We start from the raw sequence: 72089 nt of genomic DNA, 5'->3' as shown, positions 1-72089 counted from the left end.
TATTGTTTCTCATCAAGCAGGGTTGCAAATGCTGGAGACTCTTGGCATTTTGAAATGTCTGGAAACTCCTGCAGATTTCTAGAATTATATGCTATGGCTCTTGGTGTTCCACAGATACCACAGCTGATCTACTTAAGAAAAAAATTTTAAAATGCATTTCTCAATAATATGTGTATGCTCCAATCCATGCCTTACTGAAAACAGGAAATCAATACACCCATGGCTGCATACAGAGCCACATTGTCACAGTGAGTTTAGATCAGGTATAAATTTTACACTCTAAACAACAAATCAGAGAGGGTGTGATGCATGATATGCTCCAAATGTTCTCTGGTCTACTCAAGTCCAACTCTACTCTGAAGTTTTCTTGTCTGTAACAAAAGTCTAATTGCATTAGCAGCTTATAGAAGGAGAGGAATAGTATGCCTACCAGGAAAAACAAGTCTATGTTAAAACAGAATTCAAACCAATTATCTAGGAAATCATTAACCTGACTGGGAAGAATTCCCACCCTGTCAGTATATGTCCCATACTAATTTACTCCTGGCTGTAAGTGATGTGGGCAAACCCATACAGAAGTTTTTGCAAACAGAGGACCTTGAAAGAATTCCATGTAGAAATGGTTTAGTAGCAAATCAGTAAATACTTTTAGTACCTGCACAAGACCCCTGGTCTTCACCACTGCGGTGGAGAGTAGGGACAGCCTCACCCCTCTTTTGTGCTGCCCGATGATTATATCAGCCTGTTTGTATCCTGACACCACTAGAATCACTTTGGGACTTCAGTACGTGCTCAATAACAAGTTTAGTGTGCTTTTGGACTCCTCACCCTTGGTCTTCTTTTCCATAGCTTGTTTTCTTCCTCCTACTTTTTTTGTCCCACCTCCATCTGCATCCAAGCTGTGTCAAGATGTGCACACAGTCACAAAGTAATGCAGCCTTTAGGGAAGACCTGGATTGCCATCATTATTTCTAAGGTACTTTTTTTTTCAGTGGGGCTGAAAAATAACCAGTGTAACTATGTAGAAAGTAAGCATGAACCTGAAGTATTAGAAAAAATCCAGAAAAGCTGTTTTTCCCAATTTTGGAGCATGTGATTATTTTATAAGATGAGAAAATTACATTAATTCCTGAGGATTTGCCAGAAGTTTAGATCCAAACCCAGCGAAATATTTTGTTTAAGAACAAAGCATTACTTCAGGAAAATAAGTGTTCTGGTAGATGCAGTAATTTAAGGCACAAAAATAAAACATTTGAACACAGATCTAATATTAAATATCTTAGAGTGATTAGAAAAATACAGGATGGAACGCAGATGAAATACTATTTTTTTATAGTCTATAACTGCAAAAGTATACAAATACTAAAGCTTTATACAAGCATGAAAATTCCCATTGAAAATAACAAGCCTTTCTTTAGGACAACCATCAAAACCGAGGAAACTTTAGTCTCCCAGATCTGTGACCCACACAAATATCCATCTCTTCAATAAGATCTACAGAGAAAATAGCACTGGTTACTCAGGCACTGTAACAATTTTGATTGTTCCCAAAATTAAGGCCAAGACTCGTCTGGCTTTAACAAGCTCATTTTAGTACAGGTTAAATCATTTGAGTTACTTTTAACTGCTAGAAAATTGTGAATGGGATGTCCAAGCAGAGCTTGCCTCCACTAATCTTCTTCTCAAATAACTTCAAATTTAACCAGGATACACTTTTGTTTAAACAAGACATACACACATTTCTGGGATCGCTTAAGCATTCTCCATTATTTAACCTTTATGTTTTCAAATGTACTATTGAAGTGTCTTCTTAAAATATGCTGGGGCTGTTAAGTTCCTGTAAAGTGCTCACAGTATATTTGATCTTCCTTACTCAAAATAGAAAAGGCAGAAAATCATTAGGAAGTTTTTTGGGGGGTTGTCTCTTTGATTTTTTTCTACCATTTTTAATATGTATTTACATAGCCTTACACTAATACTCTATGTCAATTTTCTACAGTATTTTTGCTCATATTCAGCCACAAGTGCATTTCCAGTGTAGAAAACATGACTACATGCAAGTGCATTTTTGAAGCAAGCAAATAAGAAAAAAAAAAAAAAAAAAAAAAAAAAGGCTTATTCCTCCACATTGTTTACCTACGTGACTCTTCTGAGATGCTACTGGGGACACACAAGTGTTCTGTTTGAAATTTACATTCATCCATTCTCAAAGCTCAACAAATTTCCCCTCCAAATGCCTTTCTAAAACTCTCCTGTAACAAAGCATTGCCAAAAAACAACAACAACAAAACAACCTCCCCCAACTTTGAGGCCACTGGAAGTACAAATTTTACATTGGTGTCCACTGTGGGCATTCAGTCTTTTCCTCGCAACCAACGAGACCTTTTCTTTAAACCGCATCCATGAAGCATCCTGTGTAATAGAATCTGAGGCTTCATAAAGTGCTGTGACTGTGATGAAAAATGCATTTAACCAATGTCACTGTAACCAATAGGAAAGAATTCAGAAATGGGGAAAATAAGGAGGACTAGGGGTGGAAATTAGACACATCCACAAGGGAGTCACAGGATTTCATGCACCAAGACTACAGTCTAAGTACCATTTCAGTGCTGAAGTCATCAAAAAGGTTTATCCTAATAAGCTTGGGTTTTAATGGTACCAAGATATAGCCTGATCTTTAAATTAACAAGTTCATTCCATTTTAATACTTTATACAATGTATTCAATGTAATTCCTGGATAAAGAATGTGCCCTTTAATTATGTACAGAGATAGCCTGGGTTTAACAAAAAATAAAATGTAATCCAGAAACTGGAAGTGGTAGGTGACCAATAGCATTTACATTTTCAATAATCATGGTCAAGTTTTCTTCGTGTAGAGCTCTAGGATAAAATCAAGCAATGATTACTATAACTAAGGCATTTACAGGTCGCTTTCTTTAGAGACAATCTATTTGGCAAGGGTTTGCAGTCCCTTGAATGAACTTCCTCCAATTCTCTGAAGTCACTATCTTGCACTCATTGAGCTCCCAGCTAGCATGCACATGCAGCTGATACTGGTGTCAGTCAAAGCCCTATCCCAGTCAAACGGTTCTTGCAGATAGAGATATTTTCTGGCACCTAACTTCTTGAGGTACATGAGGGCATTTCCAGTCCAGGCAGACTCCAGAAAGAAGACCCAACCCACTAGATGCTCTAACATTACCCAACCAACTGCTCCAGTTACAGTCCCAACTACATCCAGAATCATACTAAGTAATATATTTGAGAACAGAGGAGAAGAATCTAGACTTACACAGATGTAACTGAAATCAGACTATTGCTTCTCACCAGGGAGGTTCCATCACTCCAGTTAGAGTCTGAGTTTTATGTGACAACTAGACACATCACAGACATGCAAAAGCAGGTTATCCACTCGTAGAAAAGATGGGTTAGAGACAGCCCACAAACTTGCTTTATAAATATCTTTCTTACTGACAACTAAATCTAAGATTTCACCTGGGAATAAGAGCATCTAATCACATGCCATAGACTTTGAAGCATTCTAAAATTATAGCTCACTTACCAATTTGTGCCTATTCCAAACAAATATTTAAAATACCTGTTTTAGCTGTAATATAGCATCCAAGTCTAAAACCAAGTTATGTCCTGATTAATGCTCACTAGAGAAGTTACAGAATCAATTTAAGTTTGCAAATCAGTGATTTGGGATGCCCAGTTTGAAATACTCAAGAAGCAGGATTTTGGGAAGATGGGTGTAGGGGAAGTGCTGAGCCTCTCAGACTGTATGTACAGACAGTAGTTAGGCCATCATCGTAGTTTGACTGCCCTCGGTGAAAAAACATGGAAATAGTAGCTGCCTTCTACATTGCTATTTACTTTGCAAACCACAATGTGGTGTGCAATACATTTGAGAAGAGTCAAGAGGAAAGGGGACATACAGCTACATTAGAAGAACTTATCTCATTTTATAACCGTTCATACAGTTTATTGCCACAAGTTTAAAAAAAAAAAAAAAACAACACTACTATCATCCAAAGGCAAATCAAATCTGGACACAGATAAAAATATTTAGAGGAGTTAGAGTCACCAACCTAAGAAGACTGCTGGAAAGGATAAAAGCTCCTGCTTCAGTTTTAGCTCAGTTTCTCATTAGAAGGGATTAGAATGAAATTTTCATAGAAGCTTCTAATTCCTATGGGGTCTACCATCTTCATCTCGAGCATCTGGTATGGTCATCAGAGAAAGAGTAGTACATTAGACAGACCACAAGCACAATCCAATATGGCAATTACTACATGTTTTCTTCTGTTTGATAAAAATTTAAACAGTCCATCTAATGCCACTGCCAAAAAGCAATCTAGGAACAAAGCAACAAATAAACATTTCTTTATGGACAAAAAAAAAAAAAAAAAAAAAAAAAAAAAAAAAAAAAAAAAAAAAAAAAAAGCAGCTTTCTAGCAATTTGAATTCAGTTTCAGAGAGGCAAGATTCCTGCCTAGACCACTTTCTATCCCACCAAACCCTACAGATGTTCTTTTGAAAAGCTACTATGTGAAATATTTCTTTAGATTGCAGGGAAAACAGGTATCATCACTGGGCTATTTAGCTGGGTTAGGAAAAGCCATAGTTTACTGTTTTATTTTCTTAGATCAATGTGGGTATTTCAGTAGGATTTTACTTCTCAGTAAGAAAGAGCAAAATAACAGATTCTTTTCTTCTAAATATCTTTTCTGTTCCTTTTGGGGCAAGTGGTACAGCAACAGTCTCAGAATCAAAAGAGGACAAAGCATATTTACATCTTTAAGTTATTAGGAATATTTTTCACTTAAACTCTCCTTTAACCAAATAGAGAAAAAGAGAGGGGAAAAAACTGCTATTTCTCACTGCTTTATCCAAAATAATCACTTTTAGTGATATGCTAATAAAGCAAAAAAACACTGACTTCTTTAATTTCTTTTCAGGCCAGCACAACTTTGTAGGGATTACATATTTTATTACTTCTTCTATAATTTTTATATAATTTAGCAAAAATACAAGACAGGTCAAATGTGTTGTTCTTAGAATTGAGGCTTAAATTTATGCTCAGACCCTGAGAAATACAGCCCAACATCCTCAGTATCAACCCTCAGCCAATTCTCTTAAATGCTGATACTGAAGTCTGCCAGCCACAGCAGACACATGATGCCAGTGATGGATCTTCTCTCAAGAACTTTGTCAGGTAAAAAGAATACCACACATTAACCAATGTTAACACATGATGCTACTATATACAGTATTGAAATAGTAATAACAATAAACCAATTTTACAAAAGAAAATTAAAAAGAAGTCCTCTACATATAGCTGTTGTATATCATTCCTGACTGTCCTTAGAGATTGAAGTGAAATCACACTGAAAAAAGAAAGAATAGGATAAAATCCTATCACTTGTCTTGGACAAGAAAACATGAGAGCCTTTTCCAACTCCTTTTCCCCTAAGAACATCCTGAACCATGAAAAATGTAATGACAGGAGGAACAACGTGAAAACACTATTTGTCGAGCAGATGAAATAGCATTACTTGCTTAAACACTACAAGCCAGTACCTATAAATGTAAAAAAGTCTCTGGCTTTTGATACATGTGAAGCAGAGACAGTCATGCAAGAAACCCATTTGTAAAGATATTTTAATATTTCAAATCAGTAATAAGCAAAAAGAAGAACAACAAATGTGAAATATGGTCTTTTACAGCATCTTCTCTAACCAGAGTCTAGAGAATGGGACTCTACAATGAGAGCTCTAAAATGATCACTTCAGTTTTATGCCTTCCCTCCCCAGTCTAGCCATGAAAATTATACTTGCCCATCCTTAGGATATTATTTGAAATCTACAGTTAAGAGGTGACTTTGAAATGTTGTTTTACAAGAATTGCCTTATTAGGTATAATACCTATTGAATTAATAGATGTCATTTTCTTCTCACTTGGTTAAAGGCTGTTTTTCCCCGATTTCTTTCTGTTCAGTGACCAATAATATTCCCCATCATTTTGCTTGTGTGTCTTATCTTCTGTTTCTTGATAAGAAAAAAGTCTTGTTCTCCTGGCTCATACCTCCTTTCCAGATATGCAGAGTTCAGTGCTTAGTAGAAGGAGACCTCAGCAGTAGGATGAAGTCAGCATAAACTAAAGCAAAGATCTCACCAACCCTGAATACACTCAAAAAAGCACATTCTGTGCTATTAACATCCAGCATTCTAGAAGGTGGTAATGAAGGTAGTTTAGAAACAGTTTTAATCACATTAACAGTTTTACTCTAAGCAAAATAGACAGGTAAGTTGGAAGACAGTCTAGGGCTATGAAAAACTGAAGAAGGCCTGAAGCATATTTAGGACAATATAAAGCTAAAACCACACTGGATATTTGGTTAGTCTTCCCCACAATAGATTCATTTTTACATCTGTCTGAAGTACTCTTGGAGGAAAGAAAAAAAAAAAGAAAAGTGCCTGGACAAGTTAGAAACGCATTCCTATACTCCAGATAGCATTCAGCTCTGAGAAGAGCTGTGAGAAACTAAAAAGGGATAGCCTTTAGGAAAGTACAACGGAGCTGGAAGGAATATGATTAGTTCCATTTCTTGAAGAAAAGATTCAGATTTCTAACATATGGGGGGAAATGTCTTGTGTCAAGGGAAGAAAAATAGCAGAAATCAGAGCTTCAGTCAATAGTCTGGTTCTTGATCTAAGGCTACCTTTTATGTGCATATTCTGTGGTAATCACCTAAAACTTTAATGTAACATAGACTTTACAAACCTAAAATGTAATTTATGTTTTTTATCTAGGATGATCCATAGGAATGAAATTGATGGCTAACACCATTATTTTTGATATCCATGAAATACTTAAACTGAAACAAGTGAAAAGGGAGATTTCGTACCCACTAAGCTGATGGAGCTCTCACTGAGAAATGTGAAATTATGTAAATGTGGACTTTAAGAGCAACAGAGGAACTTTCTTCTATTATGCACACACAGTTATGAACAAAAGGTCACTCAGTGGTTAGCTAATCTTCACAGCAAACAGCTTATTCAAGAACCATGCATGGATATAATAAAAACTTGACATAAGTTATCAACAGCTACAGTGGTGATATAAATTTGTGACTTGTAGAACTATGGGTAATTTTAGCTGATTTAAACAGAAATAAGCTGCTGTGTTTCCTGGAATCAGATGAGATAGGAAATAGCAGCACAGCCTGGACAAACCATGTTCATTCTAAAAAGACTATTTGTTTTTTCAGGTCAAACACAGGCATAAATATAGCACACATTTAATTAAGGTATCAGTCTTTCTCCATATTTAGTCAGTTATACGCAGAGCTTTAATTAATGCCCACATTTTTTTTATTTTTCATCACTTTTTTTGATGAGCAACATGTGCAACTTAAGGCCCATGCATATTGAAATAGTTTTATATTAACCATTTGCTCACAAGATGATTTGGATTACAGTGAAATTCCACTAATTCTAGTTACAAAATCTGGGAAACTAGAACAAGCAAAACAAACAAACAAACAGTAGAGTTCAAAGTTCATTAAAAAAATTATATTCTTTACATACTTATAGATTTCTGAATTTCTTTGCATTTTATTAATATTTACTATTAAAATAAACCACATGATTGTTCACTGCTCCTGTCCATCATTATGCAGTGTAAAAAGATCAGTGGGCATTAACATCCAGGGGAATTCCTAAAGAAATTTAAAATTAATATTAATGTGACATACCAATTTCACATCTACCCATATGCATTTGAGATCACAGAGGCTAGTTCCCATTTTGCACAGAAACTTTTTTACACTGCACTATATCACACTTTTGGTTCAGAGGCTTTACTCCCAAGAGGGTAGATATCTAGAATTGCCACTTTTTTTTTTTTTTAAGGATTCTCAGATTGTATTCTGATACAGATTGTAATTGTAGATCTTGTGTGCATCTAAAGGTGCAAGCACGGTATCTTTTTCAGTGTTCTGAAATCACTAGTTCTCATTATTTTCAAACACAGTCCAGTGTTGGTAGCATATTGACCTTTACAAGTGCCTTGAAATCCCACAATTTTACTGTATTTAAATTGCTACTAAAGATGCATTACCTTTGCAAGAAATCCCAGACTTCATGCTGAAGAGTAAAAATAGCATGATCTCTAATAGAGAGATGTTGCCCTTAAGAGTGCACTGTACATCACAATCAGGAGCATATTGCAGGATTTATTCATCCAGGTGATTAAGCACGAGTGTGAGTGTTTGAGCCAAATGTACAACATATAAAAAACTGACAAGACTAATGGTTAAGTTTTTCAAAAGCTCCAAGTTCTACCTTCACCAAAAAAAGGTAAATTCATCTCTGCTAAACAGATTACTCTGGTTACCCACCTAGAGGGGAAAAAAAAAAAGAATGTTTCTTATGTTCTTAATCTAACCATCACATTGAAAAATATTTTCAGTAAACATATAACAGATAAATTTTCCAAATCACATCATACAGTGTCTTTCCAGACTTTCACAAAAGACAGTTGGGGTTTTTTTTCCTCAAAGTCATGATCTTCTTTTGCCACAGCAATAAGGACCAGACATGCAGTATTAGGACATTAGGAAGACAAAAGGTAAGTTCACTTGCACTGTTGGTCATCATGTCAGCTTACAGCATAATATGTGTACTAGAAACACCTTTACCCAATGATAGTTAAATCTAATGCAGCTTTGTGATTATTTTGTTTATGTCTTAATTCATAACGTAGATTAGGTATTTGAGATATTAGATATTATGTTTCATTAATATACACAACAAACTTCCTCAATAAAGTAAGTTAACCAGATTTTCTCTCAGCCCTGTAACGGCACTCACTTGAATAATTCCGTTACCAGTTAAACGTTTCCAAAAAGCTTCCCAGCTAGAGAAAATTTAAACACTAGAATAACAGATTTATTGACTCTTATTTACTTATAACATATTCACGCTTATCAAAGCCCCAGCAGGTAGATGTGATACAGAAACAGGAATTAGATCAGAAGACTTTAAACCTTCTACAGGCTACATTGTAGCCTGTCAAGGAGTAGTGTCTTTCTTGCGTACTTTCCTCTGAACAGTCTCCTGCCTTTCATCAGCACTTTGCAGCATCACACATATCCTATGAGCTCTGCCCCCTAACCTGAAGTAATCTGCAGTTAACTGACAGACAGCAGTGAGCCCATATCCTTTCAGAATGGCTGGATTTTTTACCAATACTGTACCTTCCAGAATGTAAAATGAGCCAAGCCAGTTTCCTGATAGGCAATACATTATCTACTAACATACAAAGTGATTTAACACAGGAAATACCAGCATGCCGAGGCAGCTCCCCTGTGCTATCCACACGCACAACTGCCAGTTTCCTGCAGAAATGACACTTCAGTGCATTGAGCTGGTTGCATTTGCTTTGATTTTGCCAAACTGTAATCACATCTTCAATTCAGTGAAATTTTATTCACTGCACACAAATCTGGATTTCCTCTTGGAATTGGATTCACACCTAAGTTTTAATGAACACTGTTACTGAACCTAAACTAATTTTTGGTTGGGGAACATGCTTAAAAATTACAAGACCAAATCTCTGTAAATTCACCCCAGCAGCCTGTCTTTAATTCCAGTGGCTGAAGAACTGACACTTCAGTGATCATACGCACAATCCAGAAAAGTTTGGAAATTGGTTTCATTGGCGCTGGTATATCAATATCCAAGTTCCAATCACACTTCTGGTAATACACCTATACAGTGTTTTATCATAGAGAATTGACCACGGGTTTTTGAATATTGTCATAAGGGACATTAAGAGGTCATTTCTGTACCTTGCTTCAGGCATAGTATAAACCATGCTTTGACCATTCTCAATAGGTACTTACTTATTTTCTGTGTTAGCCAAGAACAGATCAGAGTCTCCCAACAAGATATTTAAACATTTCAATTTTTTTTTAAGAGAATGTCACCAAAAACCACTAATCCATTTTCCTGAAGTTCAACTCCATTACTACTTCTAACCACCACAGAGATAAAATGGTTACACTGGTTCTGGAGTAGGCTTGCAGACCATTATGTCACCACCTCTGCTACTACCTTCATCAGGTTAAAGCTCTCAGTCCATTCAGCCTGTCTCATCCTCCTAACATCAAAAATGCTCAGTGCTTTTCCATCATTTCTCTGCAACCTGCTCAGACCCAACTACCTTTACGTTGGGACAACTAGTTGTATAGCAGAGGGGAAAACAGTGAATGTTGTCTACCTGAAGTTCCACAAAGGCTTTTCACACTATTTCCCAATATATTCTCATAAGCAAGTCCAAAATCTGCAGGCTGGAAAAGTAGGCAGTGAAGTGGATTGAGAACTGGCTGAATAATAGGGCTCAGGGTTTTTATCAGCATCACAGTCTAGTTGAAGGCCTGTAACTAGTGGTGTCCCCCAAGGGTTGATACTGGATCTGGTATTGCTTCACTAATCTATCAGTTTGGATGAAGGGATAAGAGTGCTTCCTCTGCAAATCTGCTGAGGATAGAAAGATGAGAGGAGTGGCCAATACCCCAGAGAGCTGCACAGACTTTCAGGGGGATCTCGTGCACTGGAGGGGTGGGCAGAGCAGAACACTTTGGAACTCAGCAAAGGCAGGTTCAGGGTCCTACACCTGGGAAAGAAGAACTTGGTGCACCAGTATAGGATAGGGGCCAACATGCTGGAAAGCTGCTCTGCTGAGAAGGACCTGGAGGTCCTGGAGCTGTCCACGAGCCAGCAGCGTTCTTGTAGCCACAAAGGCTGATGGTATCCTGATGTGCATTAGAAAGAGCATTGCCAGCAGATTAAGAGAGGTGATCCTGTCCCTCTACTCCGCCGTGGCGAAGCCACATCTGGAGTACACATCAGTGCAGAGATACCTGGAACTCCTGGGGCAAGACCCACAGAGAGCTACAAAGAAGGAAAAGGGACAAGAGCACCTCACTTATGGGGAAAGACTGAGGGAGCTTGCCCTGTTCAGTCCCACGAAAAGACAGTTGAGGAGGAGCCTCATTAATTTCTACAAGTATCTGGAAAGAGGGTGTCAAAAGCAGGAAGCCAGGTGGTTCTTTTCCTATTTCTTGGTGGTGCCAAGCAATAGGACAAGAGGCAATGGGCAGAAACCAATGTACAGGAAGTTTACTTGAGTATGAGGAAGAACTTCTTTCCTGTGAGAGTGACTGAACACTGAACAAATTACCCAGGGAAGTGGTGGAGTCTCCTTCCCTGGACATACTGAAAAGCCATCTGGATGTAATCCTAAGCAACATGCTCTAGGGAGCCCTGCTTGAGTAGGGGGATTGGACTAAGTGGTATCCAGTGGTTCTTTCCAACCTTCCTGTTCTGCAAAGTCTTTCTTGAAGTATAATGTTTAAAATGGGACATAGCATTCCTGCTGAAAGCTCACAATGGCAAGAGAGGAGGAAAATAAATGTCATCCTTCCTGTTACAGTTCTGTTCAAATCTTTATCAATAAAGCAACACAGCTAAGTCATGTTTCTCTAGTGACTTAGCATTGGATTTTTCTCCACAGAACTTCTGCTTATTCCACTGCTTCTCATGCATGCTTGTGCAAGCAATTACTACCTCCAAATCATCATCCAAACTGCCTAAATTTTGCTCTACACTTTTCAGATCAATTAAATTCTAATTTACCAAAATTATTTTGAATTCTTATCCCACCCTCAAACAATTGCAGCTCACCCCAGCTTGCTTCATTACAGCCTTTAATAAAAAAGCCAAATTATCAACGAAATCCTCAAACAGAATCAGGCTCCAGATGGACCTGTTTGGCAGACCCATTAATTTTCAGTACAAATAACTCGTCTGTGGTACAATTGCCCAGCTTGTTGGGAGACTACCTTACAATATTTTCACCTATACAACAAGTCTTAAATTCATTACAAAAGTGTTGCATAAGACTGTTTTAAAATCTCTTCTGAATCCAGTATAGAGAGGAATTTATTGCTTTGCCTCTACCCACAAGAATTTTTCCCCTGTCATTAGAAGGGGGTTATATCAGTTAGATATAATTTGATCTTGAGGTATTTCTGGCTGCTCTTCATCCTCTAGTTCCTAGATATTTCTAACTATAATTAATTTGTTACAGAATTTTACCAAATATTAAAACTTCTCCAGCTAGTCTAGAAGTCTAGAAGTTGCCCTGCTTCTTTCCTCTCATCAGCCCCTCACTCTTTTAAAAGAAAAGCAAGCTCTGTCCTTTTCCTCAGTTTTTTTAGCACCCTGTCCATTCTCCACAAATTCTAGAGGTCCTTCTTGAGCCACTGAATAAATCACTAAGGTCAAGGACAGAGTCAAATGACATGGAAAAAACCCCAAGCCTTACTTTCCTATCTGTGTAGAAACATCACCCCTTTTTCAGGGGTATTAACTGCCCTAGCCAGCAGCATGCAATTGTGCCATTGAGTAACAGTGGATATGAAAGAGTTAAAAATTCAGCTTTCTCAGCATCCATCCTTAGAGACACAAGACCAGCTTTCTATATTACATCCCAGAATTTTGCTCTCCTGAACCAAAGGCAGAACAATTCCTTTCAACCAGCAAAATGGAGGAAGAAATCCTTCAAGCTTTCAGACCAGATTGATCACTCAAGAGACACAACTAACTTGGGTAAGTGTCCAGACTCGAGGTTGCTTTCTGAATTGATGTTTTTGAGGTTTGCTCATACCAATCATTAGTCACTATCATTTATTAGCTTGCAGATAAACTGAAATACATCCTGGGAAAGAGAGAAAGATATTCTCCCAGGACCTTGGTAATTGATTTTATTTATTAACTAAACTTAAGCTAAGGCAAAATTAATAACATTCTACATGCGTAGCAGAAACTTGGAGGAGAGACTGTGTGAAAGCAGGCTTCTCCCATTTGTATACCTCTGAAGAGGTCAGTTTCTATCCTAGGCCTCACAAATTCAGGACCATAAAGATGAGTGAGCATTAAACACCAGCAGACAGAAGTGAGGCACGCACCAGGTTGTTTGGAGGCATACCAAAGGACTCCACCAGCACAGCCCTCAGAAATGACCCCTGCCACACTGATTCTTAGACCCTAAGCAAACAGGCATGCACGAAAAGACATTGAATTTCTCATGTCTGACAGATGGGAAATTTGGAGCTGACTAAACACATGCCCAACCCTATATCCTTAGCCCAGATAGCACTTCATTGACCCCTGGCTGATGGAAATGCCAGAAGAGTATCATCTGAATGTGACCCCTTAATGTAGTCCATGTGTGAAAACCTTAAGAAACAGTTCTCTTTCCAATGGAGGCCAGGAAACAAATGAAAAACGTTCACCAAAGTCAAGGGATTTACATTGGCATAAATCTGACACACAGAAAAATTAGGGATCCAAACTCTATCCTCCAAACAGAGGCCAAAAGGATCCAAGGGAAAGATCATCTACAGCAGTGTCCATATCCATAGCTATACTACTCTGCTCAGAAACATAAAATAGCCAGGGCAATTTTCTGTTAACACTAGAGAATACAGAATATTGTCCTGAAATAAGAAAGATTCCTTTGAAGAACTTTCTTATGTGGATCCAGAGGCCTTTCCAAGTTAATTAAGTTAACCAAAAGGGCCTAGGGGTATAAAGTCCTGAAACTGTATTGAAATTCAATGGGAAATGGGCCAGTAAATCTTATTTTTAAAATCCTAGTGTCAGCTCATTATTTTTAAAGAGTGGCTCTTCAGAAACATTTATTTCTATAAATAGATATTCCAAATATGTATGAGCCTTGCCTAAACAAATTTGTATTTTCTTCAGCATAAACATATATTTTACACCAATATTTATAGATTGCACCACTGTGATTCCTTAACAAGTAAAGCCCATTTTCTGTGCACACAAATGACTTAAAGAATATTAAAATAAATCTTAAGTTCTTTGTTGGTTATGGAAGGGCATATTCTTATTGACATCTTTATTTTACAAAAATGCTTCAAGAGATGTGTTTGGCAAATAATATTGCTCTTTCAGATCTCACTGCTTCAGAAAACATGACTTCTCTGAGGAAACACTAGATCTTGTAACAGAAATATCTTTAAATCTTTTAGATAGCCAGTCCACAGGGAAAGGTTTAAGAAAGGATCAAAGCTTGTCCTTTCAGCTTGAATTATTCCATTACAGCTGAATGTGACATAATTACAAAAGATGTTGGATGTGGAATCTCATCAGGATTATCTGACACTCATCTTTGTTGAAAAAGTCTCCCCAGCTGTTGCTCTGATAGCACAAATGTGACAGGAGTGCAGAACACAAAAGTAGTTGCAAGTCACTGCTGCTTTGGGGCTGGTTTAGGCTCTGTGCAGCACACTGTGACTTTTCAGCCACCTCAGATATTGAGGCTGTTTAGGACTGCCTCGCAGGTGAGAGGGAATACCAAGTATGCTATTGAATTTCTAAATAAGAAAATTCGTTTGAAGCACCCATAGACCAATATGGGCTCTATGCTCTGTAGCTGACAGACACAAGGAATTAATCTTCTTTCCTATGCAAGGTCAACATAATTCAAAGCTGCTCATTCTTTCCCCCCGCTCCCTTTTGAAAAAGCTTGCTATATTGTCTGAGTTTGTTTTCACTGAGATCAAAACACAGTGCTGCTTACAACATATAAGATGTAAGCACATTATTTTTACAATCTACATTTGTCTCTGCATTTGATGCATTCTAAACCAGTACATAACAACCTCAAATAGGAAGGAGCACATTTCCTAAAGTGCTACTATATTTGTATGTATGTATATTTTTTTTTTTTATTCTGTGGAAGGAGCTCAGTTGTAAACTATAACATCAAATCTTGAATAATTACCCATTCCAGAGGATTTGGTAGCTGTAAAAATACTTTTCTTTCCTTCCTTGTCATGGATTACATTTCCTTCATACATTATTAATGAAGTTAAACTACCAGTAACATGCCAAATGTGCTGCATAGGAGATTTGTGCCTAATCCAGCACAAAACAGGCCCAGTCACATAATGATAGAAAAAAAAGAACAAATGTCAACAGTTTCACACTGGGACTAGATTAAGCAGACCATACTTACTGATTCCTTACACAGGGATTATCTCACTTTTAGTGCTATGAGAAGACAAGCCACACTTCTCCTATATTATTAACACAGAACTGCACCTCAAAAAGAAACACCAGAGTCCCCAAACTGGCTCACAGACACATATACACAGAAATTGTCATTTATAAACACCACACACTCTTTTGGATAACAGATGTAAAACCAAGATATTAATAGTAATATATATCAAAAATGTCCTCCTCCTGCTTTAGATCTCCGTCCAACTTTCAATGGAATTTGTGCATAACCCTTAAGAGGATATTACTTGCAATTAAACTCCAACCAAACCCAAATTAAATTAAAATAGCTGGTGTCTGTGGTCTTTACCTTCTTACCATGGAAAAATTTCTTTGGCTTAGGATCCAGATGACAACAGCTAATGTGCATTTGCCTGATAAGCACTCACTGAAGGGCAACAAAACTGTATTAAACTCTTAAGTATTTACAGGAACAGGCATTTGGCAAAAAACTGTCTGACAACTAAGCAATAATAAAGTCCAAACAGAACTGGAGTTTGTGGGGTTTAATCTCCTATCTAGAAGGTATATTCACCAAGCTCCTTAGGCTTAGGGCACAGGCAGATGTTTACCAAGATAACACAGGTATTGTTTTGCAAGATGAAGAATATTGCTTTAAGATGCTTACTGCTGTATCAGGAACACTGAAGCTGTGACACTGACTGCAGAGCCAATGAAAAATTGCTTGGTCATTTCAGATTTGTTAAAAATGTTCAAGGAGTAGCTGTCCCAGCAGACTGGGTGAGATCAGGTGTCATCTGTCTACACCACTCTTCCCTTTATGCTGGATCAGGTATCGTCTGTGCTACTGCAGCTGGCATTGGGCTGGCAGCAACAGCACAGCTTGTGCTGCGCCTGGCTCAACACGGCGCAACTGAGCGCACACTCTGATCCAGCCCTAATTAGTATTAGCAGAGATCTGGCAGGAAGGATTGTTAAATCACAAACTAAATCTGCAGCTCCAAGTTGCTCTTTTACAGGTAAACAGGCATTAAAGAGTTGTGTCTTGCAACTTTGGCCCAGCCCAGTCAAAGCTACCTAGACTCTGGAAGTTACCTTTGTTGAAAGTCAAGATATTACATATGTGTTGTGTGTGTTTTACGATTCCAAGCACTTCAGAACCCTAGACAGGAAGCTACAAATGGCTCAGTGACAGCACAAGGGCAAGTTATTCCCAACAAAGCCATGTTTTAATCCAGTTTCAACAGTATTTGTAGATAGACATCCTGTAGTTGACCTGCTAGCCAGTCTGTTTGGGGTCCCACAAAATGCACTGGAATATACAGAACAAATATTTAAAATAAAATGAGAATTTATTCCACACATTGTGCATTCATTCTGAGGGCTCTTTCCCACAAGCAGAGGGAGATCAAGTGAGCAAAAAGAAACTAGAAGGTTATCTTATGTAAGCTCCAAAACATTAGTAAGTCCAAATAATTATATACTCTCTAGCACATAAAAACTAATTTTCTCATTAAAAGCCTGGGATTATACTCTCTTACAGAGACCATGAATCATTGCAGTCATGAGAACCCATGTCCTTAGTTTTTTAGGGCTTTCCACTAAAACCCATGAAGAAAACAGAATATTGTGTCCACCATACAACCTTCCTGCATTTCTTCTGCACACACATGCAACTCACATGGCAGGAACAGAGGCAGGGAATGCTAAAGACAGGAGAGGAAGAAAATAACCGAAGTGTATGTTCAGGAGAGATGACTGGGATGTATCAATCTCTTTTTTTATAAAGAAATAATCTACTGACTACTAGAAAGTGCAGCAGACACTATCTCCATGGAGCACCTCCACTCCATACCAGGCTTAACATTTGTTCCTCTCATAGCTCTCCAGACCGTGTAACTCTGTGGAGCTGTTCTGATGGAGCTTTCTGCAAATACCCCGTGAAATGCAGTTTCTCACTGCAGAAGGGGGCCCAAGAGGAAAATGCTAGTCAGCATCAAATTCTTTCCACAGTCTATGGACATTTATTAATTCAGCCCTTTTCCTCCCTAGTCCAAGGCCTCAGATTTCCCTAAGTTCTCTTTGGACCCCACATATAGCAGAAAATGATGTTTCTGAAGAGACCAAAAATGAAGTTTAGGGAATATCTGGGCATTAAGGTTTCCAGATTCGCAAATCTCATTGTGCTACATGTGTTGCCTAAATAGGACACTGAGAAAAAAAAATTTAAATTCAAGTTCATGTGACTTTTCTGGCACACTTTCAGTTACTAAAACATTCATTTTTGACCCCATGAAACATGTCAAGTATGAACTGTTGGGCTTCAGAGCAATATACCATGACAAACTGCATGCTCAGCTTCAGTAAATACTAATTCATAATTGCAGCCTATGCTTTACCCAGTTTCAAAGTAGTTACCAAGTCAGAAGACAGTCATTATGTTTCATTCGGTGAAAAGAGCACATCCCAAATGAGGTGTCTTTAAAGAAAAGAAACAGGACAACTTGCACTGACAACCTTTATCCTTTTTACTGTGCCAAGCTCTCCTGATTCATCACCTATTCATCTGCCACAGCCACGTTACTGCCCTATATCTGTTTGTGTCTTAAATCACAGCCTTTCTGCAAACTCTCACCAGTTATGCACCCTTGGTAAAGTACAAGTACCATTCCAAAATGGTATACTGGAAGGAGATCTAGAAACTACTGAAGAATTAGAGTATAAAAATTCCACAATTATTTTTTCTGTCTTAATTGCTATTTCCCTAATTGGTTATTCCTTTTACTCTGTTACATTTAATATTTTGTTTACTTGTTTAAGGCATTTCAGATCAGAAAGGTCCAAGAGCGGTACTTTTTTTTTTGATGTAGAGAGGCAGTTTCTACTATTACTCCATTCTGGAGGGGAGCAGCTGAAGTTCAGAACACTAGCCTTATTCATATCTTTTTTGAACCCTGGCTTTCTTCCCCATATACCTGGGTCTGCCCCAGGCATCATGCAAAAATCTTGTAAGCACACACCTGTCAGTCATCAGGATCACATCAATCACAAACTGCAGCAAAGGTAGAAATTTATGATTAAAACAATTTTTATCTGCTAATAAGGAAAAAAACCTAGATGGCTCCTTACTGGATCAGGCCAAAGTTGCCACCAGATGTACTGATTGATATCATCTAAGCTTCAGAGGCTAATTTAATGGTTAAAGGCCTAAAAACTGAATGATAGTGAAATTCATTTTGGCACATGTAACAAGGTTTTTGACAACCCAAACAGTAAAAAACACATATACACATTTACCTAGTGATGTGCAAAGATATTTCCCCAAGAAGAACAATAAGGAACACACAATCTTAAACCAGAGTACTTAATGTTATCAGCCCATAAGGGGTTTCTGAAGATACAGCCTGTACTTTTTTGTCACAGTGTTACAATGCCTTGACCCAAGAGCTTTCCTGAAGAAGTATGTCACTGTGCCATGTACTTGAACCAGTCTCTTCTTGAGTTACTCCAGAAGAGAGAACTGTCTCATTTTAACCTGTTCAGTCCATACCCCTGAGATACAAACAACAGAAGTAATCTCCACATTTTCCCCAAACACAGCAAGCAAGACTGCACGTGCAAGTAGACTAGAACAGGGAAAAAATTCTTCCTTGAAGGACTGCTAACAGTTCCATGATACATGGCAAGAGCCCCACAAGTCTCACAGAATAGATTCCACTTGTGCTCCAGGTAACATTTCCATATCAAAAAAGTCAGAAGGCTTGCAAAATTGGAGACCTGCGACAAAAGAATATCTACTTGTTGATGTGTGGTTTATGCTATACACAGCAAAATAATTGAAACCAATGAATGTTTTACAAGTGTGATGTTAGTATTCTGTAAAGGCTAGTTCTTCATTAGAAAACCATGTTACTCCAAATGGATTCAGTGGGACTAATAAATTGGTCCAGTAGGTGTTAATCAATAATATAAATGAATAACCAATGAAAACCTGCCACTAGTATGCCAAAGGGGAAATCATCCAAGAATGAAATCGGTGCAATAATACAAGTGTATTGTATCCTTCAACAAATACACGTAAAGCAAACTGGATAGAGACCAATTCCCAGTAAAAAATTATGTGCTCCTTTAGATGGCCTCAAGATACTTCATTTTATAAGGAATTTTTTATAGGATAGACTTTTTCTAATTGTAAGCATTGATACATTGAATTCAAAGATGCACATATGCTGTGCTTGTGCACTGGATATTTTGTTTAAATTTTGTAGGGTTTCCCCCCCCCATTTAATTATTCTTGCAAACAGCTTTTTGCCAGAGCTTTGAAGCCTAGAGGAAAATCCCTGGAGATTTACATGAAAAAAGCTGGCGTTCCCTCTTATTTGCCTATTGAACACACGCACAGTGACAGATTGTTTGGATGGGCAAAGCCTATCCTGTTTTAACATCTGAAACATCTGTCCAAGATCCTCAGACAGCCTGCATGCATTTACAAAGCTCTGACTTTGCTCAGGTTTATAATACTCGGTTTACAGTGCTGCAAGTTCAGCTCCTGCAAGAGCTGAACTTGCCGATTTTTGCCACTCAAAATTCCTGCTCAGGCACAAACCACAAATATCCCAAGTTCATTTAGCTTGCACTTGTTTAAGACGTTTGGCAAAAACCCACAGAACACCTGGCATAAATTTTTATGTTTAAAATTAAAAGAGCCACAAAAATCTATACATGAAATTCTTGAAGTTATTGGAATCACTTACTTTGATGACAAAGGAAGCTGAACTGCATCTTACATTTTCCAACAGGGACAAACGAGCTAACACCTTCTAGGATTATTTTTGTCCTTTGTATAAAGCCTTTCCCCCGCACCACTGAACAACCACTGGCTCTTCTGGCCGATCCCATCTCTACAACCTCTCATCCAGCAATACTAAAAATGTAGCTGCCATAAAGCTGGCAGTAGAAATTTTGTCTCAAGATTGGCAATACTGATGCTGGATATTTGGATTATTATCAAAGGACTAGTCAAAATACCTATGAAGTACAGAAAAAAATTTATATCTTGCAAGGGATGCGTACATCAATATTTGAAATATTTATCTTCCATGAAGCCTCAATGGCTGCTTCTTGCCAATGCTGGGGCAACAAAATCCACGTTCAGTAAACTTGATCTTTTAAAGCCTCACACAGGAGTGTTAGAGCATGAGTTGTCAAAATTCATGCTTGTCTTGGAAAGTCCTGAGAAGCAGCTTGTCAGAAAGGGGAGTGCTCGTACAAAAAGCCCCAAAGACAGCCTCATGTCCAAAGCTGCTGTCCCTTCTCATGAGGGACAAATATCCTGCAGAGCAGCACTGCAGTTTTATAGGTACTGATAGGCAATGCTAATCTCAGCACCACAAAACCTTAGCACTGCTCAACTCAGCCAATGTTCAAACCTCAGACGATCTTTTCAGAGAAGTTGTGCCTTTACTGTTCCTTCAGCAACTGGCATCACCACTCTACACGAGGGGTTTGAAGGCTTCTCTGCCTTATATTAGCACACTCCTTTTTAAATCCTATATTCTTTTGGATCAGATAGGTGTGCTGGATTATCTAAAAATCAGGAAGCAAATAATAAAAGACAAACAATAAAAGCTAATTATCACCTTATGCATCTGAACTAGGTATACCAAGGAGTTGATATAAAGGCAGCCCACTCTAATGATCTTTTATACTTCCCACTCATCCCCAACACATGAAATTGTATGGCAAAATCCCCACTGGGGAGAGTTTGGCCCCAAATCTAAGCTGTCTTTTTATTGTGCCTCCTCAGAGGAGAAAAGTTGAAGCAGCAGTTTTATATCACTTTCACATTATCTCTTCTTTATCCCTGGGCTGGTCCCATGCACGATAGCTCACACCTAGCTTCATATGGACTCAGAGTCCACTTCTGGCAGCCAGGAACTCCTGGCACAGTGAAATGTTACAGCTTATTCACTTTTGCTCAGGAAAGGGTGCTTATACTGAACAGGAAAGCAGAAGCCTTTTCAGGCAGCAGAAGTGCCATCCTGGTGACCTTCTGTCAACAGAGGAGTCTTTCAGCCATGAGTTAAGGCAACATTACAGCTGCTTCACCCTACCAGGTAGCTGAGCTGAAGACCTGTCTGCCCTTCTTGTCTACAGTCTAGGAAATAAAAAAAAAAAAAAAAAAATAAAGGAAAAGAAAAGAACAATAATAACAAATAGGAGGCCTTTGACAGAGCAAACAGAGTCTGTTTTGCCAGTAACACCATGTAAATCTAGCAATAGATATGATATGTTGACAGATGTAATAATGGGCAGCAGGAGCCCAAGTGTGTCTAGCCCTCACACAGGTATCCAGCAAGGTTTTCATACTCAAGTGACTGGACACATGTGGCAGGTGCAGGAGGTTTTAAGATTGCTCCCACCTCCCTGCTGCTCACAGTGGTTTGCTGGCTTTATTTCAGGCATTTACCAGACTCAGTGAGCCCTTCTAGGCTTGGGATTGATAGCTGCCAGACTGCACACAAGAAGATGCTCATTACAGTTGATACTAAGAGAACATCAGCACTCTATGTTTTTTAAATTGTGTTCTTTCCCCATCTCTTTAGGAATAAAGTTTAAACCACTTTTATTTTTGAAACATTGGTTATTATGGCTTCAAAACAAAACGTACTATAACACCTTCACAGGACACTTGAAATGTTGGATAAAATTCTCCAAGAGACATTAAAGTATTACACAGGCTGAAAAAAGGTATTGTATTTAGTAGTCCCCTCTAATTCAACTCAAGGTTTGGGATGATTTTTTTAATTAGCACTACAGAGAAATGCCCTCATTCTTATCAAAGGTGATTGTTATATGTCTCTCATCAACAGTTACTTTAATGAAAGTTAACTTGTGACAAAGTATGCAATAAAGAGTCTCAGTAAATTAAACTCCAAAAATGTTTGAATATTCTAATTTATATACACTTGACAGGCTCATACCTATCAATCTGCTACTAAACGTGCAGATGATATCCAAATATGCACACTATTTCTAGCCAAATTTTATTATTTTTAATAGAACCCCTCAACATTCAAAAATTTCAACCTAAACCTATTCCTAAACAAATAGGCATTGATTATTTTCTTCAGGTACTAGATTCAGATTTTATGTCAATTTTGGAGGTAAAAATTAATACTTCAGTTGAACTGACATTCTTAACTACTCATATGGCATTATAAACAGAGCCCAATAGTGGTGGCTTTTTAATATCCATTATACAAATGTTCACTGCAAAATTCCTGTTTCTTACATGCACATGCATGTAAGAAAAACATGCACAGTCTTGCTTGAGCTTCTTTTTAGCAAATCCTTGACTCCAAGTTATTTTGCTCAGCCACATACTGTACCTCAAAAAACTGCAGCAGTAAATTTGATTGGTGTCAATTCTGACCTTCCATAAAACTTCAAAGACTTCAGTGGCTTAGGCCTATTCAGAAATGTTTTCAGATGTTGTTTAAAAATACATCATAATGTTACTGTTTGCAGAACAATTTCCTGCACTTATTTATAAATGCCTAAATAAGTGATAAGAAATCATCAGTTTGTATCCTTCAGGAAAAGAAGCAATTCACAGTTAGAATAAAGCAGTCTCCCCAGCACCTCCAGAACAGCTGGTCTATAGTATCCCCATTATTCATCATTTGAGCCTACAACAGAGAAATAACAGACCATGAACTCAAACATCTGGACAATCCTTTCTTGGGATCCCCTTATAAATATGATTCACATTCTGGGTTTTTAGCAGAGTAAGTTAGACATAATGTTATCACCACCAGCACCACCCTGCTTCCATATTTACTAATTAACACGACTTCATAAAGTTGATAAATTAAGCCCATTAATTATTTGAGATACACTCCATGCTTTCTATATTGAATCTGTGTGCCTCTCTGGATACATGGTTTTCTGAAGCAACCAACTGTATATATTCTTCAAAAAGCACTTGCATATCTAACTGCAATCTTGATTGCACTTCTGCCACATTTGCAAGCCTTTCCCATCTTTTTGACACTTGCTGTTCAGGTTTCAACTTCACCTAATATGCAGTTTTCCAGAGATAATTCCCCCCACAAAAAAAAAAAAAAAAAAAAAAAAAAAAAAAAAAAAAAAAAAAAAAAAGAAGAAGAAGAAGAAGCAGGTGTGAAACCATTCATCACCCAAATAGTCAACACAGATTATTTACATCTGAAACCTATTAAACTGGTAAAGTCATAAAGGATAAGGAACTCCAAGATTTGAGCAGACACAAAATCCTAAAATGTGCATGTAATAAATAACTAAATATACAAATTTTAGCCTTTAAATAAATGGATTTTTTTTTTTTTTGAATGAACATGATACAAGAAGTATTACAAGGTCAATAATCTTTTTATTGCTAAAGAGGGAGAAAAAATTAATAAGGGAGTTTTAGATATAGGGCTTTTTATGTTCAGTGTATACACTGATTATATATCATTTATTAAGAGTCACAAATTTCCTCCCTCCCTTCTACTCGTATACTTGCCTCCCACAGACAGGTAGGTCTCCTTCAGCCACTGCTTATTTGCTTTGCTGGGAGAAGCTGCAATATAACCAACTCTCATTGCAATTTCTTCCTAATTTGGTAAGTGATTAATCACCAACAAGAATGATGGCAATGTCCATCTCTTCAGTGGATTATGTTATCACCACCATAATTTATACTGCTAAATTTACGTGTGGTTCAACTCACACTTCACTTAAATACTCAGCTAATGAGAGTTTTCCCCTCCATATTCCTTGCTGTAACAGCAGCCTTCCAGATCACAGGAAATCTCTGCAGCCACTACTTCACTCTACAATAGCCTTAATGATTGAGGTTTTTAAACCACCTATATCATCCCAAATTCCCAACTAAAGAGCAGTGAAAATTATGTGAAATTTGGACATGCATTGATTCCCCCATATCTTTCCCCCTGCCAAGTCCCCCATAGCACACACAGATTGAACTGATCTTTGCACAGGAAAGTAAGGTTGATGTAATGACACTTGTTAATTAAGTCTGTAGTAGGACCATCTGTCTGAAAATAGATACACAGCATCCCACCACATCCAGAAACATTTGGCCACATTGTGATTCTCCAAGTTACTTAAGACACTGATTCCTGACACTACTTGAGGATGCAGTCCAATGAGATTATTTAGCTGATTCAGTTACATTACTGAGTTCATGCTCACAGATATGTGGCAGGTAACATGCTCTCCATTCTATATAATTTACAGCAACCAAAAGGAAGTATTTCAACTTCTTTTCTGCAAAAGAGATTGTCCATATAATACAGAAAATAGATTATCCCTCAAAAACAGGACATCTATTGCTTCTTGAAGTCAAATTTGAAAAGAAAAGGCCTTTTACTGCTCTACATGACAGAACTTCAGTCACTACAAGACATCCAAGCAACATAGAACTGACCTCTAAAAGCCAGCGTGACATTCTGACAGTGATGCATTGCTATTCCTTATGTCAAGGGAGTGCACATCAGCAGCTGGCTGATGCAGGAATTGGACACACATCCTTTTGCTGGAATACAACCTCCTTACCAGCCTTGCCTTCATTCCAGCCTGTCAGGAGAATTTCTTCCACTGCACCCAAACATATTGCAAGTGTTTTGCCTGTTTGATGAAACAGCTACTCTTCATTTATTTCCTCCCAGAGTGCAGGATGCAGCCCCAGGGAATCTTCCTCACACATCAAGCATTCATATATGAAGATGTAATTTAAGGAAACTACTCAAATAATAAGCAAAGCTACAAGACTCCCTGTTAATAGATGGAGGTTGTAAAAAGCTGACCTAACCTTATGGGATACTTTCCTTCAAATAGGCAGAATCAAGATTGCATGTAGAAATTTTTCATAAATTTAGTTTGAGATATTTAAAATACATAGTTTGACAGCTCTATTATGAGAATGGAAAAAAAAAAAAAAAAGCACTTAAAAGTGTTGTTGAATATTGGAATGTAAATCTCAGAGCTCCTTATCTTATGAATCAGTCTTTTTGTGTGCATAAAACCCAGTTCAAGTGTTTCCTAGAAAATGGTTGAAAACCCAGGTGTAATCTTCAGACAGAGTTATTTCAGATGCCTAATACCTATAAAATTACAGCTGTGCCTAGTCCTAAATTTTATGGCCTTTCAACGTATTCAGTTTTCAACAGTTTTCCAGGTCTTATAATTCAATAATAAAAATTTGATTCAGGATGCATCTTAGCATAAAAATGTTTGGACCAAACTGTAAAAGCAAGTGCCTGCAGACAGAAGAGAGTGCATTTTCCTCTGGGCATAGGGTCCTGGCTCTCTCCCTAAAAAGTTGATACTTGCATTTACAAAGTTCATATTTGTATCATTCACATACATGGGATCAGTTTCAAGAGAATTGCAAGCAACCTGCATTTTTACCCACCTGCCCTGTAAGTCTGCACTGGGCAACTGAAGAACAAAAGCCCTTGCTTCCCACAGTAAAATGAAGGGCATTTAGAAACTCAAAGAGTACTTTAACATGCTTAAAAAAGTAAAAATATAAATGAGCTCTTAAAAAAAAAAAAAAAAGCCTGTTTCTAAGAGACATTTTCCTGATATGTAATACTACTTTAAAGTTAAAATAAGAACCATTTAGCTACTGGACTAAATTCCCCAAAATACTATTTTTTAAACTTGATCTAGAAAAGACTAAGAGGACGGGCCACCCTGATGAGGCCTTCCTGCTGGGCTTGGGCAAAGGAATAACGTAAATTGAGAAGCCGGATCTGATCCTAAAAACTCTTTTCAACAACATGAGACTCTGGCAAGAGCAAAGGGAGAGGCTGGCTGGTTATTTTAGCCAATGCACATGTGCTACTGCCTGCAGCTCACAGCTGCTGAATTAGGCAGTGGGAGCAAAAAGACACTTGGGCAGGCATCTTTAAGCAGAAAAAGATACAAGCAGCAACGTTTGGACTCGTATTTCAAATGCACCAGTGTCCAGCAGCTCTCCAATCCAGCATCACAGCAACAGGCACCACTTTGCTTTTCTTGTGCCCAGCTACAAATTAAACAACAGAGAAGTATTTGCCTACTCCACAGTATGGCACCCTAAGAGACTGCCAACTAGATGAGGATTAGTATTTCACTGGCTCTAAAAGTCTAGGAGGAAGAGAAGCAGCTGTGGCTGAGAAGAGCATGGGTACCCAAAAAACAGTCACCCTCATTCCTGCCCTATTGTATGTTTTATGCACAGTGAAAAGCCACCTTCCAGAGATTAGACCTATGGCACAGTGGAGAGAAGACTAATCTTTCCCATACCCCACCATTCAGGCTTTACAACATAAGAGACAAAAATGCACGGAAGTATAACCAAAAAAATCCAAAAATAAATAGCAGGGATAATTACAAATACCCACACGTAATATGACTATAGGAACAACTCAAGTAACAACTAAATCATATTAAAATCAGCAGGAGACCAGGAAGAGAAGGGAGGGCTCAGCTCAACTACTTGAGTGTTATTTAACATTTGCCAATTTCAAGTGCCCTTTACAGACATCCATCTTTCTTTTTACAACAGCCCATTTCTAATTTTTTTGTGGCTCTGAAGAGGAGCAGGTAGTCTGACAAGAATATTCCTGCTCATTTCTATGTGCCAAACACCAGTCCTAAACCAAATTGTCTTTTTCCACTGGAGCTGTGCTCTAAACAGCAACTCTTCCCCCAAACTATAATGTACCCATACCTCAGCCCTCACCTCAACAACAATCACATATGACATGAGTTCTCTGTCCTTCTGCCTCTGCCAGGAGGTTTCCATGACCTGAGATGTACTTGGGACATTGCCAGGTGGCTCGTCTCCTACCCTTTTATTTGTAGCTAGCAAAGGTATTTTAATAGAATGTACAGACTCTTTACTATTCACAGTTGGCATTTAGATCTCTGCCTTGATGAGCTGTGTATCAGCAGCCAGGCACTGAGTCACCAAAGAGCTCCTAGCCTTTTTCAGAAATCAGCAGGTTGTCACAGAAGGAAAAAAATATATGACTCTCTATTTGAAATGGCAACTCTAAATTTTGCTATTCAGAACTAGATGCAAATCCAAGCCAAAATAGTGAAGCGCCTACAGACAAGTGAAGTAGTGATACAGCCTCAGGTTTTACTATGGTAGGTTGTTTGGGAGGGTTTTGAAGGCTTTATTTGGGGTTCTTCTGGGAGACATGGTATGTGTTAATTTTTAGTAATATAATTAAAACTCCTCTTTTACAATTGAGAACCACTTTAAAACCTGGTGAGTAGTCAGGATTCCTTTCATTTCAGTAGATAGCTGTCCAAGTTCTGCTTTCCCTCTTCCTCTCCCAGGTCCTTTTCTTCATCACATTATTATGCTGTATCAGTTAACATAAATAATTCCACAGCAGCTAAGTCTCCAGTAATTTATCATATATCTCACTAATGAGAAAATTAAGATAAGCTGACATATTTTACTAAGAACAAATTTAAGATAGCATCTCAGTTGTTTTATACACTTAAATGCACGTTTTACATGAAAAAGCCTATTTCACTGCTGTACAAGTGTACTGCACCAGAACCATGTGCCTACAGGACCTGTAGTAATTGTGTACTGCATCTAATCAAGCATGAAGAAAGGCATATGTGCCTGAAAGTTTGTGGTTTTTATCCTCCCCATCCCAGCTCCTGACTGGCAGGAAAGGCTCATTTATTTGGGTGAAACAACACACCACCACTGCATACAATCAAGTCTAAAGAACAGCTCCTTGTTCCTTATACTTTTCTTTAGCAGCTGCATTTTTTTAGGGTGTGAGGTTCCTTCTGTAATTAAAACATGCCTCTCTGTTGCAAAAGCAACAGTCTGTAGATCTCTACATTTCTTGAAGTATCCTCTACACCTTCCCCATTAACTGATCACAATTAATCAATACTCAATTTACTTTTTTTTTTCTTTTCAGACAAGCATAGGTACTTCCCTTCTACACTGAAGCAGGTGAATAAAACACAGGAACCTACTGCATCTATAGAGTCTTATATGCAGTGAATCTTCAGAAATGCAAGTAAAGTCATGACAGGCAATGCTCGAAGACCACACAACCTGAATATGGATTTATCCGTTGTGTGATTAAATACAGCAGTACTTATAAAAGCAGCATTCTGAAAATACAAGGAAGCGAGATCAAAGAAAACATGGAACTACAGAAAAGTATTAGTAAGTCACAAAGTAAAGAGCATGGTGTTCAAACAGAATGAGCACCAGCAACAAACTAACCACAGAAATATGGTGCCCTTAGAGGAATCATTGCATTCCCTTCCTGTTAAAAACCAAGCCTGAACACAAACACACACACAAAAAGACAGCCTAGGAAAGGCTCTGTAAAGACAAACTAGTCAGGTTCACTCCACTCTGAGCAACAAAATAACTGCAGTTACTCTGGAGCTGTTCATGCTTTTTTAAAAAATAAAAAATATGTTCTTCTGTGGTATAGAACTATGAACCACTTGTCTTCAAGTTTAAAATTATGAAAAATAGCCTTAAAAATCACTATTGGCAAAGATGCTCAGGACAGAACATGTGATGACCTCACTGATCAGGAAGAGCCTCAAGACGTTCTGTGACAGGAAGCACACAAGTCCAAGTTACAAGACTCTCCAAAGCTCTCAATTCCATGCTTCGCAAACTACCAACATTAAGATTTCTATCAGAAATACTTAGACATCCTTTCAGCATATTTTTACTTGAGATTCTGCTGCATTCACAACCAATTCCACCATTACAGTTTGTGTGGGATTTTTGTCAAAAGATGTTAGTAATTTTCCGGCTAAATCAGCCCTATGCACAGCATTTCAAACACGCCAATCACCTGCTTTTGAGTGTATACATAGTGTGTACATATTTATTTCACATTTTTATGTTGTACCTGGTGTCTGATAGGAATACTGTACTTGGAAGCAAGGATTCACATCACAGTGCCTGTTGAAACTAAAGCTTGATAACTGGCTTTTAGATAGCATATAATAAAGTCAAGAACTCAGTTTTACATGCAAATCCACAGAAAAATTTTAAGAACTCAAATTTAAGGTATCTGTTTAATTTCTAAAGAAACTTGAGGGGTTAAGTAAACCATAACAATCAACAAAATTGGAGTATTCCTGGGAACTTTCATTTTTATCCAAAAGCAACAACTTTGTAGAAGGTGATTTTAATATAGTCAGTACATATTCTCCTAACACATTAAGGTACATATACACAGATGTATAGAACAACGAAGATGGAACTATTTAGGACTGAACACAGAGGTGATAAGAGCTTAAACTCTGTAGTTAGGCCAGATTCCATTTTTAATTGTAGTATATTCTATAACAGAAAAAAAAAAAATCAAAATGCAAACCCAAAAACATTTTTTAAGTAAAGCAGTCTTTTTTTTTTTTTTTCCCCCTTCTTTTTTTTTTTTCCTTTTTTTTTAATGTGCCCATTATTCTTGGCTGCAGAATCTCTCCTGGCCAGAAGACAGACTAAAAGCAAACCAGAAAAGTCAATTATAAATATGCCTGCTATGACACCAGATTAAAGGGACTGCACTCTTTTGTTGGGAATTACCTAGAATAGCGTGCATCCTTATTTTATTTTTGGCTTGAGTACCTCCACTAGCCTGCACTGCAAACCCTTTTTTTTTTGCTCATCAATCTTAACACATTTTAAGCAGATGTATTGTCAAATGTATTACATACCAACCTGTTTATCATTAAAATGTAAAATCAATATGTCCAATTCAAGCGTAAACAGGAGTTGAATGTTCAAGCTGTCATTGAAGATGACATATAATTATTGAATATGATTTGTACTTGGCAAATTATTATTTCCTGAAAAGGACAACAGACAGTAGCAAGGAACTTTTCACAGCAAGTCAGTATAGTGCCACTTATGGCCAGGGAATTAATTTTATGAATGCAGAAAGATACCTATGCAGCCAAAAGAAGCAATGAGAAAACAATCACTATTAAATTTAATCATTATGTATGTTTAGCTGATGAGAGACCATGTAGCTTTATGTTACTGGGCTGAGTCCAGATTTTTATTCAAAACAGGAGTACTGAAAATAAGAACTTTAAAAAAATAGTACGAGGTTTCAGTTCCGGACCATTAATTTTTCAGTCAAATCAAACCATCATTTAATTGAATCCTGATGCTAAAACTTGGATTCTACGTGAAAAATTTGAAACTAAAGCACATAGAATAATTTGTTATGTTGAGCTATTCAGCCCAATATGTCTAGAAAAAAGAAGTAAGACAAACTCAAAATAACATTAGTCTCCTTTCTGTGATGACATAGAACTAATAACAAAAGGAAACTAAACTTTGTCCTGGCCAAGAAATGAAGTCCTTAACTACCATTACTTTCTAGCATATGCTTAATTTAAAAAAAAAAAAAAAACCTTGTAAAGTGACAGAAAATACTCAGCAGGAATACAATATCCGTCAGTATGTTACTTGGGACATACTCCCCTCAAAAAGAAAAAAAGAAGAAAAAAGACAACATTTCACAGGCAACTAGCAATTTTAGGAATTCTCTTTGAGCCTGTACAAAAAAAAAAATCTTACCTTTCAGGAGGAGTAGAAAAATTTTCTAAACAATGAAAACCATCTCTAAAACAGTGTCCAATCAAATAATTAGACACTATGGAGATGAAGAAAGTGGCCACGTCACTGTCATACTTTTAATTCAATACCAAAAGAGAATTTCAATTCAGAAAAGGAAACAGGAGTTCTTCCTCTGGTTTTGAATTGCAATTTATGGAAACATCCAAGTCTGGCCTTTTTGGGAGGCTTAAATTAACATTTTGTTCCTTCTTGGATCTCATAATTCTTAATCTCTTCCACTACTGAGTCACTAGTTAGCACCAGCTGCATAACGAAAGAAAAAAGGCCCTCCATGTCATTCAGCTAACCAGCTGTGAACTTTTTCAGACAGAAAAGGACATGCTCAAAGTATATGGCAGCCTTCAGCTGGGAAGCTGAAAGTATCCTGGATCTGCTGAACAGTTGACAGCTTCTATTTGCACATGAACTAAAGCATCTCAGTCTTAAAATAGCCTTGGTGCACCAGAAACCATCTAAGATTTCAAACAACCATAGAGAAGTTGCTATGCTGCCAGGTCATAAACATGAACAGAAACAAAAAAATCCCATTTATTCTTCCTAATGGCAATCCGATGGGCAAGGACAAAAGGCAAGTGCATTTTAGGGAGGAGGGGTGAAGAAGGCAGCAGGAAAAAAAAAAAAAAAGAAAAGTGTTCTAATTACAGTTAAATCATTTGTGTTCTTCACCAGTTACAGGGTTCACAGCTGCAGAGTACCAAAAACATGTGGTATTTCTCTTTTGCAGATAGGAGAAAATATTAGACTCTTACTTCAGCATTTTCCCATGTAACAATCAGCTAGGATAAACTAAAAGCAGCATTGTTATCTTAATTAAATGATCAGGAAAAGTAAGTTTTATAACTCTTTCACGCCACAGTATCCTCATTTCATTGGCACTAATAAGAATGCCAAGCATTTAGCAAATCTACCAATTGTACCAGATATATCAGAAGTTAAGCACCTGAGCACTAATTTTGATATTAATTTTGGCACTTCTAAACCTACTCTTATTACATTTCCCTCCTTCACCTCAGTTCAGACTCTTCAGAAAACTGAAGGGTACATTCTAACATCTATCTTATAAGTACATTTAACAAACCCTCAAAGATGCAGCAGCCTCCTGATACTCAGTTGGTATTCCAGCCTACACACCAAAAAAAATTATTTTCAAACAGTGTGTGTTGAATTAGTATAACCAGTTTCTTCCATTCAGAAAAACACATATACATGCTTTATCATCTCAAAAAAACATTTTTACATAATTGAAACAAAAGCTTTTGTATAATATGACAGTTCAATGATGTAGAATCCAAGTTTTGCTAATAATCTTCTAAATACTAACCTGCTAATACAAAGTTCCAGAATATATTAAATTTCAGCTTTACTTTGTCAAAAACCAACATATCTTATGTTACTGCTAAAACTGAGACTGTCTAACCTTTAATAAGGGAACAGTGAAAAGTTTGATATAGTTAAGATAGTAAGAAAGTAAGAAAGATAGTGCTGACTAATTTTTCCTGTTACATGCTTATAAAAGTGGGGCAGAATTCTCTTGCGTACACATTACAATCTATTAACACTAATAAGTCAGAAATGTAGCAAGCTGAACATACTCAGTACAGTATCAAAGAAACTGATAACAAAGCCAGAAAGGAGGAAAGAAAAGGGGACCTAATTTACCTTCCTTTCATAGGGTGGGGGAAAAAAAAAAAAAAAAACACCACACCAACAACACACCACAAGACCAATGAGTTGCACCAATGAGCAGAAACAGACATCCAAACACTCCCAGTGCCCACCTTCCCTTGAAAACCTTATGCTGAGTAAAAGACCTAAGGAAAGGATAGCTCAAACCAGGAAACACAGCAGCTCAGATCTACAGAGAAATTGCCAAATCTAGGACCAAAGGAAAGTGTGCAACTATAGAAAAGCAGAAGCTTTATGCTTAGTCAAAGTATTTGCCAGTAAGACCAGTCCACAAACTTTTATCAACCACATCAGCCACAGTTAAAATCCTCTTGACCGTAGGTCAGCCTAGTCCATCCCTTAAGCATGTGTGCACTTCCTAACTCCCATTCTGTTATACTAACCAGTCAGAAAACAGTTAGCATTCCACCAGCAAGGATGGGCTGGTTCCCTCCTGTTTGTACATTGCACTTTCTAGAAGACATAAACTAACTTGACCACCCACACAATGAAGCCACCCAAGAAACAAGCTAAAACACCAGCTCTGTGGATTTAAGGTATTCACAGCATACCTTCTTGACCTGAGCTACTTAGCTTTAAAGACTTTTTCTGGATATGCACCCAAACCCCAGTTCTGCTCATTATCAGGAATTATTTAGAAGTCTGAATAACTAAACATTACCTCAGTGGAAGAGAAAATATTTCCATCAAACATCAAATCCATCAAAAGACCCAGGAGTATCAGATTTTTCTGGTAAATATATATACACACACACTAACCTTCAGGATAGGAAAGGAAGAGGCAGGTGGTGTAGAAGGAAAGTGGATGGAATTGCTGAATCCAACACTCCCTCCACAACGAATTCTTAGGATGGAGCAAAAATTCCCTAAATCTTCAGCTCCCCAAGACAAAGAGGCCTTCAACCCCAGCAAAAATACTCCTCCCAGAGCTCGTATTTAATGTGCCAACACCTGGCTGGAGTTAACAGGTGTTAGCAGTTATGGAAATGGTGCCGTTGATTGCTACTCTGTGCTTTCCTTGCACTGCCAGTCATAAGACCAATATTTTTGGTTGCCTGTAACCATGCTAAATTTTAGCTGAGAAGGAAGCACTTTTCTGTGTGGAAGCACCATTCTAGGAAAAAAGTTAGCCTTTAATAAGCCTGTAAAGAAGAGAAAGATTTTTTTTTTTTTTCTCTCCTAAAAATTTAAATGTTAAAAAGTGTCTCTGTTTTCAGTAATACGTAGCATATGGGGCAAGGTAAGGGTCTGTTTTAGTGTGAGTTTTCTGTATCGCTGGGAAAAATGCATAAGGTTGAATTCTAATCCTTGTGTGTGAGCATTTCCAGAATGGAAACCTGGAGTAAATGTGCAAAACCAAAAATCAGGAAAGCTGACATAGACAGAGAAACAAAGGAAAAGTCTCAAAAAAGTGGGTCCTCTGCTAGAGTGATGGAATGGGAAGATCACAATCAACTCTGTAGTTCATCCTTCCAAAAAAAGCATCCCTCAGGAATGCCTGAACGATGTGAAGACGCCTTCCTTTTGCATTATCATATCACCTGCAAATACAGGATTACTTATTACTTATACCACAGCTCAGCGGGCGTGACAAACAGCCCAAAAGCGAAAAGTGTTGTGTTTCATTGTGCTCCAGCAGATTAGGAAAACCCACAGACAGGTTTTCTAAAGAAACAGGCTGTCATTTGACACCGTCTGGGGAGCCGCAGCCTCCTCTCCGTGTGAACTGACGCTGACTGGCCTTTCAGGTACCAGGCAGGGACGGAGTTTGGCAGGCAGCGACGCTGCTGCCCATCGTGCCTGTTCCCGTGCCCACTGTGAAACTTCAGCCTGCCCAAGCACTACAAAACTCCTTACCTGCTTGTGCACAGGAAAACTTCTGCCATAGCAGCAGCTGCGACTCCTGCTTAAGTATCTGGAATTTTTTTTCTCTCACCCCCTTGTCTGTGAAGTGCCGAGAAGGAGCCCAGCTGTTCAGCCCTGCATTGCTGGTTTCTTTGGAAAAGCTTAGAGAAGCAACAAGCGGGCTGCTTTTCTATTCTGTGGGAGAAGACGAGCCTTTACACTTGGGGGGGAAAAAAAAAAAAAAAAAGAGCTCAGGACTTTTCACTGCCCTTTGTGAGCTCAAGAATCTTAAAATTCTTAAAATCTTCATGCTCACCGTATTTTGAGCCCTTCTCTTCCATCTTGCAGCTCTCAGAGCTGCAGAGGGAGTGTCTCTGCCTATCAATCAAATGGCTACATATGAGTCAAATCCCATATTTCAGGCTTCTCATCTTTTTGCAGAGGAGTGCAGTCTGCTACTGAGCACACTCAAAAAAGATCTTATCATGCCTTTTAAAAAGATTTTTCTCCCAAACCAAGCAAAGGGGGAGTGGCCAATGTCATCTATATTCTTGCCATGTTTTATAGCTCAAACATCAGATTGCTCATGCTTCAACGCAGTTTATAAAGTGTGTTCGGAGGGAATGAAAACAAAGCAAAAAAAAATTGGTGGTTTTGGTTTGGTTTTTTTTTTACTGCTTGCAGATCAAAAGGCTTACATGCCATACTTTCACCACAAAGCAAATGTTTGTGCTAAGTAAACTCCCAACAATTGAGATTATAATGAAAGCACTAACAGCAATTTTTGTTGACCTACAGCTCACTTATAATCACAGGTATACTCACTAGCTTTTAAAATCTGAGAAGACAGAAATAACTTCCAGGCTGTTCTTATAATGCAGTGTTTTCTGAGCTTCCCTGCTTTAATTTGAGCTTTGCTTTCATAGGAAGGTAATTGCCACAAAGTTTTCATGGCCCCTTGTGTTCCCTGTGCTCTAAGGCAAAAAGAAAAATCAGTTAAAGACAAATAGGCTGTATAAAAATGTTTGGTCTCAGAAATCAAGAGGGAAAACAATAACTGAAATGTGCTATAGCTACTCAGTAGCAGGCAGAGACAGATAAATCAGCTGCAGAAGGATCTCCTTCAGTCTTCACCAGTCTGCCAAATTTAATAGGTCTCCTTTTTTTCTTCCTAAAGCTTACATTGGGAATACATTCTTTTAAACAGCATGATGCTAAACAGAGAAAGGCAGAACGACTATCATCCCCAGGAACAGTAGCATGAGTAAACCCTGCCCAGGATGGTAAAAATTTGCAAAATTAGGCCAGTAGAGAGCAGACAGGGAAAAAAAATGAGATAAGCAGGTGTGTAAAGACTTCAGTCATGAACTCAATGGCTGCAGATACCACGAGCAACTCCACAAACATGTGTTCCATGAGGGTTCATGAAGCATCTCTAGTTAGAGTCAAAGGTGAAGGGATGACCCAGCTGCATGGAGAACTGGTTTATGTGGCATGCTCTCCTCAGGAGATCCTGTTGACACCACCAACAAAGGCAGCTGGGAAGAAGATTGCCTCTGTGTTCAGTGGGGTGGTACAACACCGGCAGAACCGGCAGATGCGCTGCTCTCCTGGTAAGCGATTCTTGAAAACAGAGGAATGTAGTGGAGAAACCTGCCAGCAAGCTCTCCTCTTCTGTTTCTTGTCTGCTGTAATGATTTGAACACATTCATTCCCAAAATCAAAATTTTCCACAAAATTAACAATAAGAATATTTTCCCTTTTCTTGTCCAGTTTGACCTCAAAGGGGGGGTTTCTTCTACCTGGGGAATATTAAGACAGTCCTACAATATGCCTATAAGCTTATCTTTTAGCTTAGGTGTTGGACTTTGTGGGGTTTTTTAACCTGGCAATATTTCCAACTCTATTCTTTATTTTATTATATCCACATTCTGCTTCCAAACACTTTTTGGTAAGCTGTGCCTAAAAATGCCCAAAAATATGGCTTTTCATGATCGCCACAATGTCATCAAGAGCCTTTTTACGTAACCTGCCGCATCAAGCTAACCATAAATTTGAATAACAGATCACATCATAAATTCCATCAGAACAAATATTTTTCTGAAAGCATTCAACATCTTCTCTGCTGAAGGAGGTCAGAATAGCTCCATATAAGATTAGGGAAAGGGAAAATAAAAATAAAGTAGGGAAAATAAAAATAAAGTAGGGAAAATAAAAATAAAGTAGGGAAGCAGCCCTCAGCTGGTGAAGAAAATTTAGCACTACGTCTCCAAGTGAAATACTTTTTAAATGCAGTGTCTAATAAGGAGCCAGCACTTGGACACAGTGTATTTCAGTAAGAGAGCTCGGCCACGCTCCCAGACAGAGAACGACCCACCGGGTGCCACCACCTTTGCCCTTCCTCAAGCGATTTTCCCAAATGCCACTTAATACTTTAACCTTCCTCAAGCATGGAGACTTTCCAAAGGCTGGGGCACAGCCTGAGCAGCCATTCTGACCACCCAGCAGCCACCCTGGGTTGGTGGGAGTGCTGCTGAGGAGGTGGCACAGGGGCGGCAAGTCCTTCCTGGTGGGCCAGGGGCATCAGGGCTGGAGCCTCCCCTCACAGCAGCAGGGCTTCCCAGGCTGTCCCAATTAAACAGCTGTGGGCTGCTGTTAAGCTGTTTCCCTTGCTTTCAGCCAGCTCCTCTGAAGCCTGTCTTGACTCTGGCCACATTCTGTCACCTCACGCCATAGAGGAAAGCAGCGACAGGCGTCCCCTCCAACACAAGGGCAGGCTTTCCTCTGCTGGGTGGGATTTTGCCCTCCTTCTCCTCACCCCACTGCCAGCAGGGATGGGCGTTTGCGATCCCCTGCACTCCCGGGTGGGTTTGTACTTGTGCCAGTCACATGGAGGAGGCAGAGCAGCGGCCGCAGGGAGGCTGCTGTGCAGCGGCCCCTCAGGCAGCCGTGAGCCGCCCAGGGCCTGTGGCCGCCAGCTCCAGCCATCTCCAGAGGCCAGGCAGTGCAACAGTCCTGCCGCCTACCAACCCCTGACTGTCTATCCCAAAAACTCATGTCAGGACTTCAAAGCACACACAGCACCCCTTCACAAATGCTCTTACCAAAAAAAAAAACCCCACCAGCCAGGACAGAAGATGCACTCCGGGGCCTTCCATGGGGAGGGGGGGCAATTGCGGTGAGGGACTGAGGGAGTTGGGGACCCACGCTAGGGCAGGGACAGCCCGGAGCAGGCAGAAAGGAGGCAGAAAGGTTCGCTGTAAGGAATGATGCAAGATCAGACACAGATAGTATTTTCAGTGTGCATCTACCTTTTCAGCCACGTGTAGCTCAGCAAAGATAGCAAGACCCAGGAATGGATCGATTGCACATCATCACACTGAATGATCATGAAATCATGTGTGAGAGGAGAGCAAAGTCCAGATAATGCACATTTACTTCATCTGCTTCAATAAGTTTTATCACAACTCTGTTGTGCCCAAACAAGGAGAGAGTACTGTTTTGTAACAAAATGACAAAATACAGATAATTTAGGGTCATTCTGGTATCATTTCTTCCCCTTCTCCTTCAGAAACACTCAAAGACCACAGCTAGGGATCACACATTTTAAGTGGAGCGTTTTGCGGCTTGAGAGATGGACTGACAACAGCAAAGGCAAGTGAGACACAGGAGTAGCAGTCACTTGATGAACATGACAGAGGCTCCCTGAAAAGGGTGAGCACAAACACTTCCAGCACTCGTGGCCTGAGGGATGGGTCCCTCTGTGCTGTGACAGACAGGAGGTGTGACACCTTGGTTGGTTTCCAGATGAAAGTGGCAAGGAGACCGTGACACTCCAACACTGGCAGCACTGTTGTAGTGTAGTACCTGTTTTCTGAAAAATGTGACATCCTCTTCAGCCTACACCTGCAGCATTACCAGAAAGTCTAATTTTACCAAGTATGGATGAAAATAAATTAAGAAACTACACAGAGATCCCGGGTTTCCATATGCTTTGGAAAAGATTTTCAAAGCAACATAGAGAGTCGTGTCAAAAAGAAATCCAAGTGTCACTTCTTCTAGGGTTTGTCTACTAAACTTCCAAATCTTTCAAATTTGAATCCAGCTCCCATAAGATAACAAGGGGTGGTTTCATTCATTCCCTTCGCTGCAACATGACACTGCTGAGAAGGAAGTTCAATGGCAGTACTGCAAAGAGTCAAACATATAGGGAGAAGACAGACATGTTAAGTACACTGGACTGGATGCAGGATGTGAGCAAGCTATGAGCTGAAAATTTCTGTCACAGATTACTGAAGCCATACCATGATGCTTGAAAACTAATGCTAGGCTGTCTAATTTCTATTGATGGCCAGTGCCATCCTATAACCCAGAATTTTGTGGAGCTGAAGCTCTATAGAGAGTATAAGATTCAGGTATAATTATACAGTCCTGGTTGCCATACCCGAGCAGGTGACCCACTGGAAACAGGAAAGGGGGGGCAGACACAGAAAAAAGGAACATCTTCAGCCTTACTTGATAGCCAGATGTAATCTGGTGGGACTGGCATTTGCTTGGAAAGGACAATGCCCCTTCAAAGCTAACAAGGGTACAAAATGCTAAGCAACAGCCTGCTGGGCTTTCACAGCCTGGGTCCAGCCACTGCTGTGGGGTGGACAGAATCAGATTCCAAAATAGCTGCTAATCCCAGCCCTCAGCTTTCTGATACTAAAATAAAGAGCAGCCACACATGGGAGGGATGGCGGAGGGGGGATAGAAAGAGAAAAGGGGGTGGGGGAAAATGATGGTTAGGTTAGGTTAGGTTAGGTTAGGTTAGGTTAGGTTTTGCTTTGTCCTGCAGAATCAGCAGCCAGAGTAGGAAGAAGGAATGTGCATGTGTGTGTATACCATGTGGGACAAAGGCAGTGTACCTCTCTTCAACCAAGAGCATGCTGTCATCTGTCAGCATTGTACGCCTGTGTACAAGCAACACCAAACACTATTTGCCTCACAGTGCCTTCAACAATATGTTTTTCATGTTGATTTCCTCATCTGAATTTTCCTTTTCGCTCCCCTGCCTGGAGTGTATACATCTAGTTTTGATGACACTCTACCAGCTGGCTGCAGACAAGTCGCAGGCTTGCATGTCTGGCCGAGTGTAACACACTCATATGTGCACACACACACACACACACACACCCCTTGTCTTGACCTCTCTCCCCTTCTCCTCTGAGATCTGCTGCATTTGAAGTGCTTTCTTTAGCCACTCCTTTCCCAGGCTCACCGTCCTGGCCCACGGAGGGCTGCTCCCCAGACCTGCTTTTGGTCTGGGTGAAAGAAAGGGGGCTTGGGGGGCTGCGCGCAGCCTTGGCACCGGGAGGGAGCGCGGTTTCACTCCGCTGGCCCCTCCGCAGCGCCCGCGGGCTGGCTGGATCGCCGCGCCGGCGGAGGGAGAGCTCGGGCCCGCGGGGAGCAGAGGCTGGGGCTGGAGGGGATGGGGTCATCTGGGTGCAGGGCGGCGGCTACAGCGGTGGGAGCAGGAGACACGGAGAGTTTCTGAGTGGTTAAAAAAGTTCGGATAAGCAAACTCTAGTGCTGTCAAATATCCTCCAACCCCCCATCCCCCCCCCCCCCCGGCCTCCCGCCTCTCTTCTTCCCTCCGTTCCCCCCAACTTTTTTTTTTTTTTTTTTTTTTTTTTTTTTTTTTTTTTTTTTTTTTTTTTTTTTTTTTTTTTTTTTTTTTTTCATAGGGCTTGTTGATGTGGTAATTAAGAATTTGGTGAGAGCCCGGTCAGGTCACCTCGTTTCTCAGATCAGAGCCCTATCAGAAATTCTTTCAAGTGTCCTTCTGCGTCGCCAAAGATGACAACAGCAAATCAATAAGTGCTTGAAATGAAAGGGGTTGCTGGCTAGCCCCCGAGGCTACAGATTTTCGCACCGCCGGTCTTTTTTTTTTTTTTCTTTTCTTTTTTTCTTTTCTTTTTTTTTTTTTTTTTTTTTTTCCCTGAACTTCTCTCATTCCTTTGCACTGCCTCTCCTAGGAAGAGCTACCTTTTTATCCCTAGTTTCATGACGAAGGTAAGTGCCGTGTTAGCATCTCTTTGGCGGGACGGGCCTCGCCGGCTCTGATTGCTCTTCCCTGCTTCCAGCAGACGGTCTCTGCCGGAAAGATGAGAGCCGGGAGCATCCGCGCCCGCCTGGGAAGCGGCGACCGCAGGCTCGGAGCACAGAGGCGGATATTTGCGCTTCTTCTTTTTTCACTTCATTGTTTAAAAAAAAAAAAAAAATCAAAAAGAGAAGGAGAGAAAAAAAGAGAGAGTAAAAAATTCTTTCTTTTTTTTTTTTTTTTGAAAGAAAGAAATAACAAAAGAGGGGTAAGGGATCAAAGCAAAGGAAAATAAATATGGGAATCACTGCTTATATTACTCTGTGTTAATAGAGGTTGCTTAGCTCCGGTTCGCACAGTCATCCTTACATCTAATATGCCCCGATTTAACAATCTTACTAACGAACGACGTCCTCGGGACGTTTTAATTAGGCAATTCATTAGTAAGTCAATACAGACATTTATATTTTCTTTCAGATCAAGTGGTTAAGCGCTAATTTCGAAATTATTATAAAACACTGGAATTCGCCAGGCGTAATAATTTTCATTTATATGCAAATCAATGGGTCCGTTTGAAATGCTTAAATTTTTAACAATTACTGTATTGTAGCATCGGAACGAACAGCCTGAATGAGCAATTTGAAACCAGATCTGGACAGGAAGAATATATTCGAGCAGCTCAACAAATCAATAATGTTTGAGTGTGTTAAACATAGCCAGCTATAGGTATTTACATACTCGTTTGCTGACAGATAAGGAGCTCAGGGAGGCGGGAGGAGAAGAGGCTGGGGGGAGACAGGAGGGTTTGCTTGCGAGGGCTGAGATCATAATCCGGGAATGAAGAAAGTAAATGTTCGTGAATTGCCCCATCGCGCACTTCGGAGGATAACTCCCTTTTCCGCCGGTTCCCCAGCGCTGGTGGCCTGCGCCAGACGCCGAGGGCTGCCCGAAAAACGACTGGGCTCTGCGCTCGGTCACCGCTACATACGCTTCGGGGGGGTTTTATGTTGGTTGGTTGGTTTGGTTTTTTGGGTTTGGGGTTTCTTTTGTTTGGGGGAGGCTTTTTTCCTTTTTTGTTTTCCCCTCCATTTCTTCCTTCTGTCCCTGGGCAGCGGGGAAGGTGATCGGGCTCTCCTTTGCCTCACACACTCTGTGATCCGGGATCACCCAGGTAGAAGCCCCACGGCACCCGCCGCACTCGGGAGCACGGCTGGTGCGCCAGGTGCCTGCAAACGGATAGTCGCGATAGGTTTTAAGAGAAGAACTTTTTCGTCTGTTGGGGGGATAAATAACTCCGAGCCTCTTCTCAAGCGGTTCGGAAAGCCGGCTCGCCTGCCGGGGGCCGGGACGGAGGGCTCTCCGCGCAGCTCTTCGCGTCCCAGCCGGGCCGGGGCAGCCGCAAGCCCCCCGCCACTGCCGCCTCACCCGCCGAGGAATGGCTCCGGAGCCTCCTCGGGGGTTTTAAAGCTGTTGTCGCTGAGCTGGCGAAAGGGAGGAGATAGACTATAAATATAGCCGTCGCGCCCTTTGCTCGCCCTGAAATCTATTATTACATTTATTGCTTTGACAGAAGGGGGAAAAAAAAAAAAAAAGAAATCCTCGTATTAAGTCGGCTCCATAGTTTCCAGACACCCTGGAACCCCTCTTCCACGGCAGCATGTCTAATGTATTCCCTGGTGATTCTAGGCATTAATTAGTTGTTTAATAGGAGTATGACTAAAAATGTAAAAGAAGGATTAGGAGCGTGAAACGTATGTCCAGCTCCTTCCACACACTCGAGGAGGGAATGAAAATCATCCAGTATCTTATGTTTCTCCAGGAGCCATTTGCATTTCCCACCAGCTGCTCACTTTAGCCTCTCCGGGGCGGACGGAGACTGCTGCCGCCCGGCGCGGAGGCGGTCGATGAACGGCGGGCGGTCCTGCTCCGCGGCCGCGCTGCCGGGCGGGCGTCCCAGCCATCCCTGCCCGACAGACAACGGGGCTGGGGGTGTGGGGAAGATGCAGACGGGCGCAAGCAGTTTGCTTCTCCCCGGTAAACAGAAGTGAGAGGTGGGAGCTGCGAGTCCCTCTCACTCCCGCTCTTTCTTCGGATGCGCGGAGAAACCGGATTTCACCTGGCAGAGCGCTCCCAGGGATAGAAACGCAGGTAGCAAAGGACGCAGTAAACTAATTTATTTCTCCTCCTAGATTTTCCCACACGATTTCATTGCTTGCGAGAGAAAGTAACCCCTCCGCTTGGCGCGGCGACCGCTGAGGCGCCGCAATCAAAGGGCTTTTCTAAGCACGCCGCGGAGCGGTGGTGCTGCCGGCTGCGGCTGGGCTGACTTAACGACCCACGGAAAACTTGGCCTCTTCCAAGGATTCGCTTTCCCTTCCAGCAATAACTGCCTAGCCCCCTGCCCACGGCTATAAATAACTAAAATTCACTCCAGGGTGAAACAATTTTAAAATAGCCACAAAGAGATCAGGTGTAGCCTCCGAGTTAGTAAAGCGCCTACTTTATTTTCGTGTGGTTCCTCTATAAACATAGCCGAGGAAATGCTGCGAGAAAAAAAGCGACCGCTTTAGTTTGATCTGATAGAGAAATCCGACTTCGATATTTTCTTAAACACGGAAAACGCCGCAAAATCGAAAATAAATTTCCCCCCGGAGGCAGCTCGGTGTCCTTTGGGGAAAAGGGAGGGAGTGTAGCGTTTTCTCGCTTTCGTGCATAAGTTATGCAGGGCGAGTAACGGAGAGGAGCGGCAGGATTTCTGCTATCCCGGCACTGCGCTACCGATGCAGGCAAGAAAAAGAACACCCCGCATTAAAAAAAAAAAAAAAAAAAAAAAAAAAAGGCGCGCAACTATATATATGTGAGAAGTAAGAAAAATTTGGGGGGGGGGGGAAAAACCAAAAACCAAAAAGTGGGTTAAAACAGGAAACCGAGACCTCTCGCAATAGGTCGCAGATACCTCTTCACACCTGATGCAAGGACAGCCACCGGCCCGGCCCGGGAAACTTCGGCCACAGTTACTTGAGCCCCCCTCCCCAGCCGGGCGGAGCGGGGCGCGCCCTGCGCGGGCGCGGAGAGGCCACGGCCGTCCTCGCTCACCTCGGTTTTCCTCTGGCTACCTAGCCCGGCGCCGCGCCGCCTCCGCCGACTTTTGTCCTTCCTCCTGCCCCCTGCCCCCTTCGCGGACGGGGGCTGCCGCCGCCTCTGCGCCCGTGCCCGCGGAGAGCCGCGGAGCCGCCCGCCCCGGCGCGGCCCGACGCGGCCCCGCGGCGGCGGGGAGCGCTTGGCGGAGCCTGTGTGACGTCAGGGCCCGGGGAGGCGGGCGGGGCGGGGCGGGGGCGCGGGAGGGCCGAGGAAGGAGGGAGCCAGCGGCGGCTCCGCGGCCCCGCAGCCAGCGCAGGAGCCCGGCGCGGCCCCGCCGCCCCCGTCAGCCACAGGCACCGGCAGCGAGAGCAGCGGGGCGGGCGGCGCAACCGGCCCCGGTGAGTGCGGGAGGCTCGGGGGGTATCGGCGGGACGGGCGCGGGGCTACGGACCCGGCAGGTCCGGGCTCTGCGCGCCCCGGGACGAGCAGCGGGACCGCGGGCCGGCTGAGCAGGGTCCCGCGGGCTCGGGTTGCTGATGATCTCCCGGGTGGCCGCGGCCCGTCCCGCAGGGCTGTCGGCCAGGGAAGGGCGCTGCCCCCTCGCCGTTTGCTCGCCGGGGTCCCGCTTCCCCGGCGGGGCGGGCGCCGCGGAACCGGCCGCGCAGGCGGCTCTTCCTGCCGCGGAGACGCGGACCTGGGCGGGGGGCGGCAGCGGCGCCGGCTCGGGCTCGGGCCGCCCCAAAGCGATGCGGACGGGTCTGCCGAGCCGGCTGCGGAGTCTGCGGCTGGGACCCGCCGGCACCGCCAGCGAAAGAGCGGCGGGGCACGGCTGCCCCGCGGACACGGCGGAGGGGTAGGCCCCGCACGGAACCCCCTTTCGTTTGAGAACCAGCGGCCACGGGCCTCTGGCGGAAAGCGTCCCGCCAAAATACGGACCACGGCATTTCGGGCGGTGCTGAAATCCTGGCCAGGCGACTCCATTTTTGGGGGGATTGTGGATTTTTTTTTTTCCCCCCCGAAAGAACTGTAATAGATACCTATAAGGAAAAAAATATTAATGATCTCGTGTGACTCCGCTTTCCTGTCCGCGCCCTGCAGTTGCTCCAAGCAGGTTGCTGCTGAGAGGGCCCGGCCGTGGAGAAAGGCAAGGGCGCTCGACTGGTGCGTTTGCTGGGGCTATGGGCGCGCAGAGGTGCTGAGGTGTTTAAATCGGAGTACTCGGATAAAGGGAAGTGGAAAAGCAAGTGGAGTTGCTTTCGTTTGAATCGCCGGGCTGGAGACAATAGGAAAACGCTCCCCTTGGCCCCGTGCTGCGATGTGCCTTGCAACAAGAATTAAGAGGATATGGAGAGGAGAAAGGGAAGGAGCAATACGGGCGAGGAAGGAAAAATAATCATCTGTCCGAGAAAGGCGCTTTTCTCCGAAGAGACCGGCATTTCAGCAGAGAGGAAGAACTTCCCCTCGGTGTCGGTGCTTGTGCGTGGGGGGAGCCGTGTGTCTCCACTCGTGAGATAAATCAGCCATAGAGGCAGGCCGCGGGGGAGGGCATTTGTCACGCAGGACTAATCTTGACGGAGACCGATCCCGAAATAAGGACCATCGGCGAAGAATTAAGGTTCTCTTAATCGCCTTCCCGATTAATTTAGGAACTGCTCGTGTGCTAGGCCCGGCTGCTGGAGGGAGCGGAGTTCCTCCCTAGTGTCGTTCATCTGGGAATATAAATCGCCATGTCACGACACGACCACGAGAAATCCCGATAACCGCACCGTCCCGTTTCCTTTCCCCCCTCTTTTTAAAATTATTATTATTATTATTACACCTTTCCTCCACTTTTTCTACGGCCTTATCCTGCCTGCCCGGCGGAGGGTGGCAGGGCCGGGGCCTCCAGGCCCTTCTCGGTGGGTACTGCGTCTGGCACTGCTCATCCCAGTCATGCCTCGGCTCCAGACTGCCGGATTTCTGAGCACCAGCTAATAATGCGCCCAGTCCAGACATTAAAAAAAGAAGCAAAGAAGAAGACGAAAGATTACTGAAATGATGGTGACATGCAAATTTCCCCCGAAATTATCATAAGTAAACATTTGAAGCCTGGACTAATAAAATCCCATCTGTGTTACTTCATATCGAGTTAGTAGAGAGCTGTGATAATGAATTTTGTAATATCTCACGAACAGACATCTCAATCAGGCACTAATCCTGTGATTTTACTGTCCGACCTCTCAGATAGGGGGAGGCGGCGGTGGCGGCCGGGGGGCGCGGAGACGCAGCCGCTGCCGCGCAATTTCCGCCGAGGTGGGGGAGCGGCTGCTGGTACCCACTGCCCTGCGGCACCGCTGCCACCGGGGTCGGCCTGTCCCGCGGCTGAGCACGGCGACGAGGTTAGAGGACTCGCCCCCAAATAACTAGAGGTGCAGGGAGGCCGGAGGGTTCGAGGAGCCGGGAAACAACCGCGGGTGTTTGCGCCTGTCCTGTGGTGTGACTTAGGTGGGACCAGAGGCTGAGACAAGGAGGGAGGACGCTGCTCGTATCACTGGAGAAAGGTGCGGGATCCAGCCCGCGTCCTTGAGACGTAGCTCCCGGGGCGGCTGCGTTTCGCGGTTTTGCACGTATTTTTCAATCCCAAAATAATTGTTCTAAAACTCCGGTGCCTTCATCTTTTGCAGATAACGGGTAATGGAGTCCAACTGCCGCAAACTTGTCTCCGCCTGTGTTCAGCTAGGTAAGAGACACCACCGCCCGCCGGGCCGGAGGCACAGCGGCCGCCCTGCCGTGCGGAGGGGTGCGCGGGTGCGCAGCCGAGCGGGCCGACCCCGGGGAAGCGGCGGCGCCTCCGCGAAGGGCTGCGCAGCGTCGGGCGCTGACCACCACCCACCACCCACCCAGTTACTTCTCGCCCTTCCCCCCCGCCCCGTGTCCCCGTCCCCAGGCGTGCGCGGCCCGCCGCCGTCGAGCGCCTTTATTCCGAAGGCGGACATCTAAACGGGGGGATGAGCGAGGGGCGCTGGAGGGTCGCACGGAGCCGCCGGCAGCACGGGACACCGGTGACGCGCGGCGGCCCCTCCGCGCCGCTCCGCGGGCGCGCTGCGGGCGGCGGCGGCGGCAGCTCCGACGCGGGCCCCCCTGCGCGGCGCCAGGGCGCCCTCTGCTGTCCCCGGCGGCGCGCCCGGAGGTGCGCTACCGCGGGAGAGGGGAGCGAACCGGGGAAGGGGTGCGCGCAACCCCGCGGCTGCGGCCGCGCACCTGCTCCCGCCGCCAGCGTGCGTCCCCCCAAAAAAGCATCGCTCTCAGCGCGCCGTTTAGACACCCGCAGCGTCGCTCTCGTATTTATTTTTGTTTTCTATTTTTTGACACCACCCCCTCGCCCGTAAACAAGCCGCCAGCCCTCTCCTGCCCCCAGAGGTAGGCACCCCCACAGCGCCCCGTCTGCAGCAGAGCCAGCTCCCGTCTCTCTTCCCCTGCCCTTTTCAGGGGGTCTGACAGGCGAGCCCGAGGGGTGGTAAAGAAAAACAGCAATGCAAACATATTACAAAGAAGAAAACAAGGGCTCTGTATTTCGAGAGACTGTTTAATCCAAGATAAACGTAATTTTGTTTAAATAAAATACATTAACCTGAATTAATAATACAGGAAACTAGAGTGAATTAATAATGCACGTATTCCTGGTCTCGTGGTTAAACACTTCCTTGTAAGAATACTGTATTAACCCTGTTTGGCCAAACAGCTTGCTATTTCTCAAATAACATCCAGTGATTTCAGGAGAGGCCACGTCCCCTTCTCGAGTCCACCCGCCCCCGGGGACTTTAAACGGGATTTGCTAGCTGGACATCAAAACCCCTAGAAGGAGAAACGCTTAGGCTAAAGGAAGGTTAGCGAGCAAAATCCGGGGTAATTCCAAACGCCAAAGTATTACGAACCGATAATTTTTAATCCCGGAAACACACACGATATTAAATTGTGCACAAATAGGCTTTACCGGAGTCTGGCACTTTTTCCCTCTGCCAGTAATAAGTGTTAAACAATGTGGAAAGGAAGGGTGACATCGCTTTATATATGGTTTGCAAATAAGAAAGGCCTTTTTACCCTCCCCTGCCTTTTCTTCCCGATGAACAGGTGGTCTTAATCAAAGACCTTAGCACGATCGAATGGGAAAGTGGGGACCTTTCTGATATAATAAATTTATGAGCCCTTCCAAGTCAGCTTTGTTCGACTAAGTATTTATAAAAGTAATATCCACATATGCTCCCTGACACGGTAACTTTAACTTCCTCTGCCGAGAAACAAATGGTTATTTTCTTAAACATCAATTATGAACCTGGATTATTGTAGTACACGCAAAATTTCCTGCCTTGTTACCGTACCAGCCGGTCTGTTTTTTGCTCGCCGGGCTGCAGGGGAAATTGCTATCTAAACACCTTTAATGCCATTAATTAAAACGTACGTCCGAGTCCAAGAAGCAACGCGGTGTTGCCTGACCATTAAAACGTTCCCATTTACGGGGAAGGGAAGAGCGACGACCTGAAATACGAGAATATATCCCTGCAGATATGGGAATATATCCTTGCAAATGCGGGGGTGAACCTTGTGCGCTGCCTCAGTTCCTGCCTCTGTGAGACAGATAATGGCAAGTCCCGAGCCTCTCGGGCGACTCGCTCTAAACCGTAGAAATCACGGGTGTTTTCCGGTGATACCGGAGCGGTTTGTTGGGTCTTGGCTTTGGTTTGCTTAAAACCGTGCGGTATTCGTTGATTTTTTTGTTGGTTTTTTTTTGTGGGTTTGTTTTGTTTTGTTTGGTTTGGTTTGTTTTGTTTTACCTGACCGTAAGGACTCCGTGCTTTTGGGATTTAGTTTGCAAAAAGCCTGATCCTTGCCACTGGCTGGTGGGGGAGGCGGGGAAGGAAGCAGGGGTGATTGGGGACACACACACACACACACCCCGTCACAATTCGGCTTTGGAAATTACGAGGGCGGTGAGGTAATTTCGCGAGATAGGCACCGTCGGTGGCCATGAGGACAATGATCGCAAACCAGAACCACCGGCAGTAATAGCAAAACATGCGATTGTTTTGTCAAATCGATGGTTCTGCGAAAGGAGGAAACGAAATTCAGTAGGAGACCCTCCGAAACGACACGGCATGCCGAGTTCCCGCGGGGACTGGGGCGCGGAGGGGGAGGGCTGTTCCAGAAGAAACGAGTCCTTGGCCATGCCGAGGAAAGGAAAATGGGAAAGCATGAAAATATTATTGCAGCCTAGAGTGTCAAGCGCAGCCCGGCGGGTGTCAGGTTTCTTCAGAGGGACAGGAAAATTGCTGCTGGGTGACCAGTCCTACAAAATTAGGAAAACTTCGGCACATGCTTCGGCAGACCCACGGCAGTTGTAAATGGTTGTCGGTGGTGCGTTTGTTTGAATAATTTTTATGCAGGGCAAAAGGATGCTTAAGCTTTTTGCGTGTACGTGTGTATATATATATATATATAATCTATACGATTTGTTAGGTCTGTAAATTCTGCTTAAGGAAGCCTTCCCTGTAATCGAGAATCTGGGTATTGCTGAAACAGCAGCCTCCAGCATAAAATGCTGAAATTACATTCCGTTTTATATCATCATTCAGCATTCCAAATTGATTGTTTCAACTCTATCATCATCATTTTATATATATATATATATATATATATATATATATGTTTGTCAGAATATTCTGTAACTGAACATTCTTTTCAAAAACAAAAACTTTAAAAAAACCAGCCTAACGCTGATTCAGCCTTCCATTCAGACCAGCTGAAGACACTGCAGCGTGCAAAGCAAAGGTCGCCGGTACCTCTTTTGAGCCCCGGGACGAGGTGGGCGCGCAGCCTCTGCCTCCGCGGGAGGGAGGGAGCTCGGGGGGGCCGAGGCGGAGCCGGAGCGTCGCTGCCGCCGCTGGGCCGCCAGGCAGAGCCGAGCGGCACCCTCCCCTCCACATAGCGTGGCCAAATTTGTCCCCGGAATTGTGACCCGAGCCCTGGAGCCGGGATGTTCCCCGTCCAGGGCGCAAGCGCTCCGTTGGTGGGCTGTCCCTGCGCGGCACCCCGGAAGGTGCGCGCTCCGTCCCGCACCCCCCGCCAAGCGCAAATTAGAAGTTATTTATTTCGCTTCATTTATAGAATTTTCCCCCTCCGCGGTTGCCGTCTGAGAATAATATATGCAGCGGTTGCCCTCTGAGAATAATATATGCAGCAGTAGTTAGCCTCACTCTAGGGAAAACTAAATGTATAACGAAAGCTTATTCGTGAGTAGGAATATACTAACGGAACAATCTGATGTCTTCTTAATCCTATGTAAAAAGCTCTGTAGTCTTCCTAATATTGACTGAATGGGTAATTAATGGCTCTTCATCGAGGAGAATACCCGGTAATCCGAGATAGGCGAAAGACAACAAGCCAAAGGTAAAAGACAACAGGACTAGTTGGAGGCTCTACATAAGAACCAATTTATCCATTTAGGGGAGTATTACGCCTCGAAACAAAGATCTCGTGAGGAGATAAAGGAAAAGTGGGAAAATAAATACCCGTAGTAGGTCTGGCCACTCTCCGGCATCCCCATCAGAGCCGCTCAGTTCCCGGTCCTGCTCTCTGCCCTCCCGCCACCCACACCGGGGCCGACACCGGGCATCAAAAAACAGCGTGGAGGGAAAAAAAAAAAAAAAAAAAAAAGAAAAAAAAAAAAAAAAAAAACCCGGAAAAAACCACCAAAAACCACCAAAAACCAAACCAAACCAAAAAACAGCAACCCCCCCCCACACACAAACATTCTCTCACACACACACACAAAAAAAAACCAAACAAACAACCAAGCACACTAAAAACTCCCGTGAAATATAAAAGGTGAAGCGGGGTGAAGAGCATCCCCTATTCCCCGTTTTTCTCAGGCGGTGGATGTCCCCCGGTCCACCGGGGCGCCCGACTGGCCCTGAAGCTCAAGGAAAAAAAGGAAAGAGTGGAATTCCCAGAATAGTTTTGGGGTTTTCTTTGGGGATGGCAGCCACACGCAGCAAGCGCGGACAGTCGGTACGCGAGTGAGCTGGCGGGGACGGCTTCGTGGCCAGGACCCGAACCCGAGAGTCGATGGCAACTTCCACCAGCGGAAAAAAAAAAAAAAATAAAAAAAAAAAAAAAAAAAAACACTTGACATTTTAATTGAAACCTTTACCACTAATATATTACCTGGGTGACTACAATTAGGTTGTTTTTCGGTTGGCTGACAGCTTTTAAAATATTATTTCACTTGGGAAATAAAAGCTTCATCTCAGATTATAGGTGGGTATTTTTGGATTTACGTGATTTATGGTCACCATGACAACTAATGCTGTGTGGTAGCTCCCCTCCTGCCCGGGGTGGGGGAGTTTTAATCAAGGGCACGTAAATGCCGACAGCCTCTCCCTTTGGGCTGCCGGGGCCCGGGCCAGCGCTGTGCTCTCCTTTTCGGGGCGCGGGGACGGCTGGAGGGTCCGTCCCGTCTGTGGCTGCGGGACGCGGGGCTGGAGCTAGGGAAGACGTGAGAGGGCGTTGCGGTGGCCGGGCCCCGCTCCTCCTCTCCCCGTGCCCTGGGGGAACGCGCCGGGAGCGGCCTGCCCCCGTCAAATGTCCCGAGACAGCGAGACTGCGGCTGGCGGGCACCGGCGGGCACCGGCAAGGGCATAAAGCGCGTAACAAGCGCTCTGCGCCCCGCAAGCGGGAGAGACTTTTCGCTTCGAGTCCCTGCGGAAGAAGCCGTCATTGCCCCAAATGAATGAAAATAAATAAATGAAAATAAATGAAAGGGGAAAAAAAAAAAAAAAAAAAAGTGGTGATGGGTGTCATCCGAGACAGACATCTGCCCCGTCTGAAAAAAGAAAAAACAAAAAGGGGGGAGAGGGAGATGCCTCCGTATCACCTCTCCCTCTGGCTCCCCTTGTTTTCACCCCGACGCGGGGGCTGGAGAGGAGAAGCGCCCCCTCCCAGGCGCCCCTGGCTGAGAGGCCGAGGCCGCTCCCGCTTGGCCGGGGCTGGGGCAGCTCCCTGCCCGCGGTCTTGGCACGGCCCCGCCATGGGGAAAGGCCAGGGGGGCGGTCCTCGGTGCGGGACCACAGAGGTAGAGAGAGGTTAAGAAGAAACTGGGATATGATTGGTAAACAAATTGTGCAGAATGGAGCTGGATTCATATTGACTTAGTTATAGGTCATCTGCTGCCGGTGCAAAGGGAGGAAATATTTACTTTACACATATACTTTATGATCTTGGGGGAATTAGAGGAAATTCAATAAGAAAACGGCTAGAATCATTTTAAACCCCCTATTTAAAAGACTTAAGCAAATTAGAGTCTTATCAGATTAAAATCCACTACAAATGTAAGAGCATTGTCTCCATCGAAACGCTGTGGGGTCTGAGGAAAGAGATTCTTTGCCAAATCTCAGGGATAAAAACACGTCATTTAAACACCAGATAATGAGCAGAATGTAAATTAATTTAACCTTCTTTACTAACAGGCTGCGAAAGTAATATGTATAATTTAGCGATAACTAAGATTGCGATGGATGATACGTATCTCGGGCGAGAATCAGGGACTAAGACCCTTGAGGGAGGTGGGGGTGGGCTGTGGCGGACCGGATGGGAACGGGACACAGAAAAGTTTGGGCGCTGAGACGTGGATGCGTAGGGCCACATCAAGGGGAAGCTTTCGGTAACTTTTCAATACGAGTGACCAGCCAGATAAATTGAAGATAGATACGCAAACCTGCTTTTCCCTCTCCCGGGCTCCTTCGGAGTCCCCATCCCTTAGACGGCCACAATTCCCTGGGGCAGTGTCAGCCCTGTGGGCTAGGGCTCGGGGACAGACTCCTCTGCCCCAGGAGGACCTGACCAGCATGGGAGGGCAACCTGCCCCCGACTTAGACGCGCGTGAAAAAGCCCCGCACCTCCTTCCTGCGAGAGACGGGTCCACAGCAGCCTCATTCCCACGAGCGGGAACTGCGGGACGGTGCAGCCCATCCCTCTACTGCTGCTGCCCAGGAGAGGGGTCAAATCATGTCCCCAAACCCCGGAGAGGCGGTTGAGAGGTTTCTGTGCCGGCGCTCGGCCCGGTGTGGGACTTGGCCAAACGCTGTGAACGACTTGCGTGGGCGCGGATCCGTGGGCTGCTCCGGGAACCCCGGGGGCGCGGGATGGTCCCTCCGGGTCCACGCCGAGCGGGAGGAATGGTCCCGCGGATTACTGTGCGAGTAAGTTGTAAAACCGGGGCGGAAAAGGTTCCTTGGGGGCTAAGCTTTTGAGAACGCGGTTGCAGGGAAGGGGCGGGGATGATAGAACCAGGGGAATGATTTTTTCCCCCTTGTACTCTGGTTTCGGTACGGGCAGAGGAAGAGCAGAAGGCCGCCGAGCGCGGGGACTAGAAGAGCTCGGGGGTCTCCGAGCGCGGTGTGAAGCTTTCCGTAGCTGTGTCGCAGGGGGGAGGTTGTTGACATTTGCGTTTAATTGTCTCCGTTACCAGCACAAGGTCCGCCGTCTAACCGGCCGCGTCCCCGTCCTGCTTATTTTGCAACCTCTCCCTGAGAGGGGAATCGGACTTCCCTCCACCCTACTGCAGCGGCTCTAGCAGTGCAGAGCTCTCGGCTCCTCACCCTCGCAGGTCCGGGAGTGGGGCGAGGCTCGGGGCCTCTCCGGAGGGGTGCCCCGTGAGCCGACGGCGGAGGCCGGTCTCTCAGGGCGCGGGTAGCCCCGCGGGGTACACCGGGCGGAGGCTTTGCGGAGGGGGTCGGGTGTGCCCATCACCGGGAGAGCGCGGGGGGCGGCGCGGGGCGCGCAGGGCCGCGCGGGCGGGCGGGGCGCGGGCGGGGCGGGACGGGCGGAGAAGGGGCGGTGCGGGGGCGGTGCGGGGCGGGGAGGGTGACGTGCTGCGCGGGGAAGGCCGCCGCCGGTTTAAGATGTCAGGCCAAGAGGGAAGCGACTGAGCTGATGCGGTGCGGGGCCGGCCGCGGCGCGGGTCCATGCGCGGGCAGCGGAGAGGAGCGCCCCGCGGAGCGCCGCCGCGCCTCGCCGCCCCCGACCCGCGGAGCCCCGCGGCGGGCCGGGGGCCGCCGGCCGGGGAGCTGCCGCGTCGCCGTGACGGCTCTTACAGGACCCGACTCGCCCGCTCTCCCGTCGCCGCCGCCGCGCCCCCCCGGCCGGCGGGGGCTTCGAGGCTCGCCGTGCCGCCAGGGCTCTAGTCGAACGTCGCCCGCCCCGGCGCGGCTCCCCGGCCGGCAGCCCTGACCCCCGGAGCCGCGGGGCTGCTCCGCGTCCGCGGAGGGGGCGCTGCGCGGACCCTCCTACACGTACCGACACCTACAGACACACGCACACCTTCTCCTATCGACCCCCCAGGCGCGCACGTAGACTTTGGCGTCCTTTTGCCGATGAACTGCATGAAGGACCCGTTAAGCCTGGAGCGCCTGGGAGCCGGGAATAAGCTGTGCTCCTCCTCACCTTCCTCCTCCTCCTCCTCTTCATCATCCTGCCATCACCACCAGCCCGCGCTGGCCATGGCGACGGCGCTGGCGCCGGGGCAGGCGCGCTCCTCCCTGGAGTCCGCCAAGCACCGGCTGGAGGTGCACACCATCTCCGACACCTCCAGCCCCGAGGCCGCAGGTAAGAGGGGGTGAGAGGCAGGGACCCCAGCCCGACGGGCGCCCCGCCGCCCTGTCCTGCTCCGGCCCGGCTGGCAGCCCCGCGGATCGCGATGCGCCGCCGCCCCTCTGCCCGGGAGCGTCCCGCACCCGAGCCGAGACGCGTTTCGTGGTTTTTCGCTTGCGGCGTCTGTGTGTCGGCGTACAGGAAGATAATGGCATATGTAAGGGTAGGCGAGTAGCGTGTATACCGGCAGGCGAGTTACATGGATACACATCGGAAAATAACGTGGGAGTTCATGTGCAAGTGATATCCATACAGACAGACAAATAGGGGTATACACGGGCACAGAATATTCTTACAGGCGGGCGAATAACACCGCTGTAGGTAAGGAAATAAAACGGATTGCGTGTGTGCAGACGGGAGAATAACATGGATGCACGTAGGCAGAAAGCCCGCGCACGGACAGGCGGCTCCGTCCCGCTGCCCCGGCGGTGGCTGCTCCACCGGGAGGAGCTGCCCGTGGGTGCCCGCGGGGCGCGGGGAAGCCGCGGCGGCGGGAGGCCGGCGCGGGTTAATCATTACAGCGTCGAGTGGCGTTCGGGGCACTCTGCGGGATCTGGCAGCGCTGGGGACACGCTTTTCCCCAGCCGCTGGAGAGGAGGCTGAGGAGGCTGAGGCGCCCTCGTTTTCCGCCTTGTTTTTTTGTTTGGTTTTGTTTTGTTTCCCCCACTTACAGAGAAGGATAAGAGCCAGCAGAGCAAGAATGAGGATGCGGGGCCCGAGGACCCCTCCAAGAAGAAGAGGCAGCGGCGGCAGCGGACTCACTTCACCAGCCAGCAGTTGCAGGAGCTGGAGGCCACCTTCCAGCGGAATCGCTACCCGGACATGTCCACTCGGGAGGAGATCGCCGTCTGGACCAACCTCACCGAGGCCAGGGTTAGGGTAAGTCCTGACACGGCATCCCGGCTCGGAGCGGCGGGGGTCAGGGTGGGTTGGGAAAGGGAAGGAGGGCTGAAGTATTTGCAGCTGCTTTCGATTTCGGCTTGTACGTAAACTTCAGAGCCTTTGCACAAAAGCGGGGCAGAGCAGGACATTTCTGTCAAAGCGAAACAGATCGGGATCACTCTCCGTGTCTCTGAAATATGGTTTGCTGCACGTTTCGCCCTCACCGTGCAATGCGTCCCTCTCCTTTTGATCGAAACGCTAATGAAAACATTAGCCAAGAAAGCAACTTGGAACAGGCTGCAACCTGCGCTGTCTCTAATGAGAAAAAGATGCAAAATACACAAGAGCTTTTTGCTTCACTGCGAGGCACTCCCAATGTGCCCTTCCTTGCATTTTCTATTTCTTTGCGTTTCACAATTCGACGAGCGTCTCCCTCCACCCTCTACCCCCCTCTGAGATTTATGGGACCATCGCGGCGCTGCAGAGATACCGCGGCCGGATCCTGCTCGCCTGCAAACGCCTCGCTGGGGGGAAAAAAAGAAAAACAACAAACCCCAACGCACGCACACAAAAAGAAACCTATAAACCGGTCGAACCTTCAGATTTTCGGAAATCCCACATAGATCCTCTCCCTGAGGTCGCTTGAGGAAAGCGAGACAGTGAGAACCGAGGGCGGCAGCGAGCGGGGCCGGCTCTCAGCCCCGGGCCGGCGGTGTTGGCGCCGGGGCAGGCACGGGGAGGGAGCGGGGCCCGGCCGAGCCCGGTGTTCTCCCGGAGCACGGAGCGCCGTGGGTCGCGGTGCGGCTTTCGCGGAAGTTTTTGTATGGGTCCGGTGCCTCCAGACGGGCCCGTCCCCGTGGTGCCCGGGCGGCCTCCGCCCGGTTCCGCCGGGGTGGGGGTTACCACAAACACCCCGGGGTGGTTTCAATACACACGGTAAGGTGGCTGCTGGCGGCTGCCCGACGGGTCAGACACCTAGATGTGGATTGGGAAAGGGCACGTTTTTCCCATTGTCTGCCCGGGGAGGGTCCCTTAGATCTCATTTAGCACGTTGTTAAATGGTGATTTTTTTTTTTTTTTCCCTATCCCCCCCCACCCCCCCCCCGCCAGCCCCTCCAAAGAGCAGTCGAACAAGTTTGTTTAGAAAGTGGTTTTCGGTTCTGGAAGTTTTCACGCTAGAAGAACTTGTAGCTTTAACAAACTGAAGCAAGGATTTATTAGTTGCTGGCTTCCCCTTCCTTCCCCGTACCATCGCCTTAAATATTCCTCGCGTTTCCAGGCGTTTTACTCTCGCTTTTGTGCTTTTGTATTTTTCCTGGATGGCTTCAGTAGAGAAAAAGCCAAGAGAGAAGAGGGTAAAAAAAAAAACCCAAGCGAGAAATGAAGTGGGGGGCAGGAGATAAGGGAGAGAATAAGAAGGAAGCGTTGGCCTCTGTGGCGCGAATTAGAGCATCACAAATTATGTGGCGGTCTACAAGGGGGGGAGGCTGGGAGGAGGGGGGGCGTTGTGAGCGTGGAATGATGCGGCCAAGAATCTGCCCTGCTAAACCCGGACGGCCCCGAGGATGCTCGGCTGTCCCGGCAGCGCACCCCTGCCTCGGCCCACAGAGGAGGAGGTGAACCTATACACGGAGATATATTCATATATGTATGTTCGTACAATTTCATATTTATAACTTCTATACGGACAGGCTCGGCTGTTGCGCCGAGAACCTGCAAAGGGCTGCGGTGGTGGCTCCTGACTAACTCGCATCTCCCCCCCCTCCCTCTCCCCCCGTTTCCAAAGGTTTGGTTCAAGAACCGCAGAGCCAAATGGAGAAAGAGAGAAAGGAACCAGCAAGCCGAGCTTTGCAAAAACGGCTTCGGTCCGCAGTTTAATGGCCTCATGCAGCCCTACGATGACATGTACCCTGGCTACTCGTACAACAACTGGGCAGCCAAGGGCCTCACCTCCGCTTCCCTCTCCACCAAAAGCTTTCCTTTTTTCAACTCCATGAATGTCAACCCTCTGTCTTCTCAGAGCATGTTCTCCCCTCCAAACTCCATATCCTCCATGAGTATGTCTTCAAGCATGGTACCGTCTGCAGTCACCGGGGTGCCCGGCTCCAGCCTCAACAGCCTGAATAACTTGAACAACTTGAGCAATCCCTCCCTGAATTCTGCAGTGCCAACGCCAGCCTGTCCTTATGCTCCTCCAACACCTCCGTATGTTTATAGGGACACATGTAACTCGAGCTTGGCGAGTCTGAGACTTAAAGCCAAGCAGCACTCCAGTTTTGGCTATGCCAGTGTGCAGAACCCTGCTTCCAACCTGAGTGCTTGCCAGTACGCGGTGGACAGACCCGTGTGAAGCGTCCAAGTAGAAAACTGCGTGGGAATCCCTCCCCATTTCCCACAGAGACTGAGAAATTCACTAGAAAGTAATGGGCACTAGAGAGAAAGAGAAAGGAGGAAAAATCAGAGACAGAGAAGAAGAGAGAAAGAGAGAGGAGGAAAAAAGAAAAAAAGAGGAAACCACTGAAATAAGATAGTTCCTTTGTTTTCAAAGGACCTCCTACAGATTCTGAGATCTTTCTTTCACTAAGAGTATTTCAACAGTTACAAGGACATATATATATATATATGGACAAATGTTTGACTGGATATGATATGACATTTTAATGTTACTATAAGCTTGTTATTTTTTAAGTTTAGCATTGTTAACATAAAAATGACTGAAAGGATGTATATATATCGAAATGTCAAATTAATTTTATAAAAGCAGTTGTTAGTACTATCACAACAGTGTTTTTAAAAGGTTAGGCTTTAAAATAAAGCATGTTACACAGAAGGGATTAGGATTTTTTCGCTTGCGAGCAAGGGAATGTATATACTAAATGCGACACTGTATGTTTCTAACATATAATTATTAAAAAAAATTGTGTGAATATCAGTTTTAGAATAGTACCTCTGGTGGATGCAATGATGTTTCTGATATTGCAATGTAAAACATGCCCTGTGTATAACATTTCGTACAATATTATTGTTTTACTTTTCAGCAAACATGAAAAAAAAAATGTGTTTTATTTCATGGGAGTAAAATATACAGCATACAGTTTTGAGTGCATTTTTTTATTTACTGAGCCAAGCTGCTAGCAGCAACTAGTCTGCAATGATTGACTGATAGTTGACGCTGGGTCTCGTTTTCTGGTAATTCGGGGTAGTACTTTTACAATGCAAATAAATGCTAACACTTTTTTTTTTTTTTTTTTTTTTTTTTTCCCCTCCGCATTAAAAAAAAAAAAAAAAAAAATAAAAAAAAAAAAAATTCCCTTGCTCTAATGTTCCAAACTCGAGAAACATGAATTGTATCCCTTGGGTCCTTTTATTTCCCCGCACAGCCCCGAGAAAATGGATTATTTGACATCGCTGGACTCGAGAACTGCCAGCCACAAAGTTGCTGTATCTCGAGCATAAATTTGTCCTGCTGTGAAGGAAGTTTTTATTACATTAAAGAAAAGGGAGTGGGGAAAAAAAAAAAAAAAAAAAAGATCCAGTTTGCAAACAAACTGCTCCTGTTCAAAATAATCTGTCCCCCTTTGCCCCTCCCTGCGCCCACCTTCTCTCCCTTTAGCGGAGAGATCCTTCATGTAATATTACATTTCTATTTCCAAATCCCCCTTTCAGAGATGAAGAGAAACAAAGAGCAGCCCAAATAACCGCAACCCCGTGGAGCGCGGGGGGTGAGAGGTTAGCCCGAGTTTCCTGCGACTTCGTGCAGCAACACGTCGTTGAAGGGAAAGGTCGTGCTCTCGTGTGTTTTGTTTTAAATAATATTGACCCATTCATTCTCAACCTGCTTGTTCGTGAAATTATACAGGATTATAACTTTGCCATCGCCAGACAATTGAAACAAATCAAGATGAATTGCTGCTCGGCCCTCCCATCGGCTTACACCCCGGGCGGGCGAGGAGGGGCTGCCGAGAGGGTGGGCAGCCGCAGGATCCGGCGGGAATATCGAGACGCGAAGAAATTCCGCAGGCGCGTAAACAGGAGAGGGGCGCAGGGGACGGCAGGGAGGAAACCCTACGCGGTGAGAGCGGGCTTAATCCTTGAGCGGCCTTTGCGCGCTCGTTGCGCGCCTTTGTGAGGTCGGGAGGAGCGGCCGAGGTAGCCCGGGGGTGGGCGGACACGGCGGAGGGGTTTCCTTCCCCCCCAGCGGTTAGACGGAAGAGGAGCAGAGAAGAGAGGGAGAGGGGAGAAGTCAGCACCCTGCGTTTTCCCATGAGGGAAATGCTTCCCCCACGCGAAATCAGGGTACTCTCCCGTGGGTCCATTTGCAGCGTGAGCAAACCCCAACCTCCACTTTTTCCCCCCCTCATTTTTTATTTTCTTTTAACACCCCTATTTTCTATTTTCTTCCTCCCCTTTTTCTCTTCCTCATCACATTTTTTTTTTGTTTGTTTGTTGTTGTTGTTTTTTCCCCCTCTTATTTTTTGTGTGGTTGGGGGTTTAAAATTATTTTATTATTTTACTCATCTTTCTATTTTCTTTTCCTCTGTGTGTTCTTGCCAGGGGGTAGGTGGAGAGAAAGAACCTCGGTGCTTGGGACGGGGGGGAGGCGGGACGCATCCCTTGCTTGTCCGGCCTCGTTGCCTCCCCGACCCAACTCCGCTCCCCTCGGTTTTTCCGCACCGTGTCAACACCTCACCCCGGTGAGTGCCAGGGGCTGCCAAAAATGTCCCCTTCCTCCTCCTTCTTCTTTTCCTCACTGAGCTGCGGGCGAAAGGTTTGAGGGTGACGGCGGCGAAGGGCTGGCAGCCCGGGAGCCCCCGTCGGGGATCAGGGGAACCGGAGGAATGAGAGAGCTTTTCTGCCCAAACCCTCTCGGCGGGACGGGCTTGGAAATCAGCGAGCGGATCGCTGCGGGTGTCGGCACGCTATTTTACACGCTTTTTTCGGCTCTCATTTCTTGTCGGTGGCTTTGGTTTTTTATAGTCCTCTCTTACAAATATAAATATATATGCATATAAAATGTCGGTGTGTATATATATATATATATATATATATATATATATATATATATATGTAGAACCTGTGTGTGCGAGATATATTAGATATATAATACATAGTATACGCACACGCATTTAGAAGAATAATACATACCGACTCCGGATCGGGAAAAAAAAAAAAAAAAAAAAAAGGATCAGAGTTTTTCACTCTACTGTGTAATGGCTCAAACGATGAAAAATCAACGTGACCGCTCAGAGAGGATATAAATCACTCCGAGTGTAATCTGAATTTCTTTCTCCCCCTAGCTGAAGCCTTGAGGGTCATCATTTTTCTGCGCCACTTGACCAAAGATATAATGTTTTGATTAGGTCGTAAATCAAAATCTTGGGTCCTGTTTTTTTGGTGGTGTGGGGTTTTTTTTTTTGGTTTTTTTTTTTTTTATTTCCGGGGGCTTTCCTTCTCCTTATCGGCGGTAGCAGCGTGAACCTGGAACAATGGAGGCCGCAAAGAGGGGGAGAAAAAGCCACAACGAAATGGGGAATTTGCCAATTATCTATTTGCAGAAGCGGGGCGGAGAGCGGTTAAACAAGGGGCTCACACCCCCTCGCACCCCCCTCGCCCCTCCTAAAGGCCGATTCGGGCCGCCTGCTGCGCAACCCCCCGCGCCGGGCGTGCGAGCGGGCAGCGCCGTCTGCCTCTCAATCCACATCCCAATCCACATCCCAATCCACACCCCCGCTGGCTCTCACGGCCCCACCACCCCCCGATGGGAGCCGCGGCCGCGGAGCGGAGCCGGGAGCGCTCCCCGTGTTCCCGCTCCCCGCGCTGGCGCCCCGAGGCCGTGTCCCGGCCCGGCTCCGTTCTTTTGTTTTCAGACCGTGACTTCCCGCACTTTGAACCCCGGCGGCGTGCGCGAGTCCCCGGCAGTCAGATCGGAGCGCCTGGCCTCGCAAAGGTCAAAATGACGCTCAGATATGGATGTATCTCCTTTTGGTTATTGTTTGCTCTTCCCGTTGTCCCCTCCTTGCTTTGTTTTCAGTATGTGCGCGCTCGTCTGCGTGCACTTCCCCAAAGCAGCGAGATACCGATCTCTACATACCTGTACAGCTGCTTCTACCTATAAAATAAAAGAACTTTTTTATTTATTTTTTTTTTCCTTAGACATTCATTAGCATTTTTGGAGGGAAATAGCTTCCTTGGGAAAACAGTTGACATCTGAGCCCGGGGAAGAGTTTGTTGCTGGGGTGTTTTTTCCTTCAATAAAGCCGCGTTTCGGGGGTATTTTTTTTCTTTCAATAATGCTCCGTTGTGGAGCGGGGGAGGCGGCGTTTGCAGGTTTGCCGCCCGCCTTCCCCCTCCGCCGCGGACCAGGCTGCGGGGGGTGCGCGAGTGGAGTGCGGGGGTCTCACACGCCGGTTTAGGACAAGGAGGGAGGACACGGCACTGGTGCACGGCACTGGCGCTAACACTCTTTTTCGGGATATATAATTTACCTTGCTAAATGTCTGCTTTGGTACGCGTATTACACATGTAGGTCTGGATATTAGGCACCCGATAGAGCGTAACAGCCAATAATCCAAAAACTTGGAAGGATTTACACCTTCGGAGCTCCATACAATGCCGGACTAATTGATCGCTAAATCTGAAGTTTTTTGAATGCGAACCCCTTTTGGAATTAATTTCTCCGGCCTCCTGCATCTACTTCTTAGAGAGGAAGAGAGGAGAAATAAAATAAACTCTAACGCGCAAATTTTAAGCGGCAAGGGATTTGTTGTTGTTGTTGTTTGGGGTGCTGGAACTTTTTGTAATAATTATTATTTTTTTTGTGTGTGTGTGTGTTTTGTTTTGTTGGAGGGTTTTAAATTTTTTTTTTTTTTAAGGAAAAAAAAAAGAAAAAAAAAAAAAAAAAAAAAAAAAAAAAAAGGGCGGGGGGTGGGGAGCTATTTGAGCCGCTTTCCGGGACCTCGGCCCCACTTGTGCCAGGCAGATCCGCGGGGCTGCAGCGGGCAGAACGGAGTCGGTGCTCCGCGCTCCTGCGCAGGGAGCCAGCCAGCCCTCTGGCGGTGCTCGACGAACCTCCCTCCGGTCGATCCGTGATTTCGGGGGCGAGGGTGGCTTGTTTGGTAGCCTTCTCCCTCTCGGCTGTGACCACCCCCCGCCCGCCCCGAAGTGCGGGGGACAGCGCGGGTCGCTCCCGCCGCCGCGGAGCCAGGCGGGGCAGGGCAGAGGGATCCGAGCCGAGCCTGCTTTCTCGGAGGGCGGGCTGTGAGTGCGCGGGGGGGCCGCCGGCCTGACCCCGGCCCCGCGACCCCGCACGGCCGCCAGCAGCCCGTGCCCGGCAGCTCCGGCGGTGGCGGCGGGAGAGCGGGGCCTCGAGGTGCGCAGCCCCCGGGACGGAGGCAGCGTCACCGAGGTGGGGACAGGTACCTCCCGCGGCACCGCTCCGGCAAGGGCCTGGGCCGGAGCCCTCGCGGGGAGGGGGCGGCTCGGCAGGCCCTGAGCGGCCGCGACTCTACGGTGGCATATCCCTGGGAGTTTTGGGCGAGAGGAGCAATTTGCGGGGCTGGAGCCTCCCGTCGGGAGCGGGCTATGGACGCGGCCGACGGCCAACCCTAAACCAGGAAAAATAAAAAAATTTAAAAAGGGATTAAAAGAAAATCACGAACTGCCCAGTAGCCCACCCGAGAGCAGGAGGCCGCGAGTGCCTCGCTCCGGTAGTGACGCCCGGGCGGCGCGGCAGGGCGCTGAGGAAGGAGTCGTGTGAGCCTTGTGTGCATCTGTGTGTGTGATCAAGTGTGCCAAGAGTGTGCAAGACTATGGGAGAGACCCGGCCCCGGCCCGGCGTGGCTCCCCACTAAGCCGGGATGCAGTGGGGAAGGTTCACTCCTGCGCAAACACGCACACATACAGGTGTAACACTCACACGCGGACCTATTGCGCACACGAGCGTATTTTACAGACACACATAGACACATATGCGCGTACACACACACACACACACACACACACACACAGAGCGCTGCGCGGGCTGTGCTCTGCAGCCGCCGCCCGCAGATGAGAGGGATGCTCCAGAGGCTTTGGCAGGGATTGGCCACGAACAGACGGCGACGGTGAAACCCACGCCTGACCGGAACGGCGGGGCGTGGACGCCTTTCAGTATCTCCTGCCTTTTGACCCGTTTTTGAGTCTTCCCCCTGCAAATCCAAGGGCCGAGGGGCCGTGGCGGGGCCGGGCGGGGAGCGAGGCCGATGGCTGCAGCCTCTTTCCCGGCCGCTGGCTTGCGCCCACCGCTAAGCCCGGCCCGCGTTGAACATTAACAAGCTGGAGCTGCCCCGCAGTGTAACAGCCCATGTATAAAAATGAATCATCTCCCAGGTTGTAGTAAAACGTCTTGTAAAGTCCACCTATAAATCCTGGTATGCACTTAGCGCTCTCAGCTTCACGTCTTACCGGTGCTACGCGGTATTCGCCATTCCCTCCTCTCCCCGCTTCTCTCTCCCCCTAAATCCCGCTGGCTGTCTTCGGTCCTAACCCTGGGTCCGCATGCGCTGGGATGCAGTCTCACCTCCCCCTGAGGAGAGAGAAGACCACAGGAGACCACCGAGGGTAGCAACCATCGGGACGCTGAGGCTGCCTCGCTCCTTCCAAACTACGGGGTGGCGAAAAAGTAGCGGGACAGGCTCGGCCCTTGACCCTCCAGGGCGGCAGAAGCCCCCATCCCCCGGAGCCAGCCTAGGTGGGGCGGCTCGCAGCTGTCCCTGCTGCTCCCGCCCTCCGAGGGGTCTGTGTCTCTGCTCCTGTGATAAGAAGAGCTACTCATACATTGCAGCAAGGCTCTGTAAAGCTCAACAAGGTTCCCCTCACCGCTGCCCCCCCGCCAAATTCGTTGTGTATTTTTCTCGGGATTAAAGGGAAAAGAGGAAGACTATCTAATCTGATTAGAGAGCAACACTGCATAGCCTCGGTGGGCAGACGCGGGCAGGGATCAATGGGCGTGTAGCCTTCACTGCAGCCCACAGTTCAGATCTGCAACTGAGATTTATGCAGTTGGAAAGGAACCCGAGGAACAAGCCCCCTGGCCTGCTGGGTGTGTGTGCGGAGAAGTGGTAGCACTCAGGAAAACACGAGGGTGGAGCCGAGCTCATCACTTGATGTGTATATTTAGTGTGGTGGTAGTCCCGCTGCCTCACAGGGGACTACTTCCATGCTGAAAGTTATTCACATGCCTGAGTGATTTGCTGGATTGTGGCCATATGTAAAGCAATAAATACAAGTGTCTACTTCTGTGCAAGTAAGAGATCCAGAGGTCTTGCAAGTAATTTTTCCAGCAGACCCAGACCTCATAGTTTTAAGATAAAAGTGAAGACAACACTTTTGCTTCATTCAATTAAAAAAAAACAAAACAAACAAAAAAACCCAAAAAAAGCCCCCCAAAAAAACCGAACAAAAACCCAAAAAACAAACAAAAAACCAAAACAAAAAAACCCAAACCCCAAAACCAAACAAAAAAAACCCAAAAAACCAAACCAACAAACAAAAAACCCCACAAAACCAAAACCAAAAACAAACAAACAAAAAGCAAAAACAAAAACCCAAAAAAAACACCAACCAAAAAACACCACACAAAACAACCCCACCAACAATTAACATCACTGGGATAACGAAAGCAGAAAGGAGCATAAAGCCTTTCCTTTATGTAAAATCTTGATGGGCACTTTCAAGGCTTCATTATCTGGAGAGGAGCAGGAATCTACAAGCCTGTGCCAATGCAGTTTTCAATCTACCGAACCGCAAACTCTTGCATCTGCTTTGGTGGATGCAGAACTAAGGAATGAAGGAATTTCTTCCTAGGCTGTGGGGCAATGTGTCGGTGTGAGTGGGTCCCAGCCCATTTGGTGCTCCTTTGAAGTCAGCAGAGTCTAAGCTGACAGTGCTCAGTGCAAGGGCTGTTCCCAAGCAAGCAGAAACTCTCCCTGTGGGGTTTGGGGTGGTTGAATTCCCATGATTTCTCCAGGGAGGGTCATGCATGCTTCCCACTCCTCAGCTGGGATGGGAAGAGCAGTGGAGATGGAGGCGGCTTTTCTGCCTTCTTTCTTCTACATGCAGAGCCAAAGTCTCTGGCATTTCTCAATTTTTTCCCTATTTTTTTTTTTTTTTTTTTTTCATGCAAAGCAAAACAGAGTTTGAGTAAAATAATAGCATCCAGCTTTTGGCAATACTTCCTATAAATTCATAGCTTTAGCCTGGACTCTCTCATGGCCAGACTGTAAATTTTCACGTTCTAACTCCCTGTGACAAATCTCTAGCCCCAGTCATTGTTATTTCCTTCAGCTTTCACATCCTTCTGGCAAAAACCTCCAACTCTGGCATTCTTTTCCCAAAACAGAAATTCCTGCCACAAGGCCCATCACTCTGAGAACATTTTTTAATAAACATGTTTGGAAAATGAAAATAAGATACATAAAATATATGAATGCAAGAAACATCAAATTAAATCTTGGAAGGGGTTTCAAGTAGTATTACAAATAGGAAATAGCTTTCCAGAGATAAAAATACTCCATGTGTTTTGTTAACACCAACAGGCAGTTGGGCTTTATTCTCATGGTTTATTTGGATGTGAAGGGACACCTTTGTCCTACTTGATGTACTTGTAACTGCTGGCTGAGCCAGGAGGTCACAGACTTTAGCTTGTAATCAGTGGGTGACCGGCAACATCCTCGACAAATAATGTTGGCGTGACACGATCAGGGCGACAGCCATTCTCACATGTCAACAGCTATAGCTCAGTAAGTAAAGGACTTGAGGAGGGATGTTTCATAGCACAGGTCATTTTTTTAGTCCTGGACCCTGCACCTGTTTAAAACTTCACCCCCTGATGCAGAGCAGAAACATTGGCTCCTACTGACAGGGGTGGTTTTATTTTATTTTGGTTTGGGTTTTTTTTCCCAACAAAAAGGGATATTAATTACCTCTAAGAGTGGTCTCATTGCTCATTAAGTGACAGTTGTAGGTTCTCAGGAACTTAGGGAGTGTTTCCTTTGAATTATCTAGGGCACAGGACACATTGCATTTTTCTGTCTTCCGAACAGAAAGGCTTCTGAAACTGGAGCGCAGCTCTGACAATTCTTTCCAGGACAATGGAGTACTTAATTCTTGTGATGGCCAGGCGCTGCTATTTGAGACCACTCAAATTCCCTCTGGTAGAGCTGGCAGTTCTGGGGACATAAATAATACAGCTTGGGGACCCAAGCAAACATTGTTTACATGGAAATATTATGGGCCTACCCCAATCAGTGCAGCATTTTCCTCCTTGTGCTGGAAGGAGCTGAAGCTGTGATGTGCTTGTCAATCCAATGGGTCATGTATGCATATACATCAATCCCATCAGCTTCCAATGGCATTTGAACAGGATGAGAGTGACTCGACTCATTCTGGAAGAGAGCAGGAATGGAGCTTGTGCCCACAGAACATGTTGAATCAGGGCCAGGCTCCAAGGCCAGAGGGGAAGGACTGGGAACAGGTTGCCTTTTTATGGCCTTAGACAGGCTCATTTAATCTTGTGTGGCTGGGCAAGGGGAATAACTGGAGGTTCTACAGTGCCTAGAATAAAAAAATTTCCCAACCAGAAAATACTTACTTCTGGTTCCTGTGAGGTGTCCTGTGCAGCAACTGTCACAACAAGAAACCTCCATCGAATGCCACTGAAACAATTATGCTGTCATTTAGAAAAATCTGTATGGTCTCTAGATCAGCTCAGGGGTGGTATGTTACAAGAGTGATAATTCTGACTCTAATTCTTTGGTGATGTAATGCAAGCAATTTTGTTGTACTGATTTATTTTAGTGGCAAATTTTCACTTTCTTAAAAGAAATCTAATTGAAATAAGCCCACAGAGGGAAAATGGGACAGCTAAATTGGTAGTCTTAATGTAGATCCTGTAAAGGTAATGAAGATACTCATAATTTATTCTTTGTTATTCTTCATGGCCTCTGATAAATTTCACTGAAAAATTTAGTTTACATGTATATACCAGCAGAGTGTGTGGAGTGTTGTGGGCAGAATTCCCATCCTGATTACCCCAGAGGATTAGAAATGTCAGGCTGTTACAAAGGAAAAAGCAGAGCCTAGAACACGCCTCAAGAAATAATGTTCCAGTCCTGTCCTGCCATTTTTTCCAACTGGAGGGTGCTTGACAAGGTACCTGCTCGAGGATTTGTTCTCAGTGCGCTGCGGTCTCGCAGAGGAACAAAGAAAATCCTCCCACCGTCCATTAGGAGATGTGTGATCTGAGGCTAGAAATACGGACTTCAGCCAAATGAGTGGAAAGTATAAAATCGCAAAAAGCAGTTCTTGATATCTTGGCAAGAAACCCAAGGCAGTATCCAGCACTCATCTACACATAATGCTATAGCCCCACACTGCTGAACTCCTAAAGGCAAGACATTAGGAATGCAATCCTGGCTCTGTGGCCTCTGATTAAACCACTGCCATGCAATCTGGTATAGTAACTGGTGTTGGACACACAGTACCCCAAGGGGCTCTTGATGGTTTAGACTGTAGCCAAGAGTCCACGACAGTCGCTGTTGACTGGAGACATAGTAGTAACTCCTCTTTAAGCTGCTTCCCACTCTCCCATACTCCCCTGTGCAGTGTTTACAGGTGGCACCTCCTTCTTCTGGAAGTGAACTCTCCTTACCAGCTCCCTCTGTGAGCAAAGAGTAAAACCCCAAGGGGGCTGGGTGGCTGAGTTAGGTTTGAGCACCCAGCCCCAAGAGGGTGAGACAATTGCTGGACACTATGGGAGTGCAGAATGACCCTATCTTTTGCCCTTAGCAAAGAAGGTCAGACAGACACACCCTGCCTCCTGGACCCTTCCACACAGAGGTGGAACACCTTGGCCATGGTGTTACTGGCCCATCCTAAAATCTGGCGGGTTCTGAAACTGGGTGTAGTTAACTAGGTTTCAAATAGTCTGTACATACGCTGAACTCAGTGGAATGCAGGACACCAGCACTAGTTCATGTTTCAGGCATACAGACAAAGTCAAGCCACTGAGATGGTGTTTAAACTGAAGGATCTGGGATGCTTCAAGACCTTCAGATCCGAGTGCATATCCTGGTCATCTAGACTGGTGAAATGCTTTAAGCGGACAAAAACATGGTGAATAAGCCTATGGATTCAACCACAGGAAGGAATCCAGGCAGGAAAGCAAGCTTAGAGGGAATTACCGTGTGTTCTCATTGGGTCCTTGGTGGTGGAGGTGGGCACCCAGAAGGTTCCATTTACTTCATATGCCATGCAGACGTTCTTTTTCAGCTGCCCTTGGAGCAACAGTTGCCTAATTAGAGCAACAATTGTCTCCCATATGGTGTAAAGATAAAAGTGCATTGGTGCTTGTGAAATGCTCAGCTAACTTGGTAAGGAAGAGCATTTCAGCATATGGGCAACAAATTAAATCCTGAATTTATGTATAGAAATGGGTACTTCCTACACATAATATACACATTATTTTTTGTGGGTTTTTAAAAAATACATTTTTACTTTTAGTTGTTGTTGTCATTACTGTTTTTCGATGCATGAGATTAGTGTTCCAACTCCATACCTTTTATTCTGGCGGAAAATATAATCTCTGTAAAATTGCCTGGAGACAAAGTGGCTTGTTTGCCTATAAACTGGAAATTGGCTACCTTCACTAAGGAACTGCAAAAGGTTTCAATCAAAAAGACAGTAATAGCTACAGGAAAAACTGACTCAGAATGAAGCAGCCACCTCACTGCAATATCATTAAGGAAATCCTTTAATAGGCTGGGACAGATTCATAATAATTAGTAAAACTAGCTCATTATCTGAGACAAGGCATCTACAGCATATAGCATGTCTCTCTGTGAAATTGTAGACAAGTGTGAGCTGATTACATTACATGTAAGTGGTGTGGTGAAGCTGGACATTTGGTCCAAATACATATAAATAGAGTACCTAATAGTTTAGGTACTATGCCATGAATGATTTATACCTCTCTGCTTTGTCAAATCAAGCTGACCATGTCAGACCTTTTCATTTGGTCTTCCCAAGGAAAAACGTAAAAAAAAGCATTTTAGGGGCTCATCTCCAGAAAAAGTACCACAGTGGTAGAGATGCCAGCTTTTCATTTTCCCAGTGGGTGGTCTGCTGCAAAATTCCCAAAAGGCAAAGGATCTAGAGCTAGACAGGGCCTCTCTTAAGCTAAAGTGTTTAAGAGATTTTTTTTTTAATGTGTAATTTAAGATGTTTGCTGAGAAAGAGAGACTCTGATTTAACTATCTGCAGCTTATGATTTTTCCATTAAAAAATCTTACGGAACCATCAGCACATTCTATGTTTTACTGACCACAAAATCAAATTTTTTTCCCTCAAATCTGTTGCCCCACAGCAGTGGTCTTTGTTCTTCTCCTTTCTCATTAGGCTTGTGCTTATTTGGAAATTGTCAGAGAAGACACTCAACCACTGTCATTCACACTAAGCAATATGAGCCTCTAAAAATATTGCCACTAGCTTCTTCTGGGGCAATTTGCAAAACAAGGATGTCATCTGGAAGCCTGGGCAGACTGACATCCCTGCTGGATATTTAACACAATTCCCCCAAATGCCCAAAAGTTTCACTCACTCCATTCTGTGCAGAGCCCTTTCTCTAACAGCCTGGAAGATCAGACTGAAAAGAAGGCGAGCAGCAGTCAGCGTTCTTGCACATATAAACTTCCGAGTCATCCCAAAGATGTTGGAACTGCACTGCAATAGGCAACTACATCTAATTGCCTCCCTTATTTAAGTATTATATATATTTTTAGGAAATATATAACTTTTGTTTGACAGTGCAACAGGGTGGTCCTCTTTAAGTAGCCAAAAGGACCTGGAGCCAATTTTCCTTCCTGCTCACCCCAGTAAGTTCTTTTTAAGGAAGTGGATGTGTGAAGGAAGAGCAGACAAGATAGAGACTGGAGCCAGATGTTCCTCTGAGAGCTGCCTCCTGACTGGGATACAAATCCAGCTGTTTACTGACTCAGGAGGATTCCAGGCAGAAAGCTCTGAGATTTGCTGCGTGTGCATGAGAGAAAGGCACAGGCTTCACTCCCCTAAGCTTACTGCCCCTAGACTGCAGATGGAGGGGGAAAGTGTCTGCTTGGCTGGGAAAAGGATGCTGTGAGGATGATGAGTTTATGTGCCACACAAACCTTTTGGGAGAAGTTATCAGCTTCCCAAATTGTGCAGGTGAGTTAGGCAGGCACATTTTTCCTTAAACTGTGTTAAGAAATCCTGTTCTCTGAAGTCAATTGCTGCCTTGGATAGTCTGGGTGTTTGTCTAATTTATGGGAGGAATGCTGAGGAAACTGCTCTACTGTGGATGCATTGCAAACTGACAACTTGCACCTAGCTTGTAAAATATATTAGATATTTCTGGACAAATTTACAAACAACTCCCAGTTAGGTTAATAAACTACTTTGCCAAAGTCAACATAGGTTGTAGCACATATTATATCACCACCAAAACCCACCTTCCTTCCAAAAATTATGGTTCAGCCCCAGAAAATCTCTCTACTCCAAATAGGGTTTAATGCCATTGATTCTGGGAGAAGACAGAGCTTCCCCACACTACTGGTCTACCGGTCAAAAACCCTACAGAAGTCTGGTGGGATGTGATGTCAAAGGCTGTATAGATTGCTTGCTTGGAGATGTCTAGGGATAATAAGCCATGAAAAATGAAGAAAAGTCAATTTAGGGTGTTTTTTATTTTATACTTGTTTCATTGCTCAGGATCAGATGTCACACATGTAAATTAAGATCTGTGAAGATCTTGTTTGCAAATTCTGGAGAGGTGTACCATAGCCCAGGACTCTGAAGCAGGCCTCTGCACTCTGTACCTGTTCTTATTCATGGTGTGTTTCATTATGAGACAGTGCCAGTGACAATTATCCACGCTGGAAAAACTAGGGCAGGCTGTGGCTTTTTGCTGCTGAGCAGTCCTGTCATTCAGCTGCCTCTAAACTACCTCCTCAGGCACAGAGGTCTTGGTGGGCTGTGAAACACCTGGGTGATCTGTCCCTGCTGCTCCATGCTGCCTGTGCAGGTTAAAGGGAAAGAGCTTTGCAGACTTCGGGCTGCATGGCTCAGCACAGCTGTGTTGCCTGTGAGCCCTGGAGCTGGCCATTACTGGAGGTACCCAGCCCCTGGGACAATACACACTGCCGACCCACGGCTGTCAGCACGGGTGGCTGAGGTCCAGCACTGCAGCCAGAGCCTTGGCAGCTCTGCAAGCTCACTTTCACTCACAGCCAGGATTAGGAGCACCTCTCATCCTCCTTGATAAAAACGCAGCATGGGAGTGGATTTGCTCCTAAGCCAAGTGCAGCTCAGCAGCCACAGCTTGGCCAGCTCTGCTTCATGCCACTACACCCCACATCTTCATGGTTTTGAGGCTTGCCTCAAAAACCTTGACTGTAAAGTGGAAGCGTTTGTTGCTTCAGCTTCTAGATATGAAGAGCAGCAGAAGTGAAGCAGTGGAGAATAAGGGATCACTGTTTCTCCAACTGTACTAACATCCCCCCTGGAAAAATAACTTATTAGTATTTTATACTAGTGCTTCTAATGCATAGTTTCTTGCTGGTTTGCAATACAACAATCCCAAGGAAGACGGGTTCAGATTCAGCTAAGCACTGCTAGCTAGCGCAAGGTGAGAAATTCCCTGCTCAGAAAGGCTGCCATTTAAATAGATAAGACAAACTGTAGGAGGAGAAACAGAGCCAGAGGAAAGTGAAAAGACTTGCTCAAGGTCACATGGCAGATCAGTGGCGGATCAACAAAACAGTCTGGTTGTCTGAAGTGCCAGTCTACTGCCTTGGGAAATCTTTAGAAAAAAGGTCTCTAATAGCTATAGCTATCCTCATGCCTATAGTGTCCCTCTGCAGGTGATCTATCATAACTCAAATTCTGACATCCCAGAGGTAAGAATTCCATATTTCATGCACTGAGAGCAAGTTCCCC

General features: G+C 44.7%; 1 protein-coding gene across 2 annotated transcripts; it reads left to right on the top strand.

Annotated features, from left to right (window-relative positions):
• Positions 1–43846: 43846 nt before the first annotated feature.
• PITX2 (paired like homeodomain 2) lies at positions 43847–58173 on the top strand. Of its 2 annotated transcripts, XM_040064511.2 has the most exons (4): positions 43847–43915; positions 46181–46236; positions 54874–55079; positions 56869–58173. In XM_040064511.2, the coding sequence occupies exons 2-4, from the start codon at positions 46191–46193 to the stop codon at positions 57430–57432; spliced, it is 816 nt and encodes a 271-aa protein (XP_039920445.1). In that variant the 5' UTR covers positions 43847–43915; positions 46181–46190; the 3' UTR covers positions 57433–58173. The 2 variants fall into 2 exon arrangements, with proteins under 2 accessions (XP_039920445.1, XP_039920444.1); XM_040064510.2 differs by lacking the exons at positions 43847–43915; positions 46181–46236 and adding an exon at positions 53782–54155.
• The last annotated feature ends 13916 nt before the right edge of the window (positions 58174–72089 follow it).

The sequence above is a fragment of the Hirundo rustica genome, chromosome 5 (genome assembly GCF_015227805.2).
Source record: "Hirundo rustica isolate bHirRus1 chromosome 5, bHirRus1.pri.v3, whole genome shotgun sequence".
In the NCBI taxonomy this organism is placed as follows: Eukaryota; Metazoa; Chordata; class Aves; order Passeriformes; family Hirundinidae; genus Hirundo; species Hirundo rustica.
This window is presented reverse-complemented; position numbering and strand designations above follow the sequence as displayed.

Excerpts from the sequence above, each read along its gene's own strand:
- PITX2 (XM_040064510.2), top strand. The coding sequence starts at position 53,924 with ATGAACTGCATGAAGGACCCGTTAAGCCTGGAGCGCCTGGGAGCCGGG. Across the intron at positions 54,156-54,873 it reads CTCCAGCCCCGAGGCCGCAG|AGAAGGATAAGAGCCAGCAG; the intron begins GTAAGAGGGGGT and ends CCCCACTTACAG. Across the intron at positions 55,080-56,868 it reads TCACCGAGGCCAGGGTTAGG|GTTTGGTTCAAGAACCGCAG; the intron begins GTAAGTCCTGAC and ends CCGTTTCCAAAG.